This window comes from Salvelinus sp. IW2-2015, linkage group LG20 (assembly GCF_002910315.2).
Source record: "Salvelinus sp. IW2-2015 linkage group LG20, ASM291031v2, whole genome shotgun sequence".
In the NCBI taxonomy this organism is placed as follows: Eukaryota; Metazoa; Chordata; class Actinopteri; order Salmoniformes; family Salmonidae; genus Salvelinus; species Salvelinus sp. IW2-2015.
Window position 1 is genome coordinate 50,623,305 of NC_036860.1, and position 50,507 is coordinate 50,673,811.

The following is a 50,507-nucleotide window of genomic DNA, read 5'->3' on the forward strand; positions in this document are numbered from 1 at the left end:
CAAAATCCAATCCATAGATTTTATTGATTGAAACACAATCAAAGAATGAAGTCTCGTGAAGCCTTTTAAAGTCAGAGGTACTGTATGCTGCAGTTCTTGTGAGCTGTCAGACCACCTGTGAGGAAATGTCTGAGGAAGCTTCAGCAATTAAAACCTTAGACTGGCCGGGTAGAGGGCATGGTCCCAGGTTATCAATAGCGTAGCCTTGTGAGGGGTCAGTCTCTGAGGCTAAGAAATATTCACCCTGGGGACAGCTGGACCTAGCAGGGGCAAGTGTGAGGGCATTTCTCTTTTTCAGGAGCACATCAATAGAGACCATATATAGAGAGTCTATCAGATGTGAGGTCTGACTGAGAAGAGAGACATCTAATCACAATGATTTTCACTGCCCAATCTGAATGTAGATGTTATCTGGCATTATTTTTACCTGACACTTTGCTGATAACAAGCTGTTAATGGATAAATACAGCAATTTTTTTTCACGGAAGTCATATGGTAAGCATTCATACTGTGCCTTTCAAAGTGCAGATTTGCAATGTACCATATGTTCTATGTTTTCTCTGTTGATTTATCTTACCATGCAATTTGATGCTTAAGGGGTTATGATTTCATCCATAAAATGAACAGAGGTCAGTTTAACCAAACAAAGTTTTTTCTGTTTTAGGTAAAGTAAATATAACTGCTTCTGTTTGGAAGGATGTCCTCTGTTGAATTTACAACCACCACAGACTATGAGATTCCTGTCAGCAATGACACTGGAGTGTGTGCCAGTCAATTACAACCATAACAATGAAGGGAGGGCCCACCTTTATCATTTTGTGATGCGCTCCTGCTCCACATAGCCACAGGCCTTGGAACACTACCTTTCAACTCCAATTCACCAACCCCCCCAAACCCCCTGAGTGTGATAGCAAAGCCACTCCCTTCACAGTGAATTATATTTAGAGCCATGCCACGCAAGACTTAAACCAACCCCCCCATTGGACTACTTAGATGCCACTCAGTCGTAAAGAAACATCACTTTAGCAGTGGGCCTTATAATTCTCAACAGAGAGTGAGTGTTCTCATCCTAGCTAACTGACACAGTGAAAGAGGGTGCTTACAGAGGTCCTATTGGTTACTTTTACAGGACACATTTATTGGGCGTTAGTAAGGAGATTCAACAAGAGCTGAAAACTCGTTGAAACCATTTGGAGACAAGAGCGCTTAACATTAGCAGTGTAGTGTCATCACTATCAAAGGACATGGCCTTGTCGAGGACAGGAGTACCACAGTGTAGACTGTGATAGCAACCTAAGTGGAGACGCCACTACTGGATCTACAATTTCACTGGAGATGAGCATTATGGGAAGGTGGGTCTTTACGCACTGTGTCTATAGAAGTTTCAACTGAAGAAACATACATTAGAAATCATTAATATGGTCAGTAATACGGTCAATACCCAGCTAGCACATAATGTTCTGAAAGCCATATGTTTCTTAGAAATTGGTGACAGTGTGGGTGTTCTATGGTTATTTTGCATAACCGGTACTTCAGCATAACATTTCCTACCATACATGTTTCCTCATAAACATGAAACATATACATGTATATATTTTTTTGTTATTACATACAACCTTCCCAAAACTTCTGGGAATGATGCAGGATAGTTGCTTGGCTTTTGAACATTCTCAGCACATTTAAGGAACTTACCAAGAAAATAATGTTTTTTTGTCATTTCATTACTTTAACAGAACGTTTCGTAAAAGTTCAAAGATAGATTGCTTTTCAATTTTGGTAATGTTCTAGGAATGTTCTCCAACTGGTTTGACATTGGGAATGTTCTCAAATTAGTTCAGAGAATCAATATTCTTCTGTGGGAATTACAGTACTTCAGCATAACGTTTGTTACAGGTTTCCTCTTGGTTCTATTAAAGTCATGTTCTCACTTTGTTCTGAGAACGTTAAGAAACAACGTTTTTCTGTGTAAATTACAGTACTTCAGCATAACGTTTCCTACTGTACAGGTTTCCTCTTGGTTGTATTTAAAGTAATGTTTTCAAATTGTTCCGAGGAACATTAAGAAAACTTTGCATAAAAACCACAAGAAAACTTGAATAAAGTTGATAGAACGTTCTATGAATGTTATTTAAAAACATATACATTCAGTTCTTCTCAGTATAAAAAAAAAAATCTTCTTCTTCAAGTTTTATTGGCAAATCACAACCAACTGACAGGTGCATACACCGCCACCTACTGTACTGGAGTGTAAGGCCAGTCACAACCTATCTATACCACTATATTCTCTTAACTAACCCTGAATTTCTAGTAAAATAAAATAATAACCTCACTAGCCCCATCACCCCCACCCAAAATACCACCCACTCATTCTCTTCCAACCTCTCTGACCCTGTCAAACAACCTCTCCCTTTCTACATCATACATTTCACAAAATAATAATACATTCAACCATTTCCTCTATATTTAACTAGGCAAGTTAGTTAAGAACAATTTCTTATTTACAAAGACTGCCTACCCCGGCCAAACCCGGATGACGCTGGGCCAATTGTGGCGCCGCCCTATGGGACTCCCAATCACAGCCAGATGTGAAACAGCCTGGATTCTAACCAGGGTCTGTAGTGACACCTCTTGCACTGAGATGCAGTGCCTTAGACCACTGTGCCACTCAGGAGCCTGTACACCCATTACACATTCCAGTAATGCCTAAGATTAATGCCTAAGCAAAAGTGTTCTATCTATGCTTGGAGTTACAAACAGTTAAACTAAGCTATTTGTTTTATTAAAAGTCTTATTGAAACATGTTCTCAGGACGTTAATAAAACCTCCCAGGAACATTTTCAGGGAACCATAGTTCTCAGAACCAAAGAATGTACGTTCCCAGAATAGGTAAAAATGTCACTTCCGTTCAAAAAACGTATGGCTTCATTTCCAGAACCAATGGGAAACCAGAAATGTACTTTCCCACAACTTCCAAGGAACCAAATGTGCTAGCTGGGATATTAGTCTCTGAATTTCTGAAATGGTTCAACTTCAAACTGTAATGAGGGAAGTCAACCATTACATTGAGTGTAGTTGCAGTGCAATGATTAAACCATGGACTATGAGGAATGTAGAGAAATCCTAGATTGATACAAGTTCTTGGCCATCCACATGTACAGTACACTGTCATGGAAGGCCCTTAGGTAACAGCATCCTAGTTTTTAATAACTTTAAAATCCCTGTATGGAAAGTGAAACTCATCTGGGAACCTGACCGCCACTTCCATAGGCAAGTCTAACTGGCATCAATCAGTATGTTTACTAAAGTGACAACTCAACCCCTGGAAACCTATATCTAGGGAGAAGAGAGCTACACCCTGTCGAGACCATGTGTGTCAGTGTGTTTGTCTTGGAGCTCCTGCCTGGCAGTAGGATACAGTTGCCAGGCCACTACCTGCTCCAATGCATACTATGGGTACAGTCAGTACTTAGTATGCATTCAATTAGTACATAGTCGCGCTAGTGAAAGTCTACACACCCCTTGCACATTCTTCACATTTTTATGCTTTAAAAGGAAATCTAAAAAGGTAATATTTTCAAATATTGTGATGGCAGCATCTTGTATGCTTGTCACCGGCATGGACTGGGGACTTTATCAGAACAAAAATAAATATGAAAGGAGCAAAGCACAGATAAAAAGTTAGAGGAAACCCTGCCTCAGTCTTCTGAATTCTGAACCCTGGGATAGGGTTTTATTTTTCAATGGGAAATTACACAAATGTTAATGCCAAAGACATACCAGAATGTCTTTCCAATAGATGTTGAGTGTTCCTGATGGTCCAGTTTCAGTCCTACTTAAATCTGCTTGAAAATCAGAGACAAGGTTTAAATATTGCTGTCCATCAATGACTCCCAACCAAATTTACTAAGAGTTGTGCAAAGTTAGTAGAATCTTATTCAAAGTAGGTTGTGTACTTCAGTAGGATTTTTGTCAAATGTAATTTTAAAGCAGCAAAATGTTAAGACTGTTGTGTAGACCAAGGTTATTATAGTTTTGTGTTTTTATATTCAGTTTTTTTTCGATTTTTATTTTGAATTCAGTTTAGTTTGTTAGTTTTCAAACCTGATTTGCTAGTTTTTATTTAGTTTGAGTTGTATAAAATATTTATATTTCGTTTTTATATTATTTAGTTTCAGTTTTAGGGTTAGGGACCGAAAGCATACATGGGAGGCTAGGAGCCATTTGGGTTGTATCGTTTTTTATGTTTTTGGGGATGCCACTTCTTGCAACTGGGGGCCATTAATACACAAGGTGATGGGTCAGGTCATACAGTAGGTTAGGTAAGCCCTTCGCATTGGAGTCATTCCACATCCCGTTTGATTAGCTGAGGAGATTTAGCCAAGTGTGAAAAGCTCTATCTAGAAACAATTGATTCCTGTTTATGATAAGGTTTGGAAAACCTTGAACACTCAACTTAATTAACATTCAAAAACAACTTTACATATACGAATGATAAATTTACTGTTAGCTGTTTTACCACAGATTTCCACAGAGGTTTTTTGTGTAATACCGCTTCGAGCCTACATTCTTTCCCCATTAGCTCAGGAAGTGCAATGCAAAACACCTCTGTGGGAATCTGTGTTAAAACGGCACACAGTAAATGTATCTTTTGTCTTTGTACAATCATTTTGAGTTGATATGAAAGTAGAATTTCTGAGGTTTCCAAAATCGTATTGCACACAGTGATTATTAACGGTTAGACAGAGCGTCGGGACAGTTGTAATTGTTCAAATGAGAACCCTATGGCTGTATGGTCTTGGGTTCTCAAGAGCTATGGTTAGGTTAGGTTTAAATTATAAAAGAAGGCCATCTCGTTGCCGCATTTACCAGCCAGATTCAGTAGCTTGAAAATCCCCCCAAAAGCTTGAATGCCCAAAATTGAGAATTTTAATTTTAATTTATTGTATTTAGTTTTGGAGTCAAACATAACAGTTTCAGTATAGTTTTTGTTTTTCAAACAGGTTTGTTCATTTAATTTGACAAAATAATTTTTTCAAGATTAGTTTTAGTTTACTATAATAACCTTGGTGTAGACTTTCACTAGGCACTGTACCTATAATTATTAGATGACAGGCAGGGTCTTCTGGGACTACTAACAGGTTCAGTATGAGATACATACTGTAGAACCTTTCAAATGGGTGTCAGTCTATTGGTATGATCTATTCCGGACATATTGCATACTGAATACACAAACAACATTTCAATTAGCCTAAAACTAACTACAATGACAGTGATTAATATTCATCATCCATTCTACAATGTGCTCACATCTCACTTACAACGAATAACATGATAGTGGTCTACTTAGGGTTGCAAAATTCCGGGAACTTTCAAGAAATTCCCTGGTTTTCCCGACATCTCGGTTGAAAGATTCCTGGAATTAGGAGGGAATAAGCAGGAAACCCGGACCCTCCAACTAGGATTTCTAGAAAACCAGGGAATTTATTGAAAGTTAGTTCCTGGTATTTGCAACCCTAGGTCTACTTGATGGGCGGTTTCTCCTCAGGGAAACAGGTGTTATATCCTGCTGTAGTGTGTCCATTAAAGGAAGGATCCGCAGCCACTCTGTTAAATGAAACATGCTAATAAAAACAGAGGAACTTTGAGGAAATTATTTCTTTCAGAATAATTAAGGTAAAACCAAAAAAGATGCATACTGCAACATGAGCTTTTCTACAAGACGTTTCACAAGCATATGGCAACACTCTAGGTACATGACCAACATTATACTCTTCATGTTCTTCAGAACCTCTCACATTTTTGGGATTAGGACTCCAGTTTATGAAAAATAAACTGTGTGGAAAGGACAAGGCCATAGATTGCCAACTTGTTAAAGCATGGGTGTTAATTTCTCTGTAGAGAAATTATGGCAAATTATTGCCAGGAAGCACCAATCTCACTTAGTTGGCCTCTGCAGGGAACAGATTAATGTATTGAACAAATGTTTTCATGCTAAAAGAAACAGAACCACAGAAACTTGGAGCAAAACCTAATATATAAAAGTGAATCTGGTTAATTTACAGAAACACTCACAAATAAAAAAAACTAAACTACAAACACATTATTGAGCTGTAGAGGTCTGTTTAGCCACAGTAAAAATACTTGGCTCTTATCTTTAAATGCAAGCTTTTACAACCAAATAGATCATAAATGAAAATGCATCAGCATAGGTTAACTTATTATGCCACCCTGGGTGTAATAATATAGTACGGGTGAGGCATTTTCCTTAAGCTATCCAAGTTATTATGCAACGGTTTTCAATCCAATTGTGATGTTTGTCTGATGCAGTACATTCATTTATATTGTTTTTATTCTGATTGCAGGTTCCTGTTTCAGATCTCTCTGTAAGACTGAGCCTATGAGTGAGCCACTATGGCGGACTGGAACTTGTTGGGCAAGCTTCTGGAGAGTGCCCAGGAGCACTCCACTGTAGTGGGCAAGGTCTGGTTGACCGTGCTCTTCATCTTCAGGATCCTGGTGCTCGGAGCTGCAGCTGAGAAAGTGTGGGGTGATGAGCAGTCTGGCTTCACCTGTGACACCAAGCAGCCTGGTTGTCAGAATGTCTGCTATGACAAGACTTTCCCCATCTCTCATATCCGCTTCTGGGTGCTGCAGATCATCTTCGTGTCCACGCCCACTCTCATCTACCTGGGCCACATCCTGCACCTGGTGCGCATGGAGGAGAAACAGAAGCAGAAGGAGAAAGACTTGGCTGAGCAACTGGCCATTCACAATGATAAGCAGCAGCTGCTGCCTGACGCCAAACCCAAGAAGCCCCCCGTCCGGGACGACCTGGGCCGCATCCGCCTGCAGGGGGTCCTGCTGCGCACATACGTCTTCAACATCATCTTCAAAACCCTGTTCGAGGTGGGATTTATCATAGCTCAGTACCTGCTCTATGGGTTTGAGCTGAAACCTCTGTACACCTGTAACCGCTCACCCTGTCCCAATGTGGTGAACTGCTACATCTCCAGGCCCACAGAGAAGACAATCTTCATCCTCTTCATGTTGGCAGTGGCATGCATATCACTGGTGCTGAACATAGTGGAGATGTATCACCTGGGGTTCACCAAGTGCCGCCGGTACAGACACGTCCAGTCCACATGTGAGACAGGGTCCAAGGCCCCCAGCAAGGCAGTGGTGCCTTCTGTCCCAAACTATAACTACTTCCCTAGGCACCACCCAGCCCCTGAGCCCTACCATGCAGACCAGTACATCATGAATGAGCCTGACTCTGCCTACCACCCCTACAACAGCAAAGTGGCTTACAAGCAGAACAGAGACAACCTGGTCGTAGAGATGAACAGTAAACCAGAAGGGGGTGACACCACAGAAATGAAAGGCTCCAGTTCTGCTCCAGAGTCGCCTTCAGAGAAACAACGGCGACCCAGTCGATCCAGCAAGCACAGCAATAGTAAGACCAGACTAGATGATCTGAAGATCTGAGGGACAGTTATGGCGCATTTCCACCACCGGGTTTTATACAGGTGCTTGGCCTAAAGATTCAAACTTTTGTGTTTCCACCTTTGAGGGGGGGGGGGGGGGGGATATTGGGCCATGGACCTACTGACTTGTGTCCAGAGTGGGACTTCTGGAGAAGCATTAACATAATGGTTAACAGTTAACGTAATAATTGAGCCGTTTGCTTCTCAAAAGCAAATGAGTTTTCAGAGGTTGTTGATTCTGATCTTCACAAGTCCTCATTGTAGCTTTGGAAACAATTTCGGTAGTATAATACCAGGGTGTATACACAAGCGTAACACCTGGTCAGTCAAAAAGTGTCACAGTCAAATTTGTACAATATACATTTCACCCTGTACCAGAGTAGACAATGTGCCTTTGATGGAAAGCATTGTATCAGGAGAGCAAGGTTAGGGAAGGAACAATATGGAAGATAACATTATTTCCTCTTATGACATTCTTGATCAGAATGGACAATGTCTGTCTTACCTAAAACAATATATACCAGATTTTACTTGAATAAGAAACCTTCTAAAGTGGGAATTTGAGGGGTGAAAACAGACTTAAAAACCAGGATAGATCACCTCATTTGTCAGGGGCCAGTAACAAAAACCTTCTGTAGAGGCCTATGATCGTTTTGTTTAATTGTTCAAGTTAGTTAATTCTCATGAAACATTTCACTCCTCATAATGTAACTTCTCCAACTGAAAAGGATGTCAGATGCTATGTGTAGTGCTAGAAATAGAGGTGGGCTCCTGTTCTTCTTCAGTTATGTTACTGTACAGAACAATCACTTGGTCAACCAACGAGACCCAAGTCTGACTTGCACAACTCCCAGAGGTAAAGGACGAGTGCCATATTGCTAACTGGAGGGTTGCCAGTCTGTATGCAAAGAGAGAGGCCAATCGAATTCCAAATCTTCATAAATGAGTTAGTTTGGGTATGCAAACAGTAAATGTTGGAGGTTCTCTCTCATCAGCCAAACATTTGCCATGCACAGTATAATATTTCAAAGTGTTCCAAAACAAGTTGTTCCCTTATGAACCCATAATATGCTGATTATTCTAACGGGAAATAATGCCAAAGCAATTGCTCGTCTGTGTAATGCTTTTGGCACAGACTACCCACTAGAAAGTTTACATTTGTCTGTTAAGATACAGCATGCATTTGATTTTACAACCATGAATAGTGAACTGTTGTTTATGAAGAATTTGTACAAGACATTCATTCTTGATTCCTTCAATTAGAAAAAGACAGAAAATAAACTTTATAGTACATAATCAACTTTTCTCAAGACATTCAGGACATAAAATGCATTAAACCGTAAGTTTGTAAATGAAAGACAATCTAAGCAGGATCAAAAAGTTTAAAATAAAAGATTTCTATCATGAAGTTAGGCTTCTTTTGTGTGGTTTAATGACCGGTTGGTTATATGATTGTAACAATAAGAAATTATGAGGGGAAATATATATACACATTAGCTATGAAGTAAAAGGTCTGCCATGACTATGAGTTTCTTGATACTGTACATGTGAACATCTACGGCAGCAATAAATGGTTTCCACCTCACTGGCCACAGGGTTAAACACAGATTTAAAGTGTTTAAATTGAACATTACTGTTTATGTTATCAGTGTATGAACATTAAGCTTTTGTATGAAACAAAATCCAGTGAGGCTGGCATAGGGAGTTAAATGCAGTGTCAATTAAATAGTTTTATGAACTAAAGTACTTTTATACAGCTGTTCTGCACACTTCATAACAAACAAATATATGGGTTTCCAATACAAACCAGACCTTTCAACTAGTTGTCTTTGACAGTGCCCAAAGTACCTAAGCGTTCCAAATACATTATCTGAACTGAGGGTGGTATACAGCAGTCCTAATATAGTTTCTATACAGATCTAGCTACAATGGTAATTCTATGGGGGAAATGCTGACTGAACTATTTGTGTAGGGGTGATATAACAACCATGGAACAACTAAAGGCATTGTAGTTAGTACAATGCCAGGGTTGTGGGTGCTGTGTGGCTCAGTTGGTAGAGCATGGTGCATACAACGCCAGGGTTGTGGGTTCGATTCCCACGGGGGACCAGTACGAAAAGGTATGCACTCACTACTGTATGTCGCTCTGGATAAGAGCGTCTAAATGACTAAATTAAAAAAATGGAAAAAGTAACTTGTGCTAGCGGCTTCCACATCAGCAATGTACACTATATAAACTTGTTGCGTGGCTGTCAGTCCATGTCTCCCTGTCCCGGGTGCTCATCATAGACATCCTTGACAGCCAGGATCCTGTTGAGCATAATTCCCAGCCTGCCCTTGTCCATGGGGATGTCAGAATACCAGCGAGGACTCTCGGCCATACATGTGCTCTCTGGCTGCAGGTAGAACGCACTGCAGCTGCTCCGCACACCATCGGAGCTGTAGGAACACAAGGACAGACACCATATGTGAATCTAACAAAGGAAACTATACAGTTTCATTTATTCATTCCAATGTATCAAACCAATTCAGAATCTATGACACCCAGGGATAGTCCACTGCCTTCAACTGGTGTTTCAAACGCTTCTGTGCGTACCTGGCCAGTCTACATTGCTTACCATTTGGAGAGGTAGAACTCAAAGAATTTGACGGGGCATCTGAGAGGGTTCAACCGGTTCTCTTGTTGCTCCAGCTCAGAAGGCTCATCCCGTTTCCTCTTTCCCAAGCCGCCCTCTGTGTGTAAACAGAACAGAGTACAGGCTCACTTCACTGTTTGACCCCTTGGTGTTTATTTTAACACTTGGCTACAGTTAGGGCCAAGCTAAACTGATTAAGCTGACCGCCAGACAGTTATGGGGAACAGTTTAGTTTTTCATGTCACTGTCTGTCATACTATAAAAAGGTTATTAAAATTAATATTATTTTGCAAAGGACAGGGTCTTTCCTACATAAAAAGGTACTTTTTGATGTCATGAAGGTCACAAGCCCACATGTTTTATCCAACGTTGATTTACATCTAAAACACTTTGACATTCAGTCAGATTCTCTACTAGTATATCATGTTGCACAACTCAAGAGTTGCTCCTTTTAGCTTCCTGGTTTTCCCAAACAGTGGCAGGCCAGGGGTTGGCGTTTGTAGTGTGTATGGCCAGGGCCAGTTCTAAGACACATACCATGGTACACCTCCAATACTTAGCAGCTCTTCAAAGAACTCCACTTTGCGGTATAAATAGCTGTCCGACACACTGCGAATAGCAGTATGGACCAACCGGGGGGGGGGGGGGCAACAACTTCCTTCTCCTACATCAACAGCTCTCTCACTGTTATTTGTAATATTTAAGACAAGCACTCATAGAACACCAACTGTCAACAGGTGACAATGTCACACTAAAATCCTCTTTTTAATTTTATACGTCAGCATAAAACCACCAAAGGAGTACCAAACTGATCCATTTCAAACTGACCTACAAAGCCAGAGGAATCTAGCTAGTGACACTGATATCCAGAGAATGGTCAGGCCGAGTTGAAAATAGACCTACGTTAAAACACGTGATTATGTTTCAGTCAGAACATGCCAGTAATCAGAAAAAGTAGGATGGAGATGTGGGTCTAGGCTAGCCTATATGTTTTAAATAAACAACTGGCACAAGGACATTTTCACAGGAGTTGGACTCCAAGCAGTACAACTCATTAGCACCATGTTATTTGATCGCTGGAAGACAGTTTAACTGTTTTTAATAATTTATCTTCAATGGAAGCTCTTTGGGGTCAGCAGGACCATGTTTAGGAGTGGTGGTCCTGCCTAAGAGAATTACCCATCACCATCTAATTGCATTTTTAAAAAATGTAGTGATAAGGGGAGTTAATAATAAGAAAAAGCCAGTCTTATAACCTGGGTTTAAGACAAATGTCAACCATCATTCCTCAGCAGATAAAGGCAAAGATCCTACAATGCTTTGGTCAAGTATACATCCAAATTATATAAATTACTGAAGTTGAAAATATGTTTTGTTGGAAATAGTGTATTATATCTACAAGCACAGTATTTTTAGGATGTTTTAGAAAATACATTCTTACCACTAAACTGGACCTCATAACACTATACTAGACTTTCAAACATTCTAAATATGAACTCAAAGATTTAATTTCACCTAGTTGTAGATATTCATGTAAAATGACTCCATACCCTAGGGGGTCAGCCCCCGTCATTCAGCTGAAATGTGGTACAACTCAAGATAGGCGACCTGCTTCCCCCACCCCAAGCTGGGGTCATGACCCTTGACCCAAAGCAACGCAATCTCTCATTGGTTACTGGGAATGACAACTAGCCAATCATCCATTGGGCTAAGGAGCATATTAACACTTCTCATTCACTGGGCTTTCTTATACTAAATCAAATCTCAGACATGAAAAATACAAATGAACGCTAATGTTGTGTCTGGTACCATAAAAAATACAAACATTCACAACAGCTGTGATGGAGACATGTAGTTTCGGTACAATTTTATAAATGCTGACAGATAATTTGTCCGTTCGACATGGTGGGATCTTTTTAATGTCGGTATAATTAATTATGCGAGAAATGGCCGTGGAAACGCATTCATGCATGAATATTGACATAATAACCATCATATCGAAGTAAACTTAAGAGTCACGCAATGATATGGTGTGTGGTCCTTTCACTACAACTTGGGAAAGCATGCAGTTTATTAGGCTACAGATGAAATAAGTTATGATGAACTTCACAGGGTGGTTAAAGTGCACGGTGATCTTAATGCCCCTTTCTAATAAATATCAAGGGTCTTATTCTCGTGACATGATGATCAATGCTTTACTGCCGTTTGATAAATATTCTCACTCTTATCCATAGTAATCTCATCAGATTTTAGATTTTTATTCGGTACATGAAAACTGAAGTGAAAAAGTATGTTGTGTCCACTACGCCATCACACACACTGACTAATCTGCAACAAGTCTGTTTGGTGGAAACACCACTGGTGGGAAAAAGCACATTTTCTTGATGCAGATTTTATAATATTCGTATGAAAATCTGTCGTCAATTAGATAGAAACCTCACCTTTACTTGTTCTCTTGTGTTGTGATTTGGGGTGGTAGCAGACACTAGACGACTTGACCATGCCATGTGGTGTAGACCTCCTCTTGGCCTGGCGCGTGACTGTAGAGAAGGAGAGCTGGAGGTGCTGCTCCACGGTGGTCAGACCAAAGTATTTGGTGTTGAAGAACATGAGAGTGTTGAGCAGGACAAAGGGAGAGTACACACCCAGCTGTTTACACTCCCACAGGTGCTCCTCCAGGACACGAGAACCGAGACCACCTGCACCCAAACACATTACTTACACCCCAAATACGACACATAGACAAAATGTGTGAAAATAAAATAGAAATATGAACTCACCATTAGGTGACATGGAAGGCAGCCATTGGCTGACAATCTTATTCAGCTCCTCAGCGAAGGTGACATATAACTGGTCTGTGAATATGTTCACCATCCGGTTGTTTTCAAGGAGATACTGGAAAATATACAAGACAAGACCACTGTGCTCAAATGTTTTAGTTGAACACTGTATAAAAAAAAAAAGGACCTTTCCTAAAAATAAAATCATGTAAGATTTGAATAAGCCACTCTTCCACAAATTGCAAATATTAACTACAAGACCTGTTGAATCCCCAGACAGAGGTAAAATACACTGTCAGGCTTGTAGCACGGCCCTCTAGGATGAACAATGTCTTGGACAAACTGCGACAGGCCATGGTTCAGTTCCTCAGGACTACACAAGAGAAGGTCTAATGGTTTCTCTATAAGGGAGAAAATTACAGGCACTTTATTATCAGGATTACATTGAAACATTACAGCCCATTTTACTCACAGGAGATCTATCAAACTCAAAGCAGAGCTATCAAAGACGGGTACATTTAAAGTTCCAGTCAAGAGATATCCTACGTTTTCTGTAGTCAGTGTCCGAGTGCTTGCTTTGGGCCCATGACCTCCAGGCTTTAACCCCAAGGGAGCTGTTCAAACCGGCACCGAGAGGCTGACTGTCCAGGGGATCGTGTAGGGTCATCTCTGACATGGCCTGACGCTTGGGTCCCTGTGACACAAAGCCTATATTAGACATCACACTGCTATGACCTGTTAAGGGGTAGCTACTGTAGTTGGTTAGTTAGTTACTCATATTCTCTTCCGAGTTCACCCATTACATAAATTCTACACGTGCATTGATCATTAAGAATTTGTCTGGTCCAAGAGACCACCAAAGCGCAAAAGTAAACATTTCAGTATATATGTCAAATACTCTCTTGTTTTAAGGACACTGTTCATTGGTAAGCAGTCCATCTTGTAGGTTTTGTGACTGTTGCCTTATGTTACATGAGCCGCATGTTGGGGACCATGCCTGCCTTCCGCCAGGGATATATTTGATATTCAGCCATTTCACCTTTGGGACCCTGTTGCAGCTGTCTATAAGTATGCAGAACATGAGCACTGGTCTCCGGTAAGTCTGACACCAAGACATCTCATGTTGGTGCCAGCTTTTTCCTGATGTCCAGCATCCTATGTGTTTCCACTGCGTCTCTCATATAAGTTGAACGTTTATGACACTATTTCATTCAACACAAAATTAAAGTCATAGTAAGGTCGAGAAAAAAACAGACAGAATACACTTGTATTATAGGCTGTGTTTATTTATACCTTCTGAACAGTGATGTCGGCGCTCTGCTCTGCTGAAGTAGCATGAGGCGGCATCCCACAGTCAAAGAGGAAATCAACATTGGGGTTCAGGTCCAGGGAAGCTAAAGAACACAAATGAGAATGGACACAAAATATATATATCATAGACTGTTGACAGAGTGTGTGCAATTATAGTGTACCTTTACACATCTCAGGCAGCAAAGCAAACTAATCAGACCAGGGGTCTCCAGCCTTTTACCGCAATAGAACAACTTTTTTTTAAACGAAACCTGTCGCGAGCTACTACTTTGTTCCTCTTTTTTTTTTATAGCTTTCAAATAGGCACATGGTTCTTCTCTTCTCCCCTGCAACTCTTCCCCGGGTACTGTAAGTCGTTGGGGGCATTTCTACTAAGCTAACATACGGAATATGGATCATTTAGCTATTTGATTTGGAATTTTGAGACCCCTTTAGGGATGAAAAAACATTGATAAAATATAGAATTTGGCCTTTACTACTATAGCCCACAGAAATGCACTGAATAACACATTCAAAAATAGCAACAACAAAAAAAAGTCTAAAAATAAATCATAATGATGAAGGTTTTGAAGTGTCTGTCCTATATCTAGGAGATAAGAAACCTCAGGAAATATGTGGTTTTTGGACACATAACTAACCCCTTATTTTTGTTGGCACAAAACTACCCCCAAACTTCCTTTAATTTGTATGGGTTACCTTCAGCCACCATTGTGTTCATGAGTCTCCCCTTTCCACAGAAGGATCATATTAGTTTAGACAAAATGGTTGACGCTACAGACAGAAGTTGGCACATCAGCATTACCGACTTCAAGCAAAATGAAGAAGACCATCGTGTTTGTGAGTCTCATCTTTCCATAGAGTGGTCATATTAGTTTTCTAGGCCAAACCGTTTGGACATTACAGATGTTTTCGTGAGAAGACCGATTTTCAGGATGTCTCATGGTTTGACAAACACCGCTGTAGCTTGGCCACCTTCCACCGCAGATGCGGAAAGGCCGACATAGGCGACTGCAGTGGATTAAGATGCAACCCATGAAAAAAAATAAAAAAAACATATCTAGCTTAATCTGACGGATTTTTATGTTTTTGTTGTTGTGTTACTTAGATTGACGCACGGGTGCGCCAATAGACTTAAGGATTTAATAAACCACTAAGTGGGGCCCTATCAAATCTGTGACCCCCACCCCAAAATCTGTTTTATATTTTCCCAAATTATTTTCTCGGTTGGATTTTTTCCTGGTTTTATATATTTTTTATTCTCAAAATTACAATTGGTCATAGAAAACAATGACATTGGATGTTCGGAGTCCATGTCAATGCTTATATCAAACCAGAAAAAAATGTTTAGGTCTGGAAGAAAAGTAATACATTGGATTGAGTGCAATGGCCCTTTAATTGAGCATCTGGGCCTTTAATTGCGAGTGAGGAATGTGCCGTCTAGGATGGTTCTGTACCGCTGCTGCTCATTTCATGGCAAAGTTGGCAAATAACAAATGGTGTACTTACTCATGAAATACTTCTGCCAGGTAAGCCTGCTTTGCAGTTAACATTTAATTGAGAAGGTTTTGGGGAAAGTATTTCTTTCAAACCAGAAGACGGTATCACATCAACTGGCAACACAGAGTGATAGACAAGCTCGCACACCACACAGACAGGGGCAATATTACTGGAAATTAATTGGCAGATATTGCGTTAAGTTTGTCTTTTTAAGCCAATAGTTACTAACCAGGGGTGGGATAATGTCAATGTTGCATTGATTAGATAGTAGCAAGGAGCTTGCAGCGTCTGATACTTGGGAGATTTGTTTATGACAGTTCGCGGTGGAATGTGCATGTAAAAATGCATGTACTTTCAGAATTGTTTGGCGAGCTACTCATAGGTGGGCTGGTAGCTCGCGATCAACCTGTTGGAGACCCCTGCATTAGACATTACATATTATAAAGCTTGAACCTGCCTTTGGTGAGCTCATCTACTGGGTCTTGACCTGGCTCAGTCAGTACATCAGCCATATTGACAGCCATGGAGAGGATGTCATCTTGGGATGAAGAATCAAATAAGGTGCAGTCCCTCAGCAACGGGCCTGCTTTCTGATCACTGTCCAGATCTAAATAAACACATATAACCACGATATAGTTACAATAATTATATCTAGAACATCAAATGGCAAGTTGACTAAGTAGAGAGAGATCCGTAGGAGCCCTTGCCTTTATTTTCCTCTGCTATCATGTCTGCCATGGCCAGAATGTCAGCCTCCAGTGGATCAGACGGGATCTGGAGTTTCAGGTCATTTATGTATTCCACAAGTTTATCGATATGATCCAGTGTGACGGGTAGGAACATGGGAACAGGGATCTAACAGAGAATAAAGAGAAAAACAATAAGCAGACAAATAGGACACAGTCACTCTAGAGAACCACAGATTGCAGCAGTGTGTAGGCACCCATAAGGAACACGTTTGGCTGTAAACAAATAGTTACTCTAGACTCTAAATTAATGACGATAAGCCTAGAGTAATATTTGCACAATACTCAAAAGGACCTAGACAAAACCAACTCACCGGCAGAGGCAGGGCCATAGGTATGGGAGTGTACTGAGAGTACATATTCAAAGGTACAGGAACAAACACAGGCACAGGGACTGGCAACACCACAGCTGGGGACTGCAAGAAATCATCTGAAACCAACAGACAACATTTATTAAAACCATGAAGGTGCTTTTTTTGCAATTGCTAATATATAATTGTTGGCCTGATTTAACATAAAGCTCTTAGCATATGAATAGGGATGTTTTGTTTAAAGCTAGAATCCTTAGCTGCGACATCCATTTTGGACTTATAAATTAATGATATATACACCTATTGATTCTTAAAGAATTCATCTTAAATATTAAATAAATATTAAATACAGTGTTAGTGAGTCCCATAGATGGGTTGGTTGTTGTGTGAGCAACTAAGGGGCAAAACAGATGGGGTTGGCTTAGAATGTTGATTATGTAAACTGTATTTAGTCTCCAAATGTTTATAGAAAACATACATTAATTGAAAACATACAATGAGCAGTCTCAACTACATCGTTACAGTTGTTGGTTAGCTAGCTAGAATTTTTTTGCCATATTAAATTAGACACGACAGTCAAAACAAGACATGGTATCAATAAGATACACAATATATACACAAAAGTATGTGGACACCCCTTTAAATTAGTGGATTTGGCTATTTCAGCCACACCCGTTGCTGACAAGTGTATAAAATCGAGCACCCAGCCATGCAAACTCCATAGACAAACATTGGCAGTAGAATAGCCTCACTGAAGAGCTCAGTGACTTTCAACATGGCACCATCATAGGATGCCACCTTTCCAATAAGTCAGTTTGTCAAATTTCTGCCCTGCTAGAGCTTCCCCGGTCAACTATAAAAGTGCTGTTATTGTGAAGTGGAAACGTCTAGGAGAAAAAACGGCTCAGCCGCGAAGTGGTAGGCCACACAAGCTCACAGAACGAGACTGCCGAGTGCTGAAGCACGTAAAAATCGTCTGCAACCGACCCCCATTTCCTGTTTCAGCATGACAACGCCCCCATGTACAAAGCGAGGTCCATACAGAAATGGTGTCTCGAGATCAGTGTGGAAGAACTTGACTGGCCTGCACAGAGCCCTGACCTCAATCCCATCGAACACCTTTGGGATGAATTGAAATGCCGACTGCGAACCAGGCCTAATCGCTCAACATCACTGCCCGGCCTCACCAATGCTCTTGTGGCTGAATGGAAGCAAGTCCCCGCAGCAATGTTCCAACATCTAGTGAAAAGCTTTCCCAGAAGAGTGGAGGCTGTTATAGCAGCAAATAGGGGACCAACTCCATATTAATTCACATCATTTTGGAATGACATGTTCGACGAGGAAGTGTCCACATACTTTTGGTCATATAGTCTACAATGGGCTGAAACGAACCACCTATGATTCCCCACTTAGCTAGCAACAATGACAGGAAGCTGCCATCTGACCATTCAGAATCATAACGCATGCCTTCCGGCCACATTGATGCACACGCATCATTTTCGTTATGTTGTCAGCCAACCAGTCTACAGAAAGGGACATGGGATTACATTCGGGATTACCTGTCTGGCAACTCTGGGACTTCATCTCAGGTTTACATGCAACACCAGTAGTGGCCATCATGGGTTTACACATGGAGGATTTGTTCCTTTGGGAGAGAGGTAGAGTGAAGGGAGGAGCAGGCTTGGCTACAGTCTTCTTCAGGCCTCTTCCTGTGGCCTGAAATAATAGAAACATTGACATAAATAAATGTTTGGATGTTCACTCAGCAGAAATTGAAAAAGTCTGAAAAGTAGCTCTTCACTTTATTTCAAAATCCAATCACGTTTTTTTTTCAAGCAGAGAATACATTTGTATGCGTGGTAAAAGCCAAGCTCAAATGCATTTTTGTGTCCTTTCGGTGGCATCCCCCCCAACTTTTGGAGCACCAAGTCAAAAAGCACACTTACTTCACTTGTCTTTATAGCTGCAGGGGGAGGTGTAGACTCTGGGGAATGACCTGTAAGTCCAGTAAACATATACAAGTTTAACAGTGAATTACTGAGATGAACATGTGTTTACATTTGACAGATTTTAGGGAAATCACAAAAACAATAGCAGTAACTTTGTAACATTTTGTCAAACAGTGAAAACCAAACAAACAATTATATTACAACACGGCGTATTACAACACGGCGTAAAACAATTCCCATGTATGGATTGGGTTTATGATAAATACAGTATGGGTGTTGTGTTTGCATGTGTTGGCGTATGTTAAGCTAACGCACTGCTGAGCAGGCTCGCAGGGCCCTGCTTGGTGTCTAGGTTGGGTTGGTTCTGTTGGCTGTAGAAGCGCAGGAGGCACGGCTGGTCACAGTAGTGTTTGATCTCTCCCCTCCAGTGGATGGTCTCCAGGAGCTCCCCCTGACGCTTGCAGGCATGGCACTGTGCTTCCTAGGAGAACACACACAGCTCAAAACACACATAGCAACCATACATACAGTACATACATTGTAGCCTGGTAATAGAGGACACTGCTAATACAATTTGATCGCAAATCATGCACATCCTGGATTCATTCTGTCATGATGACAATATTGTGCCAGTTTAGCCCATACATTCTGAAGCTACCATTCCTCAAACAAAAAGCGTCTATATTACCACATACAACAGACTATGCACAGTGAAAAGATGGTGAACTGAATGAAGCCTGTGTACCGGCAGCCACCTAAAACTTCAGGGTCAGTCATATGGTCATGGTGTAAATATGGCATTGTTATTGTTCGGACATACTTTCAGGTACCACAGGAGGTATTTGCTTTTACAATCTTCACTGCAGAAGTCCCATGTGTTGCCATCCTGTTCCTCTGTGACCGCCCGTGAGCAGGTCTGAGAACAGTATGTACAGGTTATACAGCACAGGCCCAGTTGTTGAGCAAAGTCTTGCTTGTACAGTAGAATGCAACCTTGGTAAAAAAGAGACAACAAAAAAACATAAGTCTCTGCCTAGAGACACAGTAAAGTGTTTTCATGTAAATCGACAATATATTGCATATAAAAATGCGCACAGAAATGCATGCATCATGCTAACCGTCACTGCAGAAGGTTTTCTCCACCCCAGAGAACTTTATCTTCTTATGCAGCAGTTTCTCTTGGTTGCAGTGCTCACACACGGAAACCACACCATTCAGACGCTTGTAGTCCTCACAGCACTCCTTACAGCAGAACTGATATATTGAGTCCTGAAAGCAAACAAAATAATAATATATTCAAGCCTGGTGTAACAAGCGCCATTATCTACCAACTGAACCATACAGGACCACACAGAATCGTGGATGTACTTCTTGAAGTAGTCTTGAAAAAAATAACAGTTTTCACTAAACCACTTTTTTGGCACAATGTATGTAAAATGCACATTTTGATTACCTGCCAGTCTAGGATTTCTGGTACCCCACTGAACATATTATGACAAGAGAGACAGTTGAAGTAGAGGTCTCCATTGGGACTGTTGCTCTGTGAAGAAGAGTATATTTCTTAATTGGAGATTTAACAAGAAGAGAATGAGCAGCAAACATTAAGCCAAGGCAAAAAAAACAACAAGCAACCTCACAGAACTAGTATCAAAGAGGGACTCAAGAATGTCTCAGCCCATTCTCAGACATTTTTTTGCAAGGGTTTTGCAGAAACAGACCAAGCCCTAATTCATAGGTTCTTCGGTAGAATAAAGGCAAAAGCTTTCAAAGGGTGACCCTCTCCACACTAAAAAGCTTTATGATGAGTTATTATTTTAACGGGCTCCAGAAGTGAGGCTGAGCTCCCCACTGCAGCTGCTTGGTCTGCATTTTAACTAGCATTTTCTGCTTAACGGGCACCTACGGCCAAGCCTGTACATCACACTGTAAATATTAACGGTTCTTTTTTTTCACTTTCAGAATCCATCACCAATTGTTTTTGTTGAACAACTGAGGTCTTCAAAATTTACGTTTAAAACAAATGCACATAAAATAAAGTGTTGTATAAACATCTGGCAGACCATGTTGTGACTAAATACTGGACAATGCATCTGTAGGTTGTAGTGTTGTCCAAACTCTATTAAGGGTATGGATTTATCCAACCTGAAATTTGCTCCAACAGCTAGGGCTACAGAAGACGTACACGGCCTCATTTGTTTTACAGTAGTAAGGTTCAGAGGGGCTTCTTTTGCAGGAACTGCAGGCTTCACTGGGTACTGGAAAAGAAGCAGATGTAATAGTGAAGAGCCATTCACAGTCAGACATCACGTCAATACATTCAGATTAAGCAAAGGTGAATTAATACAGTAGTAAACAAGCCAAGGAGAGTAGAATGTACCTGTGTCCCCAGAAGTTTTAACTTTATGTGAGGCGATACAGCACAAAGAACAGAAGTGTCTTGTCTTGCCATACTGATCCACTTTAGACAGCATGTCAAAATTCTTACACAGAGTCCTACACCACTGGCACGAGAGCACCTTAGTGTTTTTCTGAAATCAAAGACAACACTTTGATTAAACACTAAGCAGACAAATCACTCTCATATTACTCAATACTACAAGACTGTACATTCAAGAAGAGAGAAGCACCCACCATCTTATACAGCCTGAGACAGGAGGAGTTGCAGAACCTCCTCTGTTGGCCCTCATGCAGTAGGTACTCAGCCCGGGAGGTGAATGTGTTGATGTAGGTGCCACACGCGTCACAGCAGCTGGTCTTCAGGCCCTTGGTGGCGCGGAAACGGTTGAAGCAGGCATCGCTGCACATCAGGTGAATCATGTTGCCCATGGTTACCTCATGGTTGATCTGAGGCAGAAGAGGGAAGGAAGGTAAAAAAACTCGGGTCTGAATTCTATCAATCCTAACTTCAAATAATGCCATTCTTTTTCATTTCCCATTAGTTCGTCCAAAATCTTGTAGGTTATAATTTATTCTGCTGCCTGCTCATAGCATACAAACAGACTCAACCGCAGCATAAACTTGTCGATATTGATTTCAAAGTTTGACAGAATTCCTGCCTCATGCAGACTCCATAATCACAGCATAGATCCAGTTACACACATAAAATCTTTTCAATTATGAAATATCAACATGAGGTGACAATGAAATGTGTGTCACCAGGGTTTAGGCATTTTTGTCACTACTTCTGGGAAAAGTCCATGACGTGACAAACACTTCATACACTACATTGACTGAGCTCAAATTGAAGCGTGCTGATCAGATCTCAAACCAACATTTCCAACACAAAGGCAACATTAAAGAAGGTATACCATAATCACATTATTGTGTGGTTTTGCAGTGCTTGGCATTAAAAAGTGCCTACTTATTTTTAATAGATTTTATTGTACAAATTGACAAATGACTAACAGATGTTAACAAATCAGAACAAGGCTTGTGCCAGCTTTTCGAGGTAAGCATAAAATGTTGACTTGTTGCTAGAGTAGACGCGGCAGTCTTTAAAATAGCTTCAATATAATGTATGACTAACAAAAATGCCTACAGCATTTTAAACCATAAGCAAAGCATTGTGGAAGTGTAGTCATACTGTGTTAAAGGTCCAATGCCGCCATTTCTATCTCAATATCAAATCATTTCCATGTAACAATTAAGTACCTTACTGATTGTTTGCAATTAAAATAGTCAAGCAAAAATGATGATAGAACTGTCTGGGAGTGGTCTGAGTGGGACGGGAAAACTAGCTGGTTTCGGCAGAGAGGTTTGGAACTCTTGTTGGTCTATTTAAGTGGAACTGAAAGCGTTTTAGCAACATCAAATCATATTAAAATCTGTTCATACACACACCCAGAAAGAATACGAAGCTAATATAATATATACAGTGGGGAGAACAAGTACTTGATACACTGCCGATGTTGCAGGTTTTCCTACTTACAAAGCATGTAGAGGTCTGTAATTTTTATCATAGTACACTTCAACTTACTGGTTGGTAGGTGATCAAATACTTATGTCATGCAATAAAATGCAAATTAATTACTTAAAAATCATACAATGTGATTTTATGGATTTTTGTTTTAGATTCCGTCTCTCACAGTTGAAGTGTACCTATGATAAAAATTACAGACCTCTACATGCTTTGTAAGTAGGAAAACCTGCAAAATCGGCAGTGTATCAAATACTTGTTCTCCCCACTGTATATACACACACTACACCTTCCGCATGGCAAGCGGTACCGGAGAGCCAAGTCTAGGACAAAAAGGCTTCTCAACAGTTTTTCCCACAAGCCATAAGACTCCTGAACAGGTAATCAAATGGCTACCACATCTCTATTTGCATTGTGTGCCCCACACCAACCCCTCTTTTACACTGCTGCTACACTCTGTCTATCATATATGCATAGTCCATTTAATTATACATTCATATACATACTACCTACGCAATTCGCAATTCAACAGCTCAGACACAAGAGGTATGTGGCAGGGTCTACAGTCAATCACGATTACAAAAAGAAAACCAGCCCCGTCGCGGACCAGGATGTCTTGCTCCCAGACAGGCTAAACAACTTTTTTTGCCCGCTTTGAGGACAATACAGTGCCACTGACACGGCCCCCTACCAAAACCTGCGGCTCCTCCTTCACTGCAGCCGAGGTGAGTAAAACATTTAAACGTGTTAACCCTCGCAAGGCTGCAGGCCCAGACGGCATTCCCAGCCGCGTCCTCAGAGCATGCGCAGACCAGCTGGCTGGTGTGTTTACGGACATATTCAATCAATCCTTATCCCAGTCTGCTGTTCCCACATGCTTCAAGAGGGCCACCATTGTTCCTGTTCCCAAGAAAGCTAAGGTAACTGAGCTGAACGACTACCGCCCCGTAGCACTCACTTCCGTCATCATGAAGTGCTTTGAGAGACTAGTCAAGGACCATATCACCTCCACCCTACCGGACACCCTAGACCCACTCCAATTTGCTTACCGACCCAATAGGTCCACAGACGACGCAATCGCAACCACACTGCACACTGCCCTAACCCATCTGGACAAGAGGAATACCCATGTGAGAATGCTGTTCATCGATTACAGCTCAGCATTTAACACCATAGTACCCTCCAAACTCGTCATCAAGCTCGAGACCCTGGGTCTCGACCCCGCCCTGTGCAACTGGGTCCTGGACTTCCTGACGGGCCGCCCCCAGGTGGTGAGGGTAGGTAACAACATCTCCACCCCGCTGATCCTCAACACTGGGGCCCCACAAGGGTGCGTTCTGAGCCCTCTCCTGTACTCCCTGTTCACCACCGACTGCGTGGCCATGCACGCCTCCAACTCAATCATCAAGTTTGCGGATGACACTACAGTGGTAGGCTTGATTACCAACAAGACGAGACGGCCTACAGGGAGGAGGTGAGGGCCCTCGGAGTGTGGTGTCAGGAAAATAACCTCACACTCAACGTCAACAAAACAAAGGAGATGATTGTGGACTTCAGGAAACAGCAGAGGGAGCACCCCCCTATCCACATCGACGGGTCAGTAGTGGAGAAGGTGGAAAGTTTTAAGTTCCTCGGTGTACACATCACGGACAAATTGAATTGGTCCACCCACACAGACAGCGTTGTGAAGAAGGCGCAGCAGCGCCTCTTCAACCTCAGGAGGCTGAAGAAATTCGGCTTGTCACCAAAAGCACTCACAAACTTCTACAGATGCACAATCGAGAGCATCCTGTCGGGCTGTATCACCGCCTGGTACGGCAACTGCTCCGCCCACAACCGTAAGGCTCTCCAGAGGGTAGTGAGGTCTGCAGAACGCACCACCGGGGGCAAACTACCTGCCCTACAGGACACCTACACCACCCGATGTCACAGGAAGGCCATAAAGATCATCAAGGACAACACCACCCAAGCCACTGCCTGTTCACCACGCTATCATCCAGAAGGCGAGGTCAGTACAGGTGCATCAAAGCAGGGACCGAGAGACTGAAAAACAGCTTCTATCTCAAGGCCATCAGACTGTTAAACAGCCACCACTAACATTTAGCGGCCGCTGCCAACATACTGACTCAACTCCAGCCACTTTAAAAAATGGGAATTGATGGAAATTATGTAAAAATGTACCACTAGCCACTTTAAACAATGCCACTTAAAATATGTTTTCATTACCCTACATTACCCATCTCATATGTATATACTGTACTCTATATCATCTACTGCATCTTGCCATCTTATGTAATACATGTACCACTAGCCACTTTAAACTATGCCACTTTATGTTTACATACCCTACAGTACTCATCTCATATGTATATACCGTACTCTATACCATCTACTGCATCTTGCCATGCCGTTCTGTACCACCACTCATTCATATATCTTTATGTACATATTCTTTAATCGCTTTACACTTGTGTGTGTGTATAAGGTAGTAGTTGTGGAATTGTTAGGTTAGATTACTTGTTGGTTATTACTGCATTGTCGGAACTAGAAGCACAAGCATTTCGCTACACTCGCATTAACATCTGCTAACCATGTGTATGTGACTAATAAAAAATTTGATTTGATTTTACCTCAATTGGCCCGACCAACCAGTGCCCCCGCACATCGGCTGACCGAGCTATCTGCATTGTGTCCCGCCAATCCCTCTTTTACGCTACTGTTACTCTCTGTTCATCACATATGCATAGTCACTTTAACCATATGTACATACTACCTCAATCAACCCAACTAATCGGTGCCTGTACGTAGCCTCGCTACTGTATGTAGCCTCGCTACTGTTATTTTTACTGTTGTTTTTATTTCTTTACTTACCTATTGTTCACGTAATACCTTTTTTTGCACTGTTGGTTAGAGCCTGTAAGTAAGCATTTCACTGTAAGGTCAACACCTGGTGTATTCTGCGCACGTGACAAATAAACTTTGGTTTGACTACTTAGATATGGTCATTTTCACATTTTAAAACATTGTGTTTGGTAATGACGGAGAGTAAGGCATTTGTGAATATTCTATAGTAATATGGGCTCCCGAGTGGCGCAGCGGTCTAAGGCACTGCATCTCAGTGCAAGAGGCGTCACTACAGTCCCTGGTTCGAATCCTATCCGGACGTGATTGGGAGTTCCATAGGGTGGCGCACAATTGGCCCAGCATCGTCAAGGTTTGGCCATTGTTGTAAATAATAATTTGTTCTTAACTTACTTCCCTCGTAAAATAAAGGTTAAATAAATAAAAAATTACATAAAAAAGCAGCCGTGCGTTTGGACAATTAATAGACATTGCAGTAAATAAAACCTAATAGAAATATATATATATGTATTGTCCAGGACTGAACTCTACACAGACTGGTGCACCATAGCCAATGAGAGCTACAGTAGGATTATATGCAAATAAGCCATTTGCCACACAGGCCTGCCATCATTCACTTTGAACTGGACTGTGTGTTTACAGGCAGTAGCAACAGTGCGACTTTAGCTTATTAGAAAGCTTTCGTCAAAAGCCACCTGAATGGATTTCTGCAAATATGTAAACACGACGGGAGTCCTCTTACATTTGGGAACTTTACAACCCTATTGATCAAACAACCATGAAATGGTAGGCCCCCATCAGGTGCCTATGTACATCAAAAACAACAAGATCAACAACTAATGTTAGCCAGAGCGAGATGACCTAAAATCTAATGAGGGAACAGTAGATAAACCCTCAAACTTTTTCAGCTTGTAGTTTGCCGTCAAAATTGCACTGATAAACGATGGGGAAAAATAACCTGCTCACCCTTCTGCAGCTTGCCTGCCAATGCATGCTTGTCCCAACCCACATTTTGACAACTGAATGGGAACTTACCTGCCCGCCCATTTGACTGACGCCAAATACATTTGATCGACAACTAAGAGATATGCTATGGCTGGGAGCACATCATCTAAAATGTTATGGCCAAAGCTTTGGTACCTCACGCATGTGGTTGCACACACTGCATCTTTGGGCAGGGGCACTTGGTTTGGGGGGCTGTGTCGGGCCCTTCTCCAGCCGGGCCTCATACAGGGAAAGACAAGTGCTGTTGCAGAATTCTTGGAAGGACTGTGATTGGCCAACCTGTGCAAGCATGGTGTCCTTTCTATTCCCCATGTCCCTAAAATCGAAGAGACAAACCTTGAGGTAAATTTCACAAATATTGTTGAGATCAAAACGATGCACAACATTAACACTTACTTTACTATGAAATAGCATGAGGAATTTGTTATAAAATACACTGTCCTTACTGAAAGGAATAGCAGAAACTAAGAACACATTCATTGAATATCTATTGAGAGGATTACCTTTTACAGAAAGCACAGGGCTTTTTCTTGGGGGCTTTCTTGCCAAAGGAGTTAAGGCAGGTGGAGCTGCAGAAGAGCTGAGGCTGACCCCTGCGCTGGTAGGCTGTCTGCCCGCTCTGCAGAATCCCACTGCAGTTGGCACAGAGGACCCTGGTAGGCTGGCGAGGGGGTGGCGGCCGGGGTGGAGGGGGTCCTCCAGACCTCTGAGTGTACGCAGGGGTAGAGGCGGGACCAGACAACTTCGGGGAAGTGAGGCGGGGGGGCGGAGTGCTCTGGCTCCTTTGGGAGACCCTGGTGGAGCGTCGGAGGCCAAACCGTGCAGGGTCAAAGTCTGTGTCCCTCGGATCATCAGCTGCATCGTCAGAACCGCTGTCTGTTAGCTGGTCTGCAGCAGAAGACAAGGCATTTAGAGTAGCGTGATAATCATATAATTGGAAAAATAGTCCTACATAATGATAGTTGAGACCGAGGTAAAATTAATTAGCTAAACACAAGCAGATTTACGAAAGATGTTTTACCTCCATCAGACATGTTTTGCGTATTTTTCCTCACTTCTCCACGATTAGGACGACCTCTCTTTCTCCCCTACAATAAATGAGAAGAGTAACTAACAGTAATTAACTTACTTTTAAAGAAAATGTCTAGAATTCATGGAAAGTTTTTTTTTTTTTACCGTAGTCTTTTGACCATTTGGATCTTCGCCGGCGACGTCAGTTTCAGGTTGTTCCTCAGCTGAAACACAATCGATCATCAGTAACTAAAGGCTAATCATGACATAGTAGATGCAGACTATATGTAAACTGACATGGCTATTTGAAGACGTGATTGCTAATCGTTTTTCAAAGATGTGTAATTAAGCCTAAATCAAGTTTTGCATTTCCCTTAATTCTTCTCAAACTATTTATGTGGCACTGAGACTTCTATATGTGACATAAGTTAATAAACTTATGAACCTAAAAACCAAGTTCCTTACTACACACCTTCACCTGGTGTCAATGGCTGGGCCCAGGATGATAGTGGGGACATACTGCCCCCCACAGGCTGTTCTTTCTCACTCTTTTTATCTGCTGTGCCCTCTACCTTTGGCACCAATCCATAGAATGATAAGGCTTCCTCTTTGCCTGGACCATCCTCAGAGTGTGAGCTCTCTACGCTGACTATAGAAGGCATACTTGGATCAACTTCATCTTGAGCAGATGCAGTGGGATCTTCATGCACTATGTCCATTTGCTCCTCTCCTGTCTCTGGCATCTGTGTCCCAGTTACAGTCGGAGTTCCCTCGGTGACCTCCAGCCTGTCCGTCCCAGGCTCAGTTCCCATTTCTGACCAGGCTTCTGTGTGACCCTGCCTGCCCCACTCATTCTGACTGAGGCCTGTGGCTGAACCGGAGGGCTCTTGGAAGTCTGAGTGTTCTGGCAGGCCTGACGGCTCTGAAAAGCCTGAGGGTTTTGAAAGGTATGAGGGTTCTGGATAGACTGAGGACTCTGAGAAACCTGAAGGTTCTTGAAGGTATGAGGATTCTGGAAGGACGGAGGGTTCTGGAAGGACAGAGGGCATTGGAAAGACTGAGGGTTCCTGAAACTCTGATGGTTCTGGAAGGACTGTGCGGCTGTAAAAGTCCTCCACCTGGACTTTGGACAGTTCCAATGAGTCTGGGTCCCCCAGGATGCTCAGACTGTCCTGGGTTTTCAGCCTCTCTCTTTCAGATTGGGTGAGAAAGGTTGTCAACTCGTCAAGGGCCTGCTGCTCCCCACTGTGTCTCTCTGTTCCCAGTGAGCCAGAGTAGGCCACCTCCATATCAGTCTGTGCAGGCTGCAGGTCCATATCATTCTGTGCAGACAGTAGGTCTACATCAGTCTGAGCAGGCATCAGGTCCATATCACTCGGTGCAGACAGTAGGCCTTCATCAGTCTGAGCAGGCAGAAGGCCCATATCAGTGTGCCCAGAAAACAGGTCCATATCAGTCTGTGTGGATAGCAGGTCTAGATGTACATTTTCATTGGCCATTTGAAAAGTGGCAGAGGTTTCTGGATGCTCTGAGGGTTCCATACTGCACCTAACGTCACAATTTAAGAAAAACGAAACAAAAACAATGGTTTACTTCAGTCTCACATGTACTCATGTCAAATCAAATGTGGTGGTAGGTTTGAGAAATTACAGCCACAAGTTGCTAGTTTATTGTGGATCCGCTATTCTAGACCATGAGCTCACACAAGTGAAGGCATATATCTAGTTAGCTAGCTAGGTCAATTTATCTAAAGTTTGGTACTCGTTAGTTAGCAGTTGTCAGTAGTTACCACAGCCACAATGTCATAATTACAATTATGGCTAAACCCCGCCTATTTATACAATTTCTCGTAAAATCTGATTTTAAACCTAATCATAACCACACTGCTAACCTTATGCCAAACCTTAATTTAGGCCCAAAAAGCTAATTTTTGTTTATATTATTTTTTACGATATAGCCATTTTGACTCTGTGGCTGTGGTAACTAGTAATAACCACTAGCTAGTTTGGCTATGACAACGTTGCTGCCTTTTGGCGCGCCTCACCTGGCGTCTCCATTTTTGCAAGTTAGAATGCTAGCTAGTTAACGCTAGCTATTTAGCTAACTACCTGGAAAGCTAGATAGGTACATGTTAGCCCATTATTATATATAGAATCTCAATACTATCTAAACAATAGACATAACTCGCTACTTGCATGGTAAGCGTATAATGTTTTATGACTCTGCAAAGAGACCACTAAAAACGTTACTGGCTAACGTTAGCTAATAGCTAGCTAGCTTCCAATAGGCTATCTGCTAGCTAACGTTACGAAGCTAACGTTGCCTTATGCAAACTAGCAGTCAAACTAAATCACTAGCTAACTAATTATAATATAGTAACTTTATTAAAATATAATATTAATGATTCAAACATAAATTATGATAGACTTCTACAAAGTATGGTGCATTTACCTGCAAATATGAAATGTTGCTGGAGCTAGCTAAAATGTTGCATGCAACCACCAGCAAACTGCGGTGTGTGGCTAGTTTCAAGCTACAACTTCTTCTTCTTCTATGGCGGTCTGCAAACAGACGTTAGAAGTGCATACCGCCACCTACTGTACTGGAGTGTATTGTCAAAAACAATGGTCAATGATCAAAACAAACAAAAACACGAAACCCTCCTACCTAATCATGTACTACTAAGAACATGAAAAAAAGAGCCCTTCTAACAAACCCCCGTCCCCGTCCCGCCTTTTGAATCTTGTTCCACTGACCTTTCTTTGGAGGGCATATAAATGCCAACCTAAGAACATGAAAAAAAAGAGCCCTACTAACTTGTAACAAACCCCCGTCCCGCCTTTTGAATCTTGTTCCACTGACCTTTCTTTGGAGGACATATAAATGCCGACCGTAGTGCTCGGGAGTCCCACCTCTTCTACACGTCTATAAAAATGATCTTAGCCTCTACCCAATATAGCACAAGTATCAATTATATCTAGTTTAAAGCCCATTTGGCTACTTGGTCTACAAGTCCGTTCCCTCCCACACCTGAATGGGCTGGGACCCAGCCGAAACACACTACTACAACCACTCTCTCAAGTCTCCTTAATAGAGTCAATGCCTCCAATAGTAGATCACTCATATTAAAGTTACCAGAGGATAAACACAGTACAGACAAAGAATCTGCGCATAATACAATTCTAATAGGTTGAGCTTCCTCCACCCACTGGAGAGCAACTACCATTGCCAACTGTTCAGCATACAGACAGAGTATACAGACAGTCCACCTGTTAGTCTTCTACATATCTGCACATCAAATTCAGGAATGTAAACTCCCGCTCCCGTGTATCCACTATCAGGGTCCTTGGAACCATCTGTAAACACCTTTTAAATAAGCATGAAAGCTACTACTAATGTTATTTTCAACCAATCTTTTCTCTTTTCCACCAATGTTAAATCAACAACAGGTGTCGAAAGTGACCATGGAGGGAAATCCACAAGCTACAGCTTTCTCGTGAGCTCTCTACGCCACAACAAATGAGCCAATCACGATTAGCAAAGGCCCTATTTGACTATGGTCATTTGGTCCTGCACCTAGGGTCATCTTCATGTCAGTGAGATTTTAGAAGAGTTTTGTAGACCTATTAGCTTTTCTCACGCACTTTCAATATTCTATGACTTATGGAGGCTAAGTAGGCATATGTCATGGGTGTTGGTAGCGGAGGCTGACAACCACCCTGTCAAAATATTTTGCAGCAGTCTCGACATGGGAATAGGGGATAATACGGGTATCTAGAATCAAATCAAAAAAATAAATAATTGGTCACATACACATGGTTAGCAGATGTTAACGCGAGTGTAGCAAAATGCTTGTGCTTCTAGTTCCGACAGTGCAGTAATATCTAACAAGTAATCTAACAATTCCCCAACTACCTAATACACACAAATCTAAAGGGATGGAATAAGAATATGTACATATTGATATATGGATGAGCGTCATAGGCAAGACGCAATAAAGAGGGAAACACGGTAGGTGTATCTCTCTATGTAAGCATAGCAAACTATGACCTGAAGAAGTGGTTCAAACCCATCCTGGCTGTTCCATTCATTAACTTGGCCTATTTGTAAAACAACTCTTTCATTCAAATAAACACATTTGATGTCTAAGATTATTTTATTACATTGTAACATTTTATTTAATTTCAAGATGTTTGACATTCACATAAAGTGCCACTTGTGGTAGGCACAGGCAGATCAAAAACTACATAACATTCCAAAGGATATATTTTCCTCCAGAACCCCCCCCCCCCCCAACAAAAACAGTCAGTACAGCCTTAAATTATAATATTTACGTTCGCTGTGATTATTGTAATTAAGACCATTAATTGGCAACCAAGCAATTACATTTACAATAAGTAGGCCCAAATACATTTGTGCTGAGAGTCATCTTAAAGCGTAAATAGCTTAAAGGTGAAATAAAAGGTAACAAAATATAGTTTCACTGGTAATACGCAATTATCCTATGTATTGCATCAAGTTGATAAAGATTTGACTACACATCTAGAGCCTAACTAATAAAGCCTATACACAATCTCTTTATTTCTAAATGTGAGTGTAGTTCACAACAATATATCATGACAAATTGAGAATTGTGGCATTTCAAATGGCAATTGCCCTGCAAATATTTTAATAGACTTTCATTTAGTTAACTTGTTCACAGGTGAATTTAACTTCCCACTCAAGTCACCACTAATGCAATGTAAAGAGTAAACTGCTAATTTCCAACACTAACACTTGTTCTCCAATGAATATGGGCTCTTATAACTTTACTATATTGATTTTTTTTTAAATGCAGAGTAGCTACCTATCTATATTTTACAATATTGTGCTGTCAAGTAAAGGCTTTAAAGTGACAAATACGTATATTCATCTTAGCAGCTATTGTAACAAGGAACAGCATTTTATAAATATTTACTAAGCCAAGTGATTATTGGTCTGGGATAAGGGGTCTATTTATGAGACTATAATATAACAGCAAGGTTTGATTTTGCACGCAGGTGGCACTGAGGAAGAACGCTCAAATACAGAAAATACAAACCATGTAAAAGTTGCTCAGCTGTCCTTTTCCTGACAGACTAATTTTGAAAAAAATAAACATTTATAACTGCTTATGTAAAATATAAATATCCATAATACAGAGGACATTGAAGCAGGTTTTTTCAATAAACAATTTGACTAAAATTCTGCATTTTACAGTCCACCACATCAAACCAAGAAATAAAGTAAGTCATTCAGAACCAACTGTGTTGCATTTGGAATGATTAGTTATCATCATAAGGTATCCATGCCCATGCACAATTTCATGCTTTAAAGGACTTCAAAAAAGGAAAACAATATACAAAGGAATGTGAAACAGGCCACACTACCAGTTACACCTATCAAATCATTTTATCTTCAGTCTCACAAATATAATCAAACAAGAATTTCCTTTTACAAGACATGATAAAAAAAATATGAATATAACATTTACTCTGAAAAATATTTAGTAATCCCTTTGGAAATCAATTAAACTATACAACATCAATCAAAAGAAAACAATCATAAGACATGTTTATTGTCCACTCCTCTGTATATCAAATGATATATACATTACTTAATTTCCCTTAAAGACTCAGACAGTAGTTAAATAAAAAATTATTGCACAACGTCCTCATTTGACAACAGTGGTTGCCTCAACTGCAACTATTCAATTTGTTTTTAGTTTGTGTCCTGAAAATGATTTGAAATGGCAATGACAACATGCTCTTCTTCCCTCACTCATGATACTTCAACAAAACAAATGGAATTTGAAGTCAAAAGCATAATATAGGTTGTAAAAAAAAAACTGAAATGTAGAATTCCGAATATCAGCCTTGGGCCTTTAGCAAGTATTGGTCCCATCGTTTTCAAAAGCCCCTCTCCACAAAATGACCAGAAATAAATTGGCCATATCCCGTCATTACAAAGTAAACCCAGAAATACAATAACATAGTGGTGTCTCTCATCTCTCCATTCTAGGTTTCATTCATTGCATAATTATGGATGAGCAACAGTAAAGATCTCATATACAATTATCTATCCCATCTACATGTGCTGGTTTCATGCAATGATTGACTTCCATTGTTGACTTCAAGTGATTACCCTGGAGTGTGTTGCTGCTCCCTACATATTCCACACAGGTCAACTGATCACGCTCACCCCAATTTGAAAGCCTGGTGTTTCTAAAAATTAGCTAAGCGATTTAAGGCTGCATGAGAAAAAACTTTGGCACATAGAAGCAAGATGCTTGAGCAGGTTTTCTGGTGTGCAGATGACAGGAATAAAACAATCAATCTACAAGATACAACTGGAATCTATAGGCGTTAAAAGGTGTGAATGTATTCTCTACGAGTGTATTCCTTGCGTTTGGTTACAGTGAACAGGGTTGGCTTAGAATCCACTCCTGTTACCTACCCAGGCCGAGAAAGAACAGTAGAGAATAGTGAACATAGAGACTTATTGGCTTTGAGAAGTTCAGAACCACAGTGTATCCTTCAGTTCACTTGTTTGTCTTTGCTTTCAACTGAGCACCCATGGCATGGTCCAGTCGGGCCTGAATGTCCACAGGCCTCTCAAAGAAGCGCACAAGGACAGGCTCGTTGAGCAGCGATGCCAAGATCTGCTCAAAGGCGAATGACCACTCCACCTCCTGTGGGATGGAGCCTGCCTCCAGGGTGATGGTAGCGCTAGGGGTGTCTGAGCTTCTCTCAGGGGTGCTGCAGGCTTCCCTGTCGAGTAGAGCCCCCTCTGGGGCAGCCTGGGTGGGGCTAGTAGGCTCCTGGAGCCTGCGCCCTACTTCTTCCATCCTCAGCAGAAGACTGGTGACTCGAGCCACAGCACGGTACAGAGACTCCTCTTCTGGGTCACCATGGAACAGATTATAGAGCGTTTTGGAGAACTGGATGAACTGAGCCTGACAACATAAAAAAAGGGATGAATACAATTTAAGATTTTGTCATTGTGTTTCTTTTTGCATAAAGTAATGACATAACATGTGGATTAAATTGTTCAAAGTTGATCTGTTGGAAAGACATCTGCATTGCATATTCACGTGATTGACTAAATGTTAACCTAGATATGGGTGTATTTACCTGATTAATTCTGGGTAAATCCTTGATGCTCTCCTCTTTCTTTAGTATCTCATCTTGCCATTGTTTCAGGTAGGCCTGCAGATCCACTTTCCCTTTGCCTGTGGAAAGTGCAGTTTTCAGACACAAATGGGTCATGTGTACAACGATCATCTGTTTAAATGAGCAATATTGTGAAGAGCTTGGTAAAAGAGAAAAAGAGACAGGCCAAATAAATTACCTCTTTCAGGGCTTTTCCTGATCACGCCATCTTCTGGGAGATCAGATACTACATAGTGTAAAGTACATTCATATAAGTCATACAGTAACTGTAAAGTACATTTTGCTATTCTAAACCATAACCAGTTAGAACTTATATCATATATAAACCTTGTCTACAAGAACACATATCTAGATCGTAGTAAAAGAAATTGTACATGACAAAAGAGACCAACTTAAGAAATTGTTAAAGACAAATAGACAGATGAGCATTTACCAAAGCGAAAAGCACAGAGAAGCCAATAGTGAAATGGTTATAGCAGAGAAAGAAAAGAGCAAAGCAAGCTGACCAGTCAATTGACTCAAGTGGGATAGGTCGTCAGTCATTGGAATAAAGTGAGGAAGTCTTTGGACCTTTGAGTGGAAAGGACTCCCTGTGAAAGCTAGAAGAAGACATTGTCTGTGAGAGCATGCAACATTACAGTCGGGACAGATGTAAGGAACAGTTAACAAAGAGATTAGTTGGTGAGTAGAACGAAATATACAGTACAGTTGAAATTAGAAGGGCATAGTCTACACATTTTGGGGAATATTCAGAGGTGGAAACTCTCCGTGGGAATTAACGGAAATATATGGGAATTAACGGAATATATGCAAATTAATATTAATACCATTTAAAAAAATATATATGTTTTGCATTGGATATATTTACCATATCATATGGAGACAAACATAAACTTTCAACCTTATCATAAGTAGACATAATTGCAAATTATTAAATCCTTACAATAGGGAAGAAAAAAAAAATGTTATGAATTTAACTTTAATTAAATTAGTTGACTCTTCACATGGGATGATTTCACTGAACAGCAGAAGGGAATATTGAATGATCCCCAATAATCCCTTGCATCTCCCAATTTTTTTTTAAACATACATCTGTAAAATGATAGTCTAGAAACTAAAGCTTTGATTGTCTTCCTCTCAGGCTTCCATTTCTTCTGCCCTGGACCTCCTCAATATCCACCTCTTGAACATCAGACTGAAGCCTTATCTTCACTGTCACTTTCCAACCTTGATGAGGATGGCTCGTTGTCAGGCTCAAATAGCCCCATAGGCCTTGTTGATCTCTGCACCTGACAGGATGCTCTTGCCAGCATACTTAGGGTCCAACATGTACGCTGCGGCGTGTATGGGCTTCAGGCAGAAGTCTTCACGCTTTTTGATGTATTTCAGAACTACAGTTTCCTCTGCTTGGAGCAACAGTGAAGTGGGCAGGGCAGTAAAGATTTATTCTCTGCAAGCAGAGTCTGAACATCAGACAGGATGGCACTGTCTCCCTCAATCCGTGCAATGGCTACTGCTATAGGTTTCAGGAGTTTCAGGCTGCCTACCACTCTTTCCCGAAATACATCATCCAGGAGGACCCTCTTGATGGGGCTGTCCATATCAGCAGACTGTGATATGGCCATTTATTGGAGAGACTCCTTCCCCTCCAGGAGACTGTCAAACATGATGACAACACCACCCCAACGGGTGTTGCTGGGCAGCTTCAATGTGGTGCTCTTATTCTTCTCACTTTGCTTGGTGAGGTAGATTGCGGCTATAACTTGATGACCCTTCACATACCTAACCATTTCCTTGGCTCTCTTGTAGAGTGTATCCATTGTTTTCAGTGCCATGATGTCCTTGAGGAGCAGATTCAATGCATGAGCAGCACAGCCAATGGGTGTGATGTGAGGGTAGGACTCCTCCACATTAGACCAAGCAGCCTTCATGTTCGCAGCATTGTCTGTCACCAGTGCAAATACCTTCTGGGGTCCAAGGTCATTGATGACTGCCGTCAGCTCATCTGCAATGTAGAGACCGGTGTGTCTGTTGTCCCTTGTGTCTGTGCTCTTGTAGAATACTGGTTGAGGGGTGGAGATGTAGTTAATTATTCCTTGCCCACGAAAATTCGACCACCCATCAGAGATGATTGCAATACAGTCTGCTTTCTCTATGAATTGCTTGACCTTCACTTGAACTCTGTTGAACTCTGCATCCAGCAAATTAGTAGATAAAGCATGTCTGGTTGGAGGGATGTATGCTGGGCAAAGAACATTCAGAAATCTCTTCCAAAACACATCATCTGTGAGCATCAGAGGTGAACCAGTTGCATACACAGCTCGAGAAAGACATACACCAGCATTTCTCTGACTACGTTCATCCATTGAGTCAAAAAAACTTCTGATTCCAGGAGAACCATGAGCTATTGCTATCGATAAGGTTCATTCATCATTTTCACCTCGAATAGAAGTAGAGGGACTTTTGTCAGAGGTTGCTTGTTGTGAGCGCTGAGGGAACTTTATGCGCTTGGCCAGTTGATTCTGCATCTTTGTTGCAATCTTCACATATGATTTGGCACAGTATTTGCAAATGTACACAGCTTTTCCTTCTACATTCGCTGCAGTGAAATGTCTCCACACATCAGATAGTGCCGTGGCATTTTCCTGTAAAGATTAGAAAACAATTGTCAAAAAAACCCAAATACAATTCCATGTACAGATAAATAGTTAAGTAGTTAGATTAAACAACTCCTTTGTAAGATAAATGTTTTAAAATGAAACATGTATGGAAACAGGTAAATTAACACTCCTCAGTTAGCAGGCTCAAGCAAGCTAAAACCCACATGGTAGCAAAAACTAACTAGCAGAAATTGTTAACAAGTTAGAAATGATTTAAACACACTTTGCTGTAGGCTACTATTTACTAGTTAACAAAAAAAATCATGTATGTCATATAAAATCTATTCACCCCACCCAGTATTGTAATCAAAAACTTACCAGAAAGCATGTAGTCCGTGGCTGACAGTGTAGTAGTTTGGGCTCAATAGCATCTCACTAGTGTGCAAGATCTTGAGAATCAGCTATACATGTGATGGAAGAGTGCACTGTGCATGCAGAGGGTTGCAATTCCATTGAATTGGGGATAGTTTAACCAAAATATGCCACAAGACCTAGAATTGCCTTATGTGTATCCCACAAAAAAGGTTCACTGTTTTAAGGTAACTTTTTTGATGAATTTAAGTAAAATTCCAGGTCTTAACTTCCCATGGAAACATTCCGGAAATTTACCGGAAAGTTTCCGACCCTTTGCAACCCTTTATTTTTTAGTTCATCTTTATTTAACCAGGTAGGCTAGTTGAGAACAAGTTCTCATTTACAACTGCGACGTGGCGAATTGGGAGATTCGTTTTTTATTCTAAATTATGTATTAAAGCAGAAGGAATACAGATCAAAAGTATCATGGACGTAGAATGACAAGTGAGAGAGCAGGTGCTTATGCGTTTCTGGTGATCTTACTTACCTGGTGGCTGATGAAGCTTGAACAGGAATTTCAGTTTGTTGGTGAAAGTGCCACTGTACAAAATGTCTGCAGAAAGAACAACATTTGCATGAAAGGTTGCAAGATGTTGATGCAAGATGTGACATACCGTTCCCACAGATAATGGTGAAAATAGAGGGTGGGCACAGCGATCATAGACCTGTAGCAATGCATCAGAGCACTGGTCTAGCCTTACCCAGGGCACAGCAGAACTCTTTGAAGTTGACAAGGCCATCCTGGTTCTCATCCAGCAGGCGGAAGGCCCAGAGGAAGAGGGCATCGTTGCCGCTGCAGAGGGACCAGGGCTCCAGGAGGGAGAAGAGCAGCCTGAACTGATGGAAGCCCAGCTGGTACTGCTCCAGATAGGCCAGGCTGGGGTCATGGTGCAGCAGCACTGGGCTGTTCATCGTCCAGTAGCAGCTGAGGAAATGTTGCCTCTGGAAACACATTGAAGTACTCAATTTCCAGCGGTTAAATCTGTCTATTTTCAACACATTTCCATTTTTCATGCCAGTCGTGTCAACTCTGTGTCTATGAGAAGGAATATTAATGCATGTAGTCTACAGTATGCAGTAGTATATTATTATTTGAAAAGAGTGATTGTGATACCTTGAACAATGCATAAAGGTTATCAAGCTGGGAAGCACTGAACTTTACTTCTTGTGACACTACCCGTAGCTGAGGAAAAAGTAAATCTCAATTAATCCTACATCATATTGTCGTAAACAATGCCAAAAGGTTGCAATGTAAGTTTGGGGATGTGCCACTCACCACATTTTGTTTAGTCGTATCCTCTAATGTTTGGATTACATACAGTTTGTTTCTTTTCCGCATGCGCTCTACTTCCTCTGATTTCATGTCTCCATATTTCTATAAGCAAATTAAAAAGGCCAAATGACAAGCCTGACATTGAGACATGGGGTCAGTCCTAGCAACTCTGACCGTTACAGTACCTCATAGGCTTCTTTGATGAGATCACTGATGTCCACCTTGGAGAGGGATGATGCTTTGTCATTGTTCCCCACTGAGTTTTGCTGCACTGTTTGTGGTAGAGGACTGTCCTTATTGGTCACATTATCGAAAAACCTGCCAGGGAAAACAGAGCAGCAGTAATGTAACATGAACAAGATGGGCATTCCTGTAGAATTAACTCACTGTTTTGGCGATTGTTACTTCACAATCCATCATAAACCTAATACAGTACTTTGAAATAACCAATTCAGTTGACCTTCAGACCTCGCCCTCTCTGTGTTGACACTCACTTGCTGAGGATGGTGACTGCCTCAGCGTCGTCACTGGAGCTGATCAGGCCCTCCATGTTGTAGTCGAGCACAGCCAGGCCCAGCTGCAGGATGGCTTTGATGCCGTCGTAGAAGAAGCAGTCGACCACGTTGACAGCACTCTCTATGGGCAGAACGCTGATAAACAGGGTGAGGAACCAGGACAGGGACACAGAGGAGAAGAAGGTCAGGTCTGTCATGTGCTCCGTCAGCTGGGTGAGGTGCATTCGGATCAGCTCCTCAAACACCGCCTGGTCCACCAGGGCACCTGAGGAAATACAAGATATTTGTAAACAGGATTTATAGCAGTTATGGGAGAAAGTGTAAGCCAGGTATTCAGTATCAAACACACATACCGTGCATATATTTAATGTGATGCAACACTGAAAATGATATTGTTATTCAGCTGCGTCTCTCACCAATGATCCTGCGGTTAAAGTAGTCAGGCAGCATCCTCTCACAGACGGCCACTAGCAGCCAGAAAGCCTCCTCCTCTTTAGCATAGAGCAACAGGACCGACGTCAGGATGTTCATGGCCTTCACAAGAGAAAAGGAGGATAGATGTAAAGATGCCTATGAGCTTTTTGAAAGAAAGAACGCAGGGAAGTGTTGTAGGGGTTTCTAGCTTAGCACCTGGCAATAGCCGATTTTGGGGTTCCTGTAGGCATATGCAGTGAGGACTCTGCGCAGGGCAGAGATGCCTGTGTCGCTCTGGAAGGCAGGGTGCTCTGGTAGGGAGCGGTGCAGGTCTCTCTCTATCTCATCAGTGGCAAGGGTGCTGGTCCCCAGAGACTGATCCACTATCTCACTGTAATACCCAGGGTTAACGGCCATGTCATTGACTGCACCTATGGTACCAAGGCAAAACACCACACCATATTTAAATAAAACACATATTGCAAAACATTAAAGACACCACACTTTTACACATCAGTGAAGGAGACATATGAGCCAAATAACAGTGAAAGAGCCATATCAAACAGAACCTGAGAAGAGCATCCAAAGCTCTCCTCTTAAGGCCTCAGGGACGCCACGCACAATCAGGTCTCGTGTCTTCTTGGTACAGAACATACTGGTGCCACGGCCATACTCTGAGAAGTGGATGTTCCATGACTGCTCCTTCATCTTCTCCTTTAGCTGTCAGGCACAGAGATTAAACAGCGGAATAAGAAATAAGCTGTCAAGGCTGAGACACCTAGACAGTACAAGGAGAGCACATTCTCACACTTGGTGGAAAAAACAACACTCCTAGAGAAACCTTCATATTAGGAGAGAAGGTCATATTTTAGAGTAAAATCCCACCATTTTGGGATCCAGGTTTTCAGCATCCTGGGGGTGGAACAGAGTCATGAGTGCCTCATTGCTAACGGCCTTGCTGCTCTCCTTCTGTCCCCCCATCATAGCCACCTCCTCTGGGTTGTCCTCAAAGTGATTGATGAGGTTTTGGCACTCCCCTCTGATGCCCTGCAAGGCACAGTGAACCCACAGTTTGTTTTCAATGGCAGCAATTATAGCCTGGCAGATATTTTTCATTTGGTCCAGTTGGTTACACACTGCCAAATGTCAAACGAACTAACATGTTCATGCAAGTATTTTGTTTATTGGGCAAAAATGCTCATGTTAAATCCATCTATGATCATCATGGAACATCACTTGTGTGTCCCAGCCAGTCGTTATAATACTTTAGCTTTGGTCTTCCAACAACATTTGGGAGGAAAATAGTGCAATAGTTGCTCTAACTACGACGTGCAGTGAATATATTCAGTAGCCTATATCCCCTGTATAGCCCCGGTCTAACCTAATCTGCATAGGATGTGCTCATAAATGTGCTGCTACTCACAAAAAGTTTCAGAGAAACCAAGTTCTGATAATGCGTGCATTTTATCAAATGCTCATTGTCAAACAATCAATAATACTGCGCATCTCTGCTTCTTTTCCTGTGCTTGGTCCAAATTGCGTTCACACCTGCAGTGAAACACACCACGGAGGAATGGAAATGGACTGAGATCACCCTTTTTGAGAGAAGCACGTCCATTGTTTGGTGCGCTCCCGAGTGCAGTTAGAGTGTTCACACCAGTTCAAATGAACCGAACCAAGGGGGTAAATGCGCCAGAGTGAGGAAAAAACGCTTTAACCAATTTGATGTGAAAGCCCCCTTAGACACATTTGGAGGGTTGCAGACGGACTGGAATTGTGCCCTTGGGGCAGAGACCTAGCAGTAAGAAGGTTCAAAACAGGAATTTAGTCACCTCAGTTGATGCAGAATGTTGAGGACTGGCAGTCATCCCACACCTCCTGCGGATTGCATTGCCGAGACGCTCAAAGTCCCGAACTTCAGAGAACCTCAGAGCCCTCTTACCCCGCACACACACAGTCAAAGCCCTGCTGCTACGGTCCGGCTTCTCCACACCAATCACCTGCAAGGATAGGTGTTTGGGTCAACAACATTGAGCAAAACCACTGAACCACAGAGGTTATTAAATTAGTTTAGTGTCAAGGTAGTGCGCTGTGTCTTGCCTCTCTCATGGGGATGATGACATGGCACTGGCTGCCATCCTGGCTAGCGAAACACAGGTAGCTCTCAGACAGACATATCTTCCCAAGCGTGTTGAAGTGGCTGAATGGAACCCATAGGAAGCTCTCATAAACCTCCAGCAGGTTCTCCTCCTTAGGCAGCCTGAAGAAGGCCCGGAATTGCTCATTCCTAGCATTAGTTTCCAAGCCTCTGAAGGAGAGCAAAAAAGAAAAGTAGTGAAAAAAGGAGGACAGCTTGAGAGCATGGAGGTAGTAAACAAAATAATCAATATCATCTCCATTCACTCTGGTGTCCTGAAATAACTTGTCCAATATGAGTAAAAAAAGAACAGTGACAGGCAGTATACCTCTTGGTGATCTGTAGTGGGTCTGAGAGGGAGGGCTCTTCCTGGAAGGTCTCCTTATCAAATAGGCGTTTGATGGAGTAGTCAGCAAGCTGCTCCATGATCAGGAAGGTCTCACTGAGGTGCAGGAACATCGAGAAGTAGTGGTCCTCCCCATTGGCCAACACATGAATGCTCTCTGTCAGAATGACATTGGACGTTTTCTCCAGCCTCCAGATCTCATTCCACGAGACTACCAGCTTCACTGAAGAGGAAACAGATTATCTTTAATGAGTAACTCGCTGCCATTCTGTCATGACATGGAATGATAATACTGTATCCAAATACAAGTAAATGGATGAAGCCTGACAGTTCCTGCATTTAAGTGACTGTTAGTCAACAGTGAGGGCTTGTTCAGGTTTCTGTCTCGTCTCACCCTCGGAGCCCAGCAGATATGAGTAGAAGGACAGGAAGTTGGTGCTGAGGTAGAGCCAGCCCTGGCAGGGCACGCGGCCCCTCCAGTAGCTACAGGAGTAGTAGGTGACCAGCTTCTCCTTCTGAGGGAGGTCAAACCATTTCTCAAACCTCAACAGTGCTTCACGGAACTTCTCAGGGTCGTCCTCCTGCACGCCTGACACCTTTCCTTCCTCAGCAATCAGCCCCTTTATAGAGGGAAGAGGAGGACAACATCTCTCTCATGGTCACTGAAGGAAACAAATATAATTAGCAGTCTAAACACGTCAGCATGCCATCTCCAGTCTGTAACATTTATGTCAAGGCATATAAATTAGCATCATATCGTTTCTTAAATTCACATTTTTATTACAAACCTACTTAGCTTTCAATAAACAGTCAAAGGTTTTCATATCAGAAACAGTAATCAGTGAAAGACCATAATCACCACCAACTATTTTCAAAGAGTAAGCATTTGCTGCATCAGTAGGCTTCACTATATTAATAAATCATTAAGTCTGTAGGAGGCCTCCATCTCCCTGTGAGAGTGGCAGAGATCAACAATAGTAGTGTCTGTGTAAACTGTGTGTTTAATTATCTGTAGCGATTACTTACTCTGATCTTGCCCTGCACAAAGCTGGTGATGTCATCGCTGGAGTCAAACACAGACAAGATTCTCATGATGTTCTTCTCCAGCCACTCCCAGTGTTGGTTGATCTCCTCCTTGGTGCCACCTAATCACAGGGAAAACTCAGTCAAAATGGAAAGGAAACTGTTTACACTACGTATGCATGACTAAGCCATCTATTGTCACAAAATGTGAAAAGAGTGTTGACTAAAATACAATCCTAAAAGGTTGTTATTACATGATTGTAGTTATTACATGACTGTAGCCTTTAATGTTTACTTGTGGCTATTCTGACAATGGGGATAGTTGAGAAAATGTAGAGCAAAAACTCTCACCACATGCTATTGACCAGTAGATCTGAGAGTCCGGTGTCTGGTGTAGAATGCGAAATGGAGCGACCTTAGACGTGGAATCCAGCATCATATCAAGAGTTCCAACCAGAAGACCTGTCAAAAAAGTAAGTAGCAATCATACTTCCCATTAACAGTCAGACATTAATGATAAGACATTTTAAAATCATGAGGCAATTTCATGCCTAATGATTGTACAGCATCTAGCAAACAAAACAGCCCTCCCACCTGGGTTATCAATCATGTAACATAGAATAGTGGAAAACTCAACGAATATTGTGCTGATTATTATCACATTCAAGTGTTCAAACCAACAGTGTTGTGTTACCTATCTAGGACCGTAGTTAGGCCTTTACTGCTATCCCGGCCCGACTGCAACAGCAGCATCTATCGTTGCTGGGCTGGTGGATCATGACACAGCCGTACAGTGGCCTTAACCTCTCCCCCAGGTAAATTGCTACCAAGAGCCGGGTGGTGGACTAGACCACATCTATGAACTGATGACACAGAGTTCATTTCCCCTGTAAATCATCCATTATAAAAGTTTGGCTGAATTTCTACGTAACAAACCTGTGCATCTGCAAGGGCCCAATTAAGCGAGCAGGTATCCCTAAATAATAGCCTGTCCTCTGCCCTGTGGCCATTTGAGATTTACATCTGGATACTTCAGGATAAAAAGGTCCTTGCGTTGGAGGGGGCTTCAGGGGAGACGTTGAACAGGAGGAGAGCAGACACTGGCGGGCCTCCACCATCATTATCCCAGTCAGAAGAGAAAGCTATTGTGTTCTACTTCATCAAACCCATTAATTACCTGTAATTATAGCTCTGATGTTCTGAGGGACAGAGCTAGATGTTCTCAGTGTCCCTCTTTTTTACAGAGACATCTACCATTACTATCGGTAGACTACAGTCACTGGCACCGTCAGCTTCAATAGAAGGCCACCAGATTGCCATTTTTTGTTTTAGAGATGTGGCAAATGGGAAAGTTAGCTATGCTGTTTCAGTCAAGTATGATTACTGTGATCAACAGCTGATAATTGGCTTGTCAGAGGTTGTGTGTGACCATGTGCAAGAAAACCTACTAATATTGGGATTTTTAATTTTTATCATAGGTACACTTCAACTGTGAGAGACGGAATCTAAAACAAAAATCCAGAAAATCACATTGTATGATTTTTTAATAATTAATTTGCATTTTATTGCATGACATAAGTATTTGATCACCTACCAACCAGTAAGAATTCCGGCTCTCACAGACCTGTTAGTTTTTCTTTAAGAAGCCCTCCTGTTCTCCACTCATTACCTGTATTAACTGCACCTGTTTGAACACGTCCGTTACAGTGGTATAAAAGACACCGTCCACTCACTCAATGAAACCAGATGTCACCAACCTCTCCACAATGGCCAAGACTGAGAGAGCTGTTAACAGGATCATCAGCGGATAAAATTGGTAGACCTGACAAGGCTGGATGGGTACAGGAACAAAGGAGCGCAGCGTTTGTGGAGAAGGAAACAACTGTTGCGCGAATTATTGAGAAAAATGGAAAGAAGTTCAAGATGACGGTCAAGTCACCCTCGGCTGGGGCACTCCGATGCAAGATTTCACCTCCGTGGTGCATACAATGATACATGAGGAAGGTGAGGGATCAGCCCAGAAACTACACGGCAGGACCTGGTCAATGACTCTAAGAGAGCTGGGACCCAGTCTAGTCATCCTCAAGAAAACCGATTAGTAACACACATGCACGCGTCATGGGTGATTAAAATCCTCAGCGCATCGCAGGTCCCCCTGCTTTACGCCAGTGCATGTCAGGCCTGTCTGAAGTTTGCCATGACCATCTGGATGATCCAGAGGAGGAATGGGAGAAAGATCATGTGGTCTGATGAGACAAAAATAGAGCTTTTTGGTCTAACTCCACTCACCGTGTTCGGGAAGAAGAAGTATGAGTACAACCCCAAGAACACCATCCCAAACGTCGTGAAGCATGGAGGTGGAAACATCATTCTTTGGCGATGCTTTTCTGCAAAGGGGACGGACGACTGCACGTATTGAGGGGATGGATGGGCCATGGTATCGCGAGATCTTGCCACAACCTCCTTCCCTCAGTAAGAGCATGAAGATGGGTCGTGCGTCTTCCAGCATGACAACGACACAGAATCACACAGCCATGGCAACTAAGGAGTGCTCCGTAGAAGCATCTCAAGGTCCTGGAGTGGCCTAGCCAGCTCTGCCAGACCTGAACCAATGAATCTTTGGAGGGAGCTGAACGTCCGTATTGCCAGCGACAGCCGCTGAAACCTGAAGGATCGGAGAAGATCTGTAGGGAGGAGTGGCAAAATCCCTGCTGCAGTGTTTGCAAACCTAGTCAAGAACTACAGAAACGATGATCTCTGTAATTGCCAAACAAAGGTTTCTGTACCAAATATTAAGTTCTGCTTTTCTGATGTATCAAATACTTATTCATGCAATAAAATGCAAATAATTACTTAAAATCATACAGATGTGATTTTCTGGATTTTTGTTTTAGATTCCGTCTCTATAGTTAAGTGTACTATGATAAAAATTGCAGACCTCTACATGCTTTGTAAGTAGGAAAACCTCAAAATCCGGCAGTGTATCAAATACTTGTTCTCCCACTGTAGCTTCTCTTCTGTTCATAACATTTTGCCTTAAAAGAGGAATAAGCAGTGCTCACCAAATAATGCTTACATCGATAGAATGAATGCATTAGTAATCTAACCACCGTAAAGTTGTCTGTTTTGTTTAGGGTCCAGGGAGAAAACCGCATTAACTCCAAATAGTGGAAGATTGGTCCTGTGCAAAATAGTTGGTTTTATTTTATTTATTTATTTTACCGTTATTTTACCAGGTAAGTTGACTGAGAACACGTTCTCATTTGCAGCAACGACCTGGGGAATCAGTTACAGGGGAGGAGGAGGGGATGAATGAGCGCAATTATAATGGGGATATTAGGTTGACCATCTGGTTTTGAAGGCCAGATTGGGAATTTAGCCAGGACACCGGGGTTAACACCCCTACGATAAGTGCCATGGGATCTTTAATGACCTCAGAGAGTCAGGACACCCGTTTAACGTCCCATCCGAAAGACGGCACCCTACACAGGGCAGTGTCCCCAATCACTGCCCTGGGGCATTGGGATATTTTTTAGACCAGAGGAAAGAGTTTAGTGCCTCCTACTGCCTCCTACTGGCCCTCCAACACCACTTCCAGCAGCATCTGGTCTCCCATCCAGGGACTGACCAGGACCGACCCTGCTTAGCTTCAGAAGCAAGCCAACAGTGGTATGCAGGGTGGTATGCTGCTGCTGCTGTTTTAACCGGTTAAGGAAATGAAAAGACTTCAGTTCATCTTGGGCACATATTTCATGTGGTTGAAATACTGTCTGCTTGCATAACAGTGTCAAAGATAACACATTACATGCGCATTCGCATTTTCTCAAGAGATGTTGAAAGAAAAAAAAATATATTTCTCAACTCCTGTTCCCAATAAAAAAATCTACATTTGTTGTAGAATTTTACTGTAAGAAATTAAATATTATTTTATGCTACATGTGAGAGGTTATAGGCCTACAATCGGTGTCCATATTTCAGTTACTATTCCATTTAACCCATATGAAGTAAAATGAGGAATATTCTGTTTATTCATGGATACAGGGATAGTCGTGAGCGGGATATCAAAAGTGCATTTAAACCGCTTATCCCGAATAAGATAAGACTAAGCGGGATATGAGCTACTATCCGGAACACTGTGCACATGTAAACGTGTTCACGGACTGCTGACTTGCATGTTTAAGAAGGATCAATGTGTTATAAAATAGGGCAGCATTGATCTCAAAGATCAACAAACACTATTTTCATGATGTAGAATAGGATCATCCCATTTCAAAAGGTAGGAATCAGTAGACCAGACAGGGACTGTGGAATGGATGAGCACTGACCTGGCTCTTCTGCCTCTCTAGGGCATCATGCTTGGGTACATTATCATACAGAAGTGCTGTGTGCCCAGTATAACATATTGCTCCACCTATAAAGCTAAAGCAAATGTCAGTAACTCAATATGTGTGTGTGTGTGTGTGTGTGTGTGTGTGTGTGTGTGTGTGTGTGTGTGTGTGTGTGTGTGTGTGTGTACCAAAACAACAGACATCTCTGACAGCATCATCGAGTGTTGTGACAGTGGTTTGCAGCCTAAACAGAGGCAATTTTGTTGATGGCTTAGTCAGTGGTAACAAAGTAAATAATCTGCATTGTAGGCAGGCTATACCATAAACCAGGGGTCTACAACCTTTTCTTGCCTAGGGACATCCTCCCAGGAAAACCAACGACCCCCATCATACGTTAGCAGGTGAATGATAATGGCAAGGAGAAGTAATCAACATATTATGGTCCCGTGTGGCTCAGTTGGTAGAGCATGGCGCTTGCAACGCCAGGGTTGTGGGTTCATTCCCCACGGGGGGACCAGGATGAATATGTATGAAGCTTTCCAATTTGTAAGTCGCTCTGGATAAGAGCGTCTGCTAAATGACTTAAATGTAAATATTAAAATGAATAGATTTGGTGGATAGTTTGGAATAGGACGTGTAAACTCTAACATTGCCCATTAGCTAGAAAGGCAACTCTAAACACATTTTCGCTAAGAGCAGCTGTTTAAGAAAGCTTACCAGCAGCACTTGGGCGCTTGTAGCCTATTCGCACTGGTAGCCTATGTCAGATACTCCAGTGAGTGTAAATGGCACCCATTTGGTCAATATTAGGAGTGGAAAAATAAAGAAGATCTACAGTAGGTATGTCATTCAAAATGTGTTTATTCTGTTGTTGCTAGCAATATTTATAAAACATTGGGGGGGGGGGGGAATCCACACAAAAAAATCTAACATTTTGGCTAACCCCTGCAGTACCTACGCAGACCCATTGGGCGCTGCGGACCCCCGATTTAATATCCCAGCTGTAAACTGTTAAATTGCAATTCCTATTGCAATCTAAACTAACGTTTGGGGTCCAGCCTGTCCATTTGACACGAGGACACGAGGATCTGGAGAACTGTCTGCCTCCAACCCCTATGATTACATGACAGAATCTGAAGGGGGACGTTAGAAAATAGACCGGAAATATGAACTATTGTCCGATGGCATGCACACTTTGCTAGAATGGCACTGGGTTTTACCAGCCCAGCAAAGAACAGAACACATACCTGTCAAACCGCCTCCTCCTTCTCCATATCCTCGCCTCCTTTGTAATACGAAATATTCGTTGCCTTTCTCTGTCACCCATAACTTGAATGCATTTTTCAGCAATATCTCTTCAGGTTTAAGCCACATATTTTAATTCAAATATATATGTTGAATCAAATGTGCATGTCAAGCTGTTCATTTCGATTGCAACCTATACCCATGGACATTTGTTTGTGTGAGCGCTGAGCAGACCCTTTCCCACGTCCACAGAAACCTTGCCAAAGTCAACGATACAAGGTCTTCTGGGGATTGTAGTTTGTTGACATTGGTGCGTGTATGCACCAGAATGAGCTCGCTTGTTACTGTTGACTTGATTTCCCATAGTCCTTCTCGGTCGAAAAGTATCAAATGTTATATTTTCAAAGTCCAAAATACTGCAACATAATAACTAGAGCGTCAAGCACAATGATGTATATATACAGTATAAACAAACACCAGTGTTGTAATACTCGAGACCGGTCTCGCATAAAACCGGTCTCGGAGAGTGAGGACTGATAATTCCTTCCAGAGACCAGCCGACGGCGGAGTAAAAAAACGAATAATTATCCGCTTCCATTCAGTCCAGTATTGCCAACTTCTCAGTAAGGAAAGTAGCTATTGGCTGTCCTAAAAGTCGCTAAATGACGTCATCGCCTAATTTGCATAATTGGCCATGTGCATGTAATTTTGATGGACGCTGTAGGAGAGAGGAATATAACGTCGTGGGAGAGACAAAAAGTTAGTAAAAAACACCCTAAATATGTTTAGAACTACAAATGAACTTTCTTCTGTCGATTCTTGTTTTTTTTAATGTCACAATTCCAACCCTCCTCCTTTATCCAGGCTTGGGACCGGCAAAAGTGACCCAAAAGAAACACTGGCGGAGTTACTTAGTTTATTAATACATTTTTTATTTAATTTAAAAAAATGTTTTTTAGTTTTCTTAATTTGGTTTGGTTTTTTACCTTATGGTCCACTTAGGAGCCTACAACAAGTCACAGTAAAACATGAACATTTTTAACCATAACATTTTTTACATTTTTTTTGTATACAATCTACATTAACAATCTAAATGGACCAAAAAGTGACAATAGAAAAAACTGTCAATAGCAATGTGAGAAAATTATGGTAACTAGTCTGGCCCTAATTCAGGTTAATTGTTTTTTTCTTCCAGACCCCCCTCCACAGGCTGTGCTGGCTCACAGAAAGAGTGGGTCATCGTCATTTTGGTCAAGGCTCTCTATAGCAGGTTCAGCAACTGAGGGAGCTGACTTAAATGAGTAAGCAGCTGATGTGCCAAAAAGCAGCAAAACATTATCAGGCAGCTGGTGCTCATAGCAAGCCTCACTGTACAGGATGGAGTTAAGGGTCTGCAAGGACATCCGATTTCTAAGTTTGCTTTTTACCACAGTCATCTGGCTGAATACTCTCTTGACTTCGGCTTTCTATTCCGCAACAAAGCCTCCTTCACTCACGCTGCCAAACTTACCCTT

At 41.8% G+C, this 50,507-nt stretch overlaps 3 protein-coding genes across 7 annotated transcripts; 1 reads left to right on the top strand and 2 right to left on the bottom strand.

Moving 5' to 3' along the window:
* Window positions 1–1,265: 1,265 nt before the first annotated feature.
* On the top strand, window positions 1,266–7,577 carry LOC111980537 (gap junction alpha-3 protein-like). The gene is made up of 2 exons (XM_024011316.2): window positions 1,266–1,352; window positions 6,363–7,577. The coding sequence occupies exon 2, from the start codon at window positions 6,412–6,414 to the stop codon at window positions 7,483–7,485; it is 1,074 nt and encodes a 357-aa protein (XP_023867084.1). The 5' UTR covers window positions 1,266–1,352; window positions 6,363–6,411; the 3' UTR covers window positions 7,486–7,577.
* A 1,503-nt stretch (window positions 7,578–9,080) lies between these two features.
* Window positions 9,081–30,041, bottom strand: LOC111980538 (zinc finger MYM-type protein 3). Its single transcript, XM_024011317.2, has 25 exons — window positions 29,960–30,041; window positions 27,981–29,056; window positions 27,674–27,732; window positions 27,519–27,585; window positions 27,001–27,385; window positions 26,633–26,813; window positions 21,346–21,558; window positions 21,092–21,242; window positions 20,857–20,969; window positions 20,168–20,254; window positions 19,833–19,983; window positions 19,535–19,707; window positions 19,030–19,195; window positions 18,712–18,761; window positions 18,325–18,481; window positions 16,769–16,884; window positions 16,416–16,563; window positions 16,166–16,315; window positions 14,194–14,294; window positions 13,447–13,594; window positions 13,162–13,301; window positions 12,901–13,015; window positions 12,562–12,819; window positions 10,103–10,217; window positions 9,081–9,923 (listed from the first exon to the last, which is right to left on the bottom strand). The coding sequence occupies exons 2-25, from the start codon at window positions 29,047–29,049 to the stop codon at window positions 9,737–9,739; spliced, it is 4,500 nt and encodes a 1,499-aa protein (XP_023867085.1). The 5' UTR covers window positions 29,050–29,056; window positions 29,960–30,041; the 3' UTR covers window positions 9,081–9,736.
* Window positions 30,042–31,645: 1,604 nt separating this feature from the next.
* LOC111980539 (TBC1 domain family member 8B) lies at window positions 31,646–49,563 on the bottom strand. 5 transcript variants are annotated; one of them, XM_024011318.2, is made up of 21 exons: window positions 48,996–49,563; window positions 43,772–43,882; window positions 43,424–43,542; window positions 42,792–43,017; window positions 42,380–42,620; window positions 42,015–42,222; window positions 41,747–41,914; window positions 40,800–40,961; window positions 40,484–40,634; window positions 40,131–40,345; window positions 39,917–40,034; window positions 39,480–39,765; window positions 39,171–39,303; window positions 38,989–39,087; window positions 38,827–38,895; window positions 38,414–38,654; window positions 38,200–38,265; window positions 35,205–35,297; window positions 34,877–34,924; window positions 34,660–34,757; window positions 31,646–34,481 (listed from the first exon to the last, which is right to left on the bottom strand). In XM_024011318.2, exons 1-21 carry the CDS (start codon window positions 49,120–49,122, stop codon window positions 34,068–34,070), a joined length of 3,393 nt encoding a protein of 1,130 aa, XP_023867086.1. In that variant the 5' UTR covers window positions 49,123–49,563; the 3' UTR covers window positions 31,646–34,067. The 5 variants fall into 5 exon arrangements, 4 of the variants coding, with proteins under 4 accessions (XP_023867086.1, XP_023867088.1, XP_023867089.1 ...); XM_024011320.2 differs by lacking the exon at window positions 35,205–35,297 and having other exon boundaries at window positions 48,996–49,562; XM_024011321.2 differs by lacking the exons at window positions 31,646–34,481; window positions 34,660–34,757; window positions 34,877–34,924; window positions 35,205–35,297 and adding an exon at window positions 37,227–37,343.
* Between the last annotated feature and the right edge of the window lie 944 nt (window positions 49,564–50,507).

Excerpts from the sequence above, each read along its gene's own strand:
- LOC111980537 (XM_024011316.2), top strand. The coding sequence starts at position 6,412 with ATGGCGGACTGGAACTTGTTGGGCAAGCTTCTGGAGAGTGCCCAGGAG.
- LOC111980539 (XM_024011318.2), bottom strand. The coding sequence starts at position 49,122 with ATGTGGCTTAAACCTGAAGAGATATTGCTGAAAAATGCATTCAAGTTA. Across the intron at positions 39,088-39,170 it reads TCATCAAAGAAGCCTATGAG|AAATATGGAGACATGAAATC; the intron begins GTACTGTAACGG and ends ATTTGCTTATAG. Across the intron at positions 34,482-34,659 it reads ATTTACCCAGAATTAATCAG|GCTCAGTTCATCCAGTTCTC; the intron begins GTAAATACACCC and ends TTATGTTGTCAG.
- LOC111980538 (XM_024011317.2), bottom strand. The coding sequence starts at position 29,049 with ATGGAACCCTCAGAGCATCCAGAAACCTCTGCCACTTTTCAAATGGCC. Across the intron at positions 20,255-20,856 it reads GCTGTTGGAGCAAATTTCAG|AGCAACAGTCCCAATGGAGA; the intron begins GTTGGATAAATC and ends TCTTCTTCACAG. Across the intron at positions 19,984-20,167 it reads CAGAAATCCTAGACTGGCAG|GACTCAATATATCAGTTCTG; the intron begins GTAATCAAAATG and ends GTTTGCTTTCAG.